At 37.9% G+C, this 60,938-nt stretch overlaps 2 protein-coding genes across 4 annotated transcripts; both read right to left on the minus strand.

The window, feature by feature from the left end:
* Positions 1-879: 879 nt before the first annotated feature.
* On the minus strand, positions 880-9,760 carry LOC133218657 (T-cell activation inhibitor, mitochondrial-like). Of its 3 annotated transcripts, none has more exons than XM_061365305.1 (6): positions 9,680-9,760; positions 7,571-7,641; positions 4,403-4,535; positions 3,718-3,871; positions 2,269-2,515; positions 880-1,014 (listed from the first exon to the last, which is right to left on the minus strand). In XM_061365305.1, the coding sequence occupies exons 2-6, from the start codon at positions 7,600-7,602 to the stop codon at positions 888-890; spliced, it is 693 nt and encodes a 230-aa protein (XP_061221289.1). In that variant the 5' UTR covers positions 7,603-7,641; positions 9,680-9,760; the 3' UTR covers positions 880-887. The 3 variants fall into 3 exon arrangements, with proteins under 3 accessions (XP_061221289.1, XP_061221290.1, XP_061221291.1); XM_061365306.1 differs by having other exon boundaries at positions 7,571-7,645; positions 9,680-9,751; XM_061365307.1 differs by lacking the exon at positions 9,680-9,760 and adding an exon at positions 6,940-6,977 and having other exon boundaries at positions 7,571-7,645.
* A 4,891-nt stretch (positions 9,761-14,651) lies between these two features.
* TOPAZ1 (testis and ovary specific TOPAZ 1) lies at positions 14,652-50,757 on the minus strand. Its single transcript, XM_061365304.1, has 21 exons — positions 49,944-50,757; positions 45,321-47,766; positions 44,298-44,324; positions 41,150-41,217; positions 38,106-38,245; positions 36,006-36,067; positions 33,621-33,736; positions 31,337-31,422; positions 30,504-30,641; positions 26,515-26,578; positions 25,261-25,412; positions 24,913-25,005; positions 24,542-24,657; positions 23,088-23,157; positions 21,852-22,026; positions 20,359-20,459; positions 19,782-19,947; positions 18,766-18,930; positions 17,501-17,704; positions 16,245-16,431; positions 14,652-14,958 (listed from the first exon to the last, which is right to left on the minus strand). The coding sequence occupies exons 1-21, from the start codon at positions 50,755-50,757 to the stop codon at positions 14,745-14,747; spliced, it is 5,604 nt and encodes a 1,867-aa protein (XP_061221288.1). The 3' UTR covers positions 14,652-14,744.
* Between the last annotated feature and the right edge of the window lie 10,181 nt (positions 50,758-60,938).

The raw sequence follows: 60,938 nt of genomic DNA on the forward strand, positions 1-60,938 counted from the left end.
GCCTCCTTAGTCATCATCGCGCTTGTAGTAAGCGTGGGTAAAGCCCTTCCCAAATCTTCATTCGCGAAGTCAAGCCATGATGATTTCATAAACTTGAAAACCCCGATGATAACACAGTTACAGAGGATTAGAAATTATGATTAAAAAAAACCCAAAACTGGCTTCAACTTAAAGGAAGCCACAGTCTTTTACTGGGTAAAAGAACAAAAGCATGATTTCAGAAGCACCAACTCTCTCTTTCCTGGTTAGAAGAACAGACTAGCACTTGAAATAATCCCCCAAGTTTATTTTCCCATTGTTAAATACCCTCATTGCCATTTTCCCATCCTGAATACCTCACTTCAGAACATCCTTATTTGAAGGCACAAAATTTAAAAAAGGCATCAAACTGTTTTCTGAAAAATATTCTAAAGAATTAAGATGACTACTACAACTTTCAGCCCTTTCAAGCAATTAAATATCCTCCTCCTCTAAAGCATGGGAAACAAGACACTAGAAAGAACATTTGTAATAAGCCTTCATAGGATGTCAGGATGTACCATCCAATCTCATTACTATTGCTAATCTAGCTACCTTTGTAGATACTGAAATCAGGAAAAGCAACTGTATCCAACAAAACACCCAAACTAACACATATGCACAGGTCCTGTTTCAAGTGCTTCTGCGTTTGCTGCAACTAGAGCCTATGTTATTAGTTACAAATAATAGGTCTTTTTGAGCAGACTGTAATGGGAAGCTTTTGTCCCAACAGAATTCTTCTAGAAGAATACTATTCAGTACAATAACACTTTTCCATATATGAAATATAGTTGTTTTGCTGAAATAAGCCTTTAAAGCTCATGGTGTATTATTACACAACACTTCCTTGCTCTGACTGTATTAATTTATTACCTGATATCTGAGAGCTGGAGTTGATGAGAGAGTTCAAATTTTAAACGCTCTAGTTCTTTTCTAAGTGGCAAACTCTTTTTCAGCTTATTTACTGCACTTGCTTTGTTATCTTCTAGCCAGGATCTGAAAGAAGAGGAGGAAAAAAACCCAGAGGTATGCTGTATTAGATTTCTTGCAAACAATACAACTAACTGAATTCTTACTGTTAATGTTTTATTTCAAATCGTTAGGTAAGAGGACTGTTCAAAAGTAGAGAACAGAAGCTGAAACTGCTAAATGCTTCATTCTTAAGATATCTACAAACAAAAACATAGTGCATACTGTCTTTGGGAGGGGGATTGGAGAACCAAACTGAGCCAAGAGACACTTGACAGTGTTACAACTATCTGTAAGACTTAAAGGTGTGAAGGATGCAGAGCAGCAGATCAGTGATTTAAAGGGGCAGCTTCAGTTTACTGCCTTAGTAACAGAAGTTCCCACACATCTGTCTTTTTAAAAGAAAAAAAAATTAAGTGATTAAATAGACTATCAAATAAGGGAGATGGTACTAAAGGACTAAATTAGGTAACTCTCACAGAGCTGGGATGAACAGAGATGAAGCAGGTCAAAATTTTACAGTTTTTTTTGTCAATAATCACAACCAGGCAAACATGACTCATGGAGTACATCTAACACTTTCAGTAAATAAATCATCCTATTTCTAGGAAAAAAGCTACTATGTTAAGAGATTTGTGCCTTTCTTCACAGCCTAAGCTTATTTCCATACCCTTATTTTTACAAATACTTCCATTCTCATACTATATTCTAAGCAAAAAGAAAAATCAGATCAAGCTCAGAAGCGAACAGAGAAAGCCCAGTGCCAAATGGTTAGGTATTAATCAGACTGTAAATATGTAACTGCTCACGGAGTTTCTTGTAAATGTGTAAAAGTAAGTAAAAATATTCTCTAGTACATTAAAACTCATAATCTGATAATGCAATACTAGCAACAAAGTTAACAGCTGCATAGTTTTGTGTTACAAGGTGTCCTGTAAGAGGTAAGGAACTATCAGGAGCAAGTGGAACCTTTGCCTCCGTCTGAACAGCCACCAATATTCCACAAAACTGGAAAACTAGATTAACCAAAACTAGATTAACCAAACATGAATGTTGGGCAATGAGACAAGAATGCCTCAGCTTTGCTGGCACTGCAGTTATCACAGCAGCTCATTTGAACTCTCTTTAATTCAAATTAAATTGTAAAAAGCATGACACAATTATTATGTTAGACAAGGTTCTGTATTGTTCAGAATGTTTAGTGACTGCCTCTAAAAAACTCAGCATTAGAGTAAGACCAATTTGGCTATAAATTATCAGTTAAATAAAAGATTTACGTACATTAAAGTTGTTTCCACTTTCTGGGCTTGTTCAAGTTCCTCCTCAGGATCCTTGAATCCAGTAAATGAATAGTAAGTCTTATGCCATTTGATAGGTCTGTTCACTATGCTTTCTGCTTCCTTGAGGGGCCGAGAGTTCACATTCAAACTCTGCACATGCTCTGTAGATAAACTGCAGGAGTTGAGAATATCTAATACAGTGCTCAGGAGATCCCTAGTATGTAAAGTGAAACTCACTGCTCGAAACCCTATAAAACACAAGTCCCACAAAATTAGTATTATTTAATTAAAATTATTTAAAATGCATTCACATTTCTCTCATCATACAATAACCCAAATAAGGTGTGCACAGTTGGATATTATTATAGTTATTTCAATACTCAGTGCAAAATTCATATGCCGTTTCATCTTTAAAACTGTTACATGTCCAAAAACATAGAGCTGTTGTAACTATCTGAATCATTGGACAAACTGGAAACCTAGCTACAGATGCAGCATAACCCAAAAAATGATTCTTTTGCTTTAGCAGTGGCAATTTTGCCCAACAGCTCTACATAATTCATGTTATTATTGATAAACACTTTTGATATAATTTATTGTAGAAATGCAGCATTACAGCAGCTCTTCCCAGGCTATGAACAGGAGCTTCAGAACAAAACAGTACACTTGCACAGTGGCTTAAAACTAACTCACATCACTTAACTATTAGGCCTAACTGCCCCATTAGAATGCAAGCAAGTATTAAGACTCAAAAGCAGAACACAGCTGCCAGTCTGTTACTTTAAGTAGACTGGATATAACACTACTATTTTCTTGAAAAACAGTATGATTTTGTTTTCCAGCACTAAGGTCCTTCACAATTTGCTGAAGTGTTTTGACTAACAGGGTATTAAGGATATAGCTCATCTGTTAGATAAGGCATATTGGTACAACAGACACAAATACACAGAATAAAATTAATCAAAACCAGTATTCCAAACTTTGCAATATTTTCTGTAGTCTCAAAGCTAAGAGACTACGGTAAATTGAAGCTTTAGATATTTATACAACCTCTGCTTACAGAATAAGCTCCTACTGATGCTACAAGCACCCTGACATTATTATACTATTATATTATATACTATTATAATATTATAATTAAAACAAGGACCCAACTGTTAAACATGACAATGGCATTAAAAAGCAGAAAAATTATCATTTATATCAATCTATGTTTTTACATTCTCATACCATAACAAGAGATCAACTTTGTAATTTCTCATTCTGTCAATGCCTCTTAAAGCTTAAGATGTTTAAGTACTTGGGATAGTCCTGCCTGTAAGACATTTTCATGGTTTGACAGGATTTTATTCACTTGAAAAGTGAAAAGACTGCACAAGGCTTAGCAATGGTCTGAAAGAATGAAAGAATTCAAATACAGGAAAATATATTCTACACAATGTAAAAGCACCTGAAGCACTGAAGGATTCTTGAACATTAGAAGAGTTTGGCTCTCTTTCTCTTACATAAAAAGTAAGTGGAGTTGGCTTAAAGGAGCGAAATCCTGGTTTCTGTAGGTTCTCCAAGTAACCATTTAATCTCTTCAGAGAGTTTTCATTTACTTCCTGTTAAAAAAAAAAAAAAAAAAGCCAAGGAAAAACAAATTACAGATTAAGAATTTGGCCATTTTTCATCTAAACCTTTTTAATCTTACATGCAGAATTTTTACAAACTGACAGCTGCTCTTAACAAGTAGTGGTATTGTTCATTTTCGCAGCACGAGTAATTATCTTGCATGAATAAATTGTATGATGTATATATTCGCACTCTTGTACATTCCAAAACACCACTTCTAAGGCTTTCAAGATTAAAGAAATACACTGATTCAAGTATAATGCACAGCATTTTGAAGTAATATGTATTAGAGATTCGTCAGGGAAGATTCGGTACTTTATAACAATTAAGCAGAAAATATGACAAAAAATGGATATTTAAGGGAGCTATTCTTGTTAAAAATCCAGTGCATCTTTTTGTTCTCTGGTAACAACCATAATCTATTATAATACTACTTTTGTTTCTCTGACAGCAGAAAAACTATAAAATCTCCATCCTTGACACGACACATTTACAAAGAAGGCATACTGAGAGATTTTTACCCTCTCTTTGGGATGCTGGCCAAAGAAATCTGGATGTACAGCAAAATAGAAAGGTCTGAGAGCATTGATGGCATCAGCTCCTGATAAACTTCTTGACCGAACGCCCTGTAGCAATATCTTCTCCAGACATAACCTAATAAAGTAATAAAATGTTTATGTATGATGCAACCAATCAAGAGACAAACTGACATAAATTAGGTCAGAATGTGACAGAATGGAGCAAACATTCACAGTTGCAAGTATAATAATTTAAAACAGGTATCAGAAGTCTGAGTTCTGGATTTTTCCCCTTGGGACTCATAAAACTGTATTTATATAGAGCAAACCCAACAGGTTTGAGGGATGGGGGATGCTAATGGCTGATTAAAGTCAAGTAAATAAGTACAATAACTTTTCCCTCTACTTTCTCAAAGCAGGCTCAAGATAAAATTCCTCAGTCAAGTAGTTCAAATGATGAAGACTGGCTTTACTGATATTTTTTTGTAGCTACTGCTTAAGCTGCTCTTAAAAGCCAACCCTTGCTTTTGAACCTTCAAATTAAAAAGCAAAACCCAGTATTTTTCAAGCAGTGCCACAAGAATAAGTTTTACCCAGGAATAATAATCACAATTCAATCAAAATGAGTTCTGCATTAGACTGAGGTCTACAAACTTGTGACCATTTGAAAAAAGTCTGCTTTCCCAAACATACTCTTTTATAGAAGACATCAAATAAAAAAAAAGACAGTACTCTTTTTGTCCTTTGTTCTTTGCCGAAATAGAAAAACCCCAAGAAATTTCAGGTGAAACAATATTCTTTTCCTACCACTAAGAGCAGAAGAAAAAGTTAAGCTGAAGAAGTTACAGAACTTCACAAAGTAAAAAAGACTGAATACTTCCAATGATGCATAAATTAAACAAGAGTTCTGCAGTGAACATGCTTCTGTAACGGAAGATTGGAATGGAGGGAAAACCAAGTTCTGAATCAAAGCAATACAATGCTGTTTCACTCCTTGCAGTATCAGTCAAACTGCAAGCCCCAAACAATATATGGCAGATTGGAGGTAAAGCCGCTTCCAATTCACATAAAAACTAGTAACTTCATTAATAATAGTAAACAAGATTGTTCAACAAACAGTTATTTGTTCAGCATTCTAGACCTAATAATCATTGTGGACACACAAACATGTGAGACCACTTCTTGAGTGCTTTCACTAATTAAAAAAAACAGAAAGTCTAATTCAACTAATCCACAAAGTCCCCAAATTTGTGTCGAGACAATAAGCAGTATTTTTCATGTTGGCAAATGTAGAGTAAATGACAACAGTTTAGCTGTCAAGCAGATGCAGTGAACCTTACTTTACCTTTTTCCTGTCAACATTTCCAGCTCTTCAATTAAAAAACATGAAAGCAGTTAAAGCTAATGTTTTCTGCCTAAGAGGTGGGCAAATATTGAATCAGTAGGTCTTAAAAGTCAGCTTGCTGAGAACAGATGCTTTCATAGAAAAGTGGGATGGAAAACCTGTACTGTGAGACTGATGGAATTTCAAACCATTAGGACTAAAACTGATTTTCATGCGTGTGAATTAAACAGAAGATTAAAAAAAAGATAGACTGTACTACTGGCAAGCATTTCTACCTTCTTGCTGGTTGCATCTCTAAGACTAATCATCACTGTAGCCCTTGGTCCTACTTCAAATAGCAGGAGATGATTAAGTACCACAGTAATACCAGGTTTTTATGGAGAGCAAAAGCTCTTGGAAGCAAGAACATGCCAGAATTGCTCAGTGACACAGGAAAAGACCTGCTAATCTGACCTGCAAGAACGGAAGCACAGCATGCTTTGGTCATATGCTTTACCATTTTGCATCTGGAAACACCAAAATAAATTGTTTTGCTGAGAAAGAAACAGATTTGTGTGTGTGTGTGTGTGTGTGTGTGTGTGTGTGAACACAAAGTGGTAAAAAGAAAAAAAATTTAATCTTTCCAACAAAGGGGAAAAAAGTAAACCAACCTGCTATTCCTCTGATAGCAGTTTTGACTAAGTTGCCATGCCCATGCAAAAAAACCCCATTTACCTAGACTCAGCTGCTAGGAAGGAGAGTGGAGCTCAGTTCTCCCTTCACCTTATTTGTACACTATTTCCCACACCCACTCCCAAGCTACGTTACGTGCCATTGCCAGCAATCAGCAAAAATGTTCCAGCATACCTGGAAACTATTAATCATACTTTCAAATTTATTAATCATGAACTTCTGTCTGGTATTCTACAAGGAAAACGGCCAAGTATGGTTAACCTTAGCTGCCATGTTTTGTATCTAAACAACACTGTCATGCTAGTAGGAAGGCTCAGGATTCCAGCCAGAAGTCTATTTTGAACTTGCTTAAAAGAGAAATGCCCAAAGGCCAAAATTAGTCTGTGTGACAGAAGGAAGAATCCATTCACTGAAGATGAAAGACAGAACTTGTTGGCATCCTTCAAGTGAAGTGACAAAATAAGTGAATTAAAGGAAATTTAGAGAAAGAAAATGTAAAAAAGATGCTTATGGCTTCACTCACAAGGAACAAGGATTTTTTTCCAAGAGCTTCATTTAGATCTGACAAGCAGAGAAAGTATTTGTATTAAAATAAAGGTCATAACCACTTTGAGGATAGCTGTCCCCACTTCATGAAAGATAAGAAACACAACCTCCACTAGAACATATTATGCAATCATACTCTAGGACTGATTTAATTTATTGATTAAATAATTCCCTTCAGATGTCTTTCTACTTTTTTTTCCTCACGTCTCTGAAGTTTAACTTTTTGGCTTATAGCCTTGGCGCTGAAAAGCTTTGTTAGATTAAACTCATTATTACAGATACATTCATTCATTTTTAAACACTGAGCTTTAATAACTCAATAATGCAGTAATATATTGGGTATCATAGTCAGACTACCACTTTGTTGTAATTAAGCTATTTTAAACCCTTGTTTTTTTTTGAGAGCCTTTCTAATGTCTCACTTGAGGACAGGCATATGGCTTTTGGGGATTTTCAACTTTGTTGAAAGCTTCAAGCTGTAAAGATGAGAAAGCCAAAGAAATAAGCCAAATTGAACAAAAGTACCAAACCAGTTTTACATACATGCAAGTCATAAGCAAACACTTAAATATACGGTAAAGGTAAATTAAGTCAGCAACATCCCATACCTTCTCCTCACGGCTCTCAAGCAGCAAAACATTGCAGCAACTCAAGGGTCAAGATAACTTTCAGCCATCCACTAACTCACTTGGGGAAAAAAAAAAAAAAAAAAAAGGAAAAAAACCCATCTGTTTAGTAATGGACACGAGTATTCCCCCTGTTACTTATCAGTGCATTCATCTTGAAGTATAGAAGCAAAAAAATAAAAAATAATAGAAGGTTTCTTTAATCACTAACACATACCAGCCTGTGGAATTCAATGTACCTTTTTACTGTGCTAAGTTCAAAATTTTCAAACAAATTATAATACTTTAGAATTTATATACCATATTTATATGATTTTATGGGGGCACAATAGAAAACCAATGGGAAATGCACTGTCATGCAACAATGCCTGGAAATCTTTATTAGAAGTTTGCTGGCTTTCATAAATATGAATTAGCATTTTTTACCAGGAACTTCTGTAAATTCAACTGTAACTGAGAGCTTTCCAATAGGAGATAAACCACTTTGTGTATCAAAGTGTTAACACATACCTAGTTATTAGGGATTATGACAGCAGCTCCCTATTGACAATGTTTCCTCATATATCTTTGTGCACTTTTAATGTGTTCCCACTAACTGTGCCATCTTAAAGGACCTGGAATGAGTAGTTATCAGAGAAATACCCTCCCTCTTCCAATTCTACATGGTAGTTCCTATGACTATTTTGCAAAGCACTTGAAGCTTTGGAATTGCATCTTACTAACACAAATACACTTAACTAATAGCACAAATTGTTTACCAAATATTTTACTAGAGGTGAGTAGGGTGAGAAAAAGATATGCTGAGCTAAAACATCCCCAAAACACTTTGTAATTGTCTTCTGATTTTGAGCTAGGTGGGAGGGTGGTAATAATTACATATTTAGTGCCCTTAACAACAATCCTAATCATAAACTAACTTTAATACATTAAGAAGCTCTCTGGTAATAAAACAGATCTCTCTATAACTTTAGCTTCAGGGATTTGCACAGAAGATGGAAAAAATCCAACAATCTCACTAACCTGTGATGACACTTTGTATAACCACACAAAAGAGTCGTTTCTTGTTTTAAATGCTCTATTAAGCGCTCATAAATTGTTACATCCCTTAGTTAACAAACAGACCCTCCTAGTTTTGAGCCGGCTTCACCTGCACCCCACCTCATACGAAGCAAGACATTGATTATGCTGCACTCATTTTGCAAAAGCCTACGAAAAGACGACATTGCACCCTACTACCTCATTATTCCAACCGAGATTACCTAGTTCAGGTGTTTGCCTACGCCTGACCCTTAAAGGCAGCATGAAGAAAACAGTATGAAACTAATACCAAAAGATAACAGCATTCAGAAAACAAGCTCGGGTGAAACGGATTAACCCGCTACTTGAAGGAAAGCAAGCTGAAAAGACCCAGACTCCCCAGTTTTAACCATTTAAATAGCACTGGCTTTAAAACTCGCTGAAGGGGGTTTGCTACAGCCGCTTAACGGCATACCAGTCAGCGACTTCTGCCGCGGCAACCCCCACCCTTCGCTATATTAAAAGGCTCGAAAGAAGCAGCCCCACCCGCTCTCCGCCGCTCTCGGGCTGGGCCCAACGCTAAGCACCGCGGGCCGTACGCGGCGCCCCAGCAGGTGCCTCGGGACCCGGCTACCTGACAACGACGCGCGGCCGCAGCGAGCCCCCGACACCGGAGCAGCCGCGCCAGGGCCTGGCCGACCACCTGCAGGGCTCGTGCAGACAGCTGCCGACCGTGCGTGCCGCCGCGCACGTACCGCTACGCGCGCTCCGCAGCGGGCAGGCTCCGCCAGGGCGGCAGCGGGCGCAGCCCCTCGCCAGGCCCCCCGCAGCCACCCCGCCGGAGGGGCTAGAGGGAAGTGACAGAGCCCGGCCTGGTTTTAGCGCAGCCTCTGCGCCCCTCTCCACCCATCCCGGCTCGGCTTCACATCGTCCTCCGGCCACCGAAGTTGGCGACGGACGAGACAGCACCCCGAGAAAAAGAGCAGTAGGTCGCGTTGCCTTCCCTCCCCTCACAGAAGCCCAAGGACACCCACCGCCTCTTACCGCCTCTTACCGCCTCTTACCGCCTCTTACCGCCACGGCCGAACGGCACCCGCCAGCGCTCGACCCCCATCGCCTGACGCAGCGACCCCCACAAACGTTAGGCAGCGGGAGCAGTAATTCCCGCCAGAGGGCTGCTCCTCCGCCGCTGTCCACCCCGCCCCCGGCGCTCACGTGGCCTCCGTGCGCCTCTCTCACCCCGCACCGCGCAGGCGCAGCCTGAAGGTGGCTGTGCCGTGCTTGTCGCCGCGGGGGTGTCTTCAGCTCTGGCGGGGATAATGGTGTTGTGGGCCGCGGTGGGGCTAGCCGCTCGTGCGAGTGGTGCTAGGTGTCGGGGGCTGCTTCTGGTAGTAGAGTGTGTCCACGGGCCTATGGAGACACAATAAATCGCCGCTCTTTTTTTGTGCGAGTTCTCCGAATAGTTAAGTGTGCTTTGCATTCTATTTGTTCTGCAGGAGGAAAACACCAGAGGCGCTAAGAACCTACCGTGAGCAGCCCCGAGGGGGAAAAGCAAGAGCGATTGCTCTGTGATCAGTAATGCGCTATGCACAAATGTGTTTTGTTTTTGTTTTTTTTTTTTTTCCCCCAGGGTTGCTGGTATCAAGAAGCAGCTAATGGAGACTTGCAGCCTCAGAGTAAAAACGTTTACTGATCTGGCGAGTTTCAGAACAAAGGGGGTTTAACTCCAACGGATTGGAGTTACCTGCATACAATCCATTGCACTTCCATGCAGAAAAGGTTAAAAAAGCAAACTGTCAAGGCTGAATCTGTAGTTCAGTGAAACTTTAAATCAAGTTGATGTTTTCACAAGCTGTGGGGTATTTGTGTAATTTCCATGATGTGAAGCATGGGTTTTGCTTTGATAGAAGCCATCAGTTAATGCAAGTACACTGGCTGTATAATTACAAAGACAGAAAAATAAATTTAATTGATTCAGCAGAAGGTATGATGTTCATTTCACCTGGATTTAACTCTCTGAGGAATAGAGTAAATCGTGAGAGCTCAGCAGTAGACGCCACCACCAAAAGGAGCCAGAGCACCATTCCTGGCCCCCAGTTCAGTGTGTTTTGAACACCTCGTGTCCCCTAACAGAATAATTTTAAGCATCACAAGTTGCTGCAAGCGGGCAACAGCCATTTCCTCTTTGATCTTTTGTTTCTGTTCTGCACTGTGGTCTGCAGATGGGCAGTTTCTCCAGTCCCATCATGCGCAATAGCACAGAGAATCTGAAGCCAACAATGTCAGCACTAATTTTTGGTATTACTCATCATACTAGTAATTTTAGAAAACAGTTTTGCCGAAGGGGTTAAGACTGAAAAATGTAGACCTGGGATTTGCAAAAATAAAAACCCTGTGAAGATGCATCTGAAAACTGAGAAAGGACAAAAATGCAAACTACTAGTTGTTCTTAATGTGCCTGCACTTCACCTAGCTGAGAAGTATGGCATTAAGATTTTGGTAATTAAAAGTTTGATTACTACACCAGGGACATAAAAGTTTACTATTCTCCTCCTGCGAGACTCATTGACATCCATTAGAATTCTCCCATGAATGGAGCCCAGCCCACAGGCCTCACTGTCACCTCAGTTTGGGTCTGTTGTTCAAACTGGAAGCTGGCCATGTCCACAGCTGAGAATTTCTGCCCAATTCATTCATGAGCATTTGTCAAATTATGTGCTATGGCATGGTGAAAAACTGCATAGTCTGATTGATCTCACATGTTCTTAACCTCCTCACACAGCATATCATAGTCTAGATTCCTGCAGGAGTTACAAGATGTTAAATTCTCAATGTCTGCTTTGCCATTTGCCTGTCCTCCTGCATACCCAAACATATTAATTACAGGGATCTGAACGGAATTAAATAATTGAGTGACAATACTCATAGATACTGTGGATACTTCATAGAAATAATAAAAGATATTTATTAACATCTTAATGACTGAAAAATGACCCCCACAATTGCTCTTTATAAAACACTGTGAAACTATCAAGCTGCTATTTCCAGCTTCTTACCTCTGTCCCTGATGAGGCTTAAGAAACGCTCAAAACTATCAATGCTTTGAAATAAAACTGTGGTAAGTCTTCCAAGCAAAATTATTCTGGTTTAGTTACAAGAATCTGTCCATTCCTAACAGAAGTTAATCTTTCCCAGAGCATACCTTGTAATCAGTGAAAACTGAAGGAAGATATTCACAAAGGGAACTTTCATGCATCTAACAACATACTGAAGGAGCACAGTGTTGTCTAGACCTAGGTACTGAGAGCAGTACAGGAAAGTTTTCTGCACATTTTTCTCTCTCTCTATAGACAGGTAAACATTTTATCTCCTACATGAAAAACTAAACGTATCTTCTGAATGGCAGGGTCTGCAAAACTGCATTGTCTCTGTTGTACTTTATTTTTCAGAATAGATTCTTTCATCTTTACAGGCTTATTTCCATTCCACATTGGAGTTTTGTCCTTTTTATCACACAATTTCTGTCACCAAAACGGTACTGAGAAGGTTGCTTTGTGGCATTTTGATACACATCGACACGATGAGATTTGTATGGTATTTCAAATGGACTCAGCACAAAAATGCAAAATATGGGACTTAACAGTACAGTTGTTTAAATTTCCTGCTGTTTTATCATGGTGATAGGGAGAACCACTATGTTGACAGAAACACCAGATGCACCAGTTGTAACAAAACATCTCAGCAACCTGGTGGGGAGCTTGGTTTCCTTGTTAGTGTAACACAGGGCTGAGACTGCATTCTATCAGCTGAAGATGATATTTGGGAGATGGAGCCAAAACGTTGCACAAATTTTGGCAAGTCCAAGTTAAGCTAGAAGGTCAATGATTAACCTCTGAAAAATAAGGCAATACTTGTTTTTTTATCTTTTTTTTTTTTTCCCTGGGGATGATATAAATGAAAATTCAAGGTGGCTTATAATGGAGAAAATAAAGCTGTTTCTAGAACATCTCAAACTTTGAAGCCATACAGATGACTAAGAGAATTTTGCTTTTCTGAATTTCTCACAGTGTTAGCTACATCTGGTACTGCTTACAGAAGTGTGGGATTTAGCTGAAGTTTAGAAAGGCTCTGTCTAATTCAAAGGGAGATTAAGCTACAAAGGATTTTACAGAAAGTAATTAGCAAAAATGACTTATTTTCTCACTGCCAGTTTTAGTTTGTCAAAATCTCCCAAAATTGCACTTGCTGCTAATACTGGAGTGGCTGGAGGAACACTGGCTTCGATCTCTCCTCTGAAACCTCATCACTTTTTATCCAGTATTTCAGCTACTGGGAAACAAAAGCAGCAAAATGCTGCTGAATTTTACCAGGTGGATAGCCTTGCAAATGGCAGAGCCATCCTGGCGAATACCATGTAGTGGAACCAACTGTGTGCTTGAACTAGTGCCAACTGTTCTGCAAGAGAAATGTTGAGGTAAGAGGCTTTTAGTAGATAAATGCTACCCAACTGTCAGTACTGAATCTTCCATTTTTTTTAGAAGGAAATCAGGTGAGATCCCTACAGAAGAATGACAGCCTGTGAAAACACAAGAGCATTTTTCTGTACAGGTAGCACAGCAGGAAGACAGTGATCATGGCAGTCATCATATTCAATCCTCTCTCTTCCAGCAGAGACTTCCAGACAGGATGAGTAGTGGTGTCAAAAAGTGTCTGGATCTGACCATGAAGCTAACTGCTGATAATCAGATTAATGGCATGAACCTCAAGACTAGAGTGGCAAGCCCCCCCCAGCCAAAAAAACCCCAAAACACTAACAACCCCATCCATGAAAAACCTCCACAAACATCCCAGTGCTAAGATCATAATGGCTTTCATGATTCAAAAGCGCAAAGGACAGTTGCAATAAATAATGTTGCTGGAACTGGGAAGAGACTCAGGCTGCCCCAAAAAAGCAAAAGATTTTTCACAGACTGTGAGCTTACGCCACCATCTTGATCTCTCTTATGATGGAACAGTCGTAAAAACCCCAAGAACTTCTATACCCAAGAGAGCAGAAATTTTTAGCACAAAAAGCTCCAAAGATGGAGAGCAGGATCAAGAGCTGTGTTATTGGCATGCTTGTGAAGGTTGGTACAGGAGATCTAAACTAACACTACAGAAGTGGGGAGCTCAGACAAGTATGAACTGATTTGCCACGAAAGTTTTCTGATACGAAACATTTGCTGCTTTTTACACAGGCTGTAGATCAGTAGCTGAAGTGTGACTTAAGCAATTAATGCTCCAAATCTCATTCAGGATTTGCAGGTGGAGAAAAAAAAAAAGAAAAAAGAATCCCTTAAAAACAACCTCGATTAAAGCCTCCATCTCATCCTGCAGTCGTCAGAAACTAAACAAGTGGGCAAAAGCACAGTAAAAGCACTTCCCTCTAAGAGAACAATCAAAAGACAAAGCAAGTTTTCCTTTTCAGTGGAAGAATGCATATACACAAGTGGGAAGCCATATACAAGTTATTATCAAGACACAACTAAACCTTCAGGTGTGAGCAACTTATGTGGACTCTCAGTTCTGTGAAGGAAGTATACTAAGTCAGGCATGTCTCAAGTGATTTTGAAGTTACCTCATTCTCAAGTGCTTTTTACTGGGTTTTTGGAGTAAGGAAAATAACCTCTAAAGGACACAGAGATGGGACAGTATACTTTGAAGAAGGCAAAAAAGAAACTCATACTGCTTTTACAGAACATGAAGCAATGTGAAAAACGTCTTAATCAAGAACAGTAGATACACTCAATCAATGCACTTACATACACTATCACCTGATGGGAGAAGTGGATTCTCTGTAAAAGCATAGAGTGTAGGTTTTGAAGCTGCAGTTTCCTCATTACCTAATGATGTCATTACAAAACATCTGTGTAAGTCAGTGTGACAATCTGTATAGTCAGGGGAAAAAAAATACTGTTTATGTGCTACTATCTGCATTATCATCAATGTAAGTATTTAAAAACATGACTTGGTTTCAAGCCTTGCTGTGAATCAGTAAGGCACAGTCTGAACACAGGGGAAACTGCCTTTATTAATTTGTGTTATTTTCAACAATGATTGATTTAACCATTAAACCCCCAAAGTCTTGACTATTTAATAACTACTGAAACAGCCAGACCTTCCCAGCCCATTTCATATTCTCCTGAAGCCACTTTAGAGCAGATGTTAGCTCCAAGCTGTAAACTTCTTCCATATTAACATTCATTGTCATATGCTTAAGAAAAAGCTTTGGATCAGATACACGAGCGGCCTGGATCAGTCTCTCCACTGCTGCCTGGTAGTCACTGCTATCCTGAACTGTCTGATGTGCGCATCTGTAAGTGAATTTTCACAAACACAAAGTTAGGTACCATACAGGCCTTGTGTCACTTGCCTGATGCTTTATACTGGCAACAAGATTACAAAAACATTAAAATAATGTCTAAGATTCACTTCACTTAGAGCACACTATGTCCATTTCTAGACAAACTTTAGCTTATTATTCTAAATAATTAAAAAGTTAGGAAAAGTGTATTTTAAAAATATTCTACAATAATGAAAAGTAATGGGATTGAATGCTAGTGCAAAGTAGGTCTACAATAGTCAGCACGTTTTATGAAGAAATATTTGACTTGGCTGGAAAATTCAGTGAAGGAATGTGAACCATTTTATAAACTGGATATAGCAAGAATTCATGCACATACTTGAACCCAAAAGGATTACTTACTTTTGGTGTGTAATCATGTTTGGAATAAGGATGTGCCCAAGTCACATGCCTACATTTTTGCAAAAGCAGAACTTACCCTTTAAACAAATAAGGAGAGGTGCAATAGCATACACATGAAATTGAGGTAAAATATTTATTGTTTATCAAAAGAACAAAATAAAAAGAGATGTATTCTCTGGGAAGGAAGACAGGGTTCTCAAGTTTGAGATGCCCCTGCTCATATTTCTTAACAAATATAGCTTTTCTATACAGTATCACATTTTGATGATGAGCCAGTCAATCTCAGAGAAAAAGGGCTCTTGAGAAAAACAAAGTCTGGGTATAGTTTAGTGGCATTGGTTGGTGGTTTATGGACAAACGGAAAAAGCAACAAAACATATTTTTATCTGAAGGTATGAAGTCTCACAGAAATAGGAAAAACTAAAAAAAAATCAAGATATCCACTATAAAGAGAATCAAGTAAATCGGCTTCACCTGCTTTCCAAGAAACAGCCAAGAAATTTCAAGATTAGCTATTTGAAATGAGTAATATTTTGACAGTGCCCTTCTGCTGCACTGCTTAACCACAACACAGGGTTCTATATACCAAGATATCAAGCTATCCTGGTTTTGAAAATACAGTACACTCTTAGTGGGACAGACATACTCAGGGAACGCAGGCCAGTATCACTCTGGAACAATTACTTTTCTGCTATACATATGTAAAAACTAATGACAATAATAACAACACCTCCCCATCCCCTTTACTGTTCTATAACCAGTTTAGAAACAAGGATTAAAACCAAGTTTAAACCCGAACATTGCCTTTGCCAGACAATGGAAAATAAGCTCTCTCATTAATTACATGATCATATGAATAAATACCATCAAAATGACATACATCTGACAACAAACCTTTTCAGTATTATTTGAAGAGTCTGACTAGTAGCCATTGGACTTTGAATATCACTGGCATTTGAAACAAGAAATATTTCAATGGCCAACAGCATCTCCACCTCTGATAGGTAAGATGGAACCGTCAGAAGTTTGTGATACAAATGTCCCTGCAGTGGTGGTGGGTAGCAACCCAATGATAAAGCACCTGAGAGTAAATGCAAAAATGCATGGAGTTAGGATTACCAATACTGAACACAGCTCTGTTTTCTTCAGTATGTGGCTAAGAATGTGGATGCCCCCACCCCCAACCTTGTAATGGATTTTACTGTTTCACCTGTGAAACGGCCTGATTGAGAAGACAGCAAGTAGTATTCACTTGTAATATTCACTGTGAGAAAATGTTACTTTTATCAATTAATATTATCAGTGATGATTAAAAACCTCTGCCAGAAATCTGGAGACTCCCAAGTGCTAATAACACAAGTACAATTTAGGACAGGTCAGACAGCAGCTTTATTAACTATGATCACAGTGAGAAAACGTTTGCACAGCATCTCCCCCTTTACTCCCGTCTTCTGCCAAGTGACTCCAGAGACCTAACCTATATAACACTTCAGGAAAAAACCGAACCCCAACCAACTGCCATCCCCAAACCCCCAAAGAAAAGGAAAACCAGTAATTTCAATGTTAACAAAGCTAAGTATCCCAGGAGGGCTGGACTCCATGAGCAGCCTGCTAACCACCACAATTCCAAGGCAGAATGAAGCAGTAAATAATGTGACAATACGGAGAGATGGCTCTTAGTGGACCCTATCAGAGTGGCACACCCAGTATAATCTTAGCACAGAAATGGGGAGTTGAAAACAGACTTTTAGTGGAAAGGGATTTTCTTTTAGTTAGGATAAATTTCTTTGCCAGACCTCTCAGATCATAAATAATTTTACCACCACAGCTCTAAAGAGAAGTATAAAGCAATCTGATTTGCCTAGATGACAAAGTGAAGATGATGCACTTTCTAACCATTTCAAGGTTCACTTTTTTCTTTTTTAAATTCTGGAATGAAATGTAAAAATTTAATTTTATCAGAATTACATTTATTTCATGCCAGGTAGTATACACTGATTTGTATTTTCAACAGTTATTTCCCAATAAGCATTTTAGTTACAAATAAATACCTGATCGTAACACAGAAAGTACCTTTTGCTTATAAGTATACTCTTCCCCATTTCCCCCCAACATACTGAGCAAAGGATACTGTTTAAGAAGCAACTTACTTTTGTAATAGGTCCTAGCTTTAGACCACAAAGAACTTCTTCCCAAAGCTGTAATTAATTGTCTAAGTAAAAAAAAATCAATAGCTATGTTTTTTGAAAGCATGAAGTCTACTGCAGAAGATGAGACCCCAAGGTTCTTGCTCTCAAAACAGGCACTTACAAGCTTGTTAAAAAGGCAGCTGTACTGAGAAACATCTACAGTATCTGAAATGAAATGGAGATTATGAATTATGTCAAATGCAAATCTAATTGAAGAAACATTTCTCATCAGTACCTACATGAAGACTCTTGCTTCTATCTGTAAAATGGAACAAGGTTTAGGTAACCTATGATAATGCTTTACTCATCAAAAGTCTTTTCATTAAGTCCATTTACATTGTGGAAGATAAGTGCTAAGGTCCAAGTAATAATTTGCTGCCAAAACCAACAGGATCAGATATATTCACTTGCCAAGCCTATAAATACAATCTTCACCTGATCTTCTCAGACTTAAAATCTGCACCAACAGAAACAGCTTTGGTGCTTCAAGTTCTGCTTCTCTTACTCTGAATTGTTCACTTCCCCTCATCTGTCCCCTTCTTGGCAGGACTGAGGAGCCTTGCATCCACCTCATGCCTCAAACACCTAGATCCTTTTAGGATTCTCTGAGCAGATGGCCTTCCAACTAAACTCTCCTAATATACCTAAGAGCACACACTGGCAATAGCACTGAGACCTGCTCACAGGAATCATCCCAGGTTTCCTTAGTGGAGCCTTAACTACACATCTCACCCTGAAGTGGACATCAAAAACTTGTTAGATAAATTGAGCCCAGAATAGTACCCAGTCCTTAACATGGTATGTAAAAGAAGCTTAGGCTAGCTTAGGCTAGCTAGCTAAGTTATAGAAAAAACAATGCATTCCTCGCCTCGATGATACCCCTGTTTTATCTTACTGTATAGACTGTGTATGATCCTTAAAAATTTAGTGGGTCTTTCCTTTTACCTTGTGTAACTAAGCCAGTCGGAGAGTGTTCAGGTGTATAAACTGTGTGTGTGTATGTACATGCATGTGTGCATGTGCAGAAAGAGGTGCAAAATACTATACATATTTTAACTGACACTACACGCTTTGGGAGGAGTGGGAAAGGGGGGGGTCTGCATCTAAAACTATCTAAAACTGTCTTACTTCTCCAATAATTTTAGCCTGAAAAATCAATCATCATCAATCAATCAATCATCTGTTGAATTTTTAGCTATTAACACAGTACCTTTTTCTTTACTTACCAGAATGAGTTTGAAAACCTGGTAAGTTCTGCAGAACTTCCAGTGCCTGCCTGTATAAACTCCTCCTCAAGTATTTGTGCGCTAGTGTACATAACAGATTATGTCGACTGAGGATGTCCATTTTATCACAGGGCCACAATGGTGTATTTGTGATCCACTCTGACTCTGTGGCAAACAACGGTGCAGTGTTAATTCTATGAACTGAAACTGTTGGATGGTGAGACTTTTGGCCATTAAGAGTATACTGTAAACTGCAGCAGAAAACAAGTTGCAGAATTTCACAGAAAATGCAGTTCTAGTTATGAATAATGTGTTCCTTATCAGTAGTACTTCTCAGATGGATTCTCCGAACCTTTACATTATATATAACCCCTTTTATTAAATATCACAAAATTAAAATGGACTGCCAGTGGCATATATGTGTATATAAGTATCTGTATGAAACAGCAAATTTAGATCATCAATATTACTTTACAGAACACCTTTTACTAGTTTGTATTTCCTATTCTCGTTTATATTTCATGTTTCATCCCTTTTCAGCAAATCAGAATTCCAAGAAGCCTGTAATTATGCATCATTTAATTGCAGAAATATTGCACTATTGTAAAGCTATTTTACTAAATGGGATACTGCCAGGTGTAAAGGAACAGTGCACTGACTCAATCCTAAACATTTTTTGACACTGCATGTCACCTGGCTCAAAGGCAATCTACTTGGGGCAGGGTCACTTTCCAAGCTGCAGCCCTCCCTTACTACAGTAGGCTTTTGAGTAGAATGGTGTTGATGGCAGACTACTGTGACAACTTCTCTGAAAAAGATTTAGTGTTAGTTATAATATTTTTTATACATATTAAGAAAACTGAGCAGTTAAGATGGATCACATTTTATTTTTGTTGTCCCAGTATTATTAACTTTATTTAAAAAAAAACCCACAGAGCATCTTATAATTTTCATCTGTAATCTGTTCTAGGAGAGTGTTCAAATTTAAGTCAAAATTCAGTTTAAGACAAACTTACCTCTCAATACCCATGTTGCTCCATCCAAACTTCCTGTTTTAAGATAAATTTCTGCAGCTTTATTAACAATTTGGCATCTTGATGCTAACTTCTCTGCACCTATGAGTCCTTTCAAGACTGTAAAATGTATCTGTAGCTCATGCAACTTATCCAAAACCTTCCTTCCCTAGCATGAGAGGGAGAAGGGAAAGGGGGAAGGTCAGAGGAAGCAATGATATCAGTGGATGCAGAGTATATTTACATGAAATATAGCAGATTTAATTTGGTGATACAGATTTACAGGCATCAGTTTAGTTATCCAAACGGAAGTCAAAACCTGAACCCAAGCAATCAAGCTTCTAGGTTGCAAGACAAAGTTCTGATGGGCTCCATAGAAGGTTAATGCTCAGAAAGACACAATGAAATGCTTTGGGCCAGCTGGATAATTAAGAAGTATTAAGATGGTGGGGAGGCAGGTAACACATCCAACCATTCAACTAAAGAAATACAGTTTAACATATAGAAAGACTCATGACTATCTAGATGAAAATCTAGAAATGACTCTTTCTTCCAGTCAGGTTCCTATAGTCCAGTATACCTTTATCCACTGGAGTACTTTGTGATAAGAATACATTACACTTATCCCAATCCTTCCAGTGCAAATTCTGTCTGCTTCATTATGTTGTGAACTTTTTGCTACTAAAAAGAAAAACAACACATTAAAAAAATGGTACATGCAAATGCAATTTTAAAGAGATTCCACACTTGAGAAACACTGTAATTGTGAAAATATTAAACATATTTGCCATTAAAAGTAGTAACTTCCTAAGTCTCAACACGGAAAGTCGGATAAATAATTACAGTTTATTCAGACACTTTCACAGTAATTCATCCATGAGATGCTTGGACATGTAATGGCATAATTTAGTAACATCATTATTTGTACAGTAAGCTTTGCGTTTTCTGGGACCATGAAGAAATGCTGGCAATTACAGAACTGACTAATTACAAATTTTTCCAACCATATTACACAACCACTTTGGAAGCACTGTTGGCATTCTAGAGCAGTGGTCTCCAAAGTAGGGCATGAGCACAACAATCCATCTGGGTATGAGAAGAAGATATATTTTTGTACCATTAAAAAACAAAAATATTTTTAAAAGTACTGCTTATTTCATATTATCTCTTATTTTTAATTTCTATTTTTGTGTATATTTTATAATGTATTTAATACACTGTGTCACAACTGAAAGCTCTGATAGCCATTCTATAATATCGAAGTCTGTGGTTGGAAAGGTCATGTTACATATCTGGAATAAATATTCATCTTGTTTTAGTAGTTAATACAGATTTAGAAATATCTGAGACATTAATTATAAAATGCTTTAATATCCCAATGACACTTTGCTGAGCCTCAGTTTTCTGGAAACTCCTTAGGAAGAAGGATACAGTTATGTAAATGAAGGGGCATAGGGTGGAAAGGGGTGAGAAAACCTGCAAGAACTCTTAAGGAAACTAGAAGGTGGTGTGTTCCCAGCCCTCACATAAATGCTTGGTTCTTTAGAGAATGAAGTAATTCTGAAAATCCATATTAGAAAAAAATTAAAAAAGAAAAAAGTACAAATAATATACCTGATGTAACCCTGTTCAGTGTGTTTTAAAATACACTAATACAGCCTTATTTACAGCTGTAAAGTTTATTTATGCTATTAAGAGTTTGACACTTCACATGACAATACTTAAATACATTTGCCTTTGCCCTCAGAAAATGACATGATTGAAAGACCACCAATTTTGCTCCTATTAAAAGACCACTAATACTGGTTTCTCTTCTTGATTTCACAAAGCTCAAATGCTCTTCATTCAGAACTTCCTTTAAGTGTAAGCACTGTGGATTTTACTTCTACTAGAAAATGGCTTCTATTGAGCATTCTGGCTGGTTGTATTTGCTCCTCAAGAAATTCTTAATATTGTAACATATAAAATTAACTAATAATCAGAAAACAGTTTATGAATTTGGTTCTTTATCACTTTAAAAACTCTACAAAGTATAGGGATGAACAAAACGCATTTCTTGCATTTTAATTTTACCTGCATCAGCAAAGTCACAAAAAGGAACTTCTAGTCGGTCTGTCTCAGAGTCTTTGGTTAGTATTTCAGCAATACATAAAGACAATTTCTGAAGATCATCAGAATGTTCACAGCCAGTTCTTGCATTAACAAACAAAGCTCCCAGCTTGACCCAATCTTTCTTTTCCTTGCAATGCTGCAAAGGTGGCAACGGGTAAATATAAGTCAACCTGCTTCCAGAACACTGAACAGAGACCGTACTGAAATATGAGAGATGCACCTGGGATGGACTTAAAGCAGAGAAAAGATGCTGATGAAATGCTACTGCCAAGAACGTCCATGTTCAATATGGCACAGTTACATGTTTCCTATCTAGCATGGACTGCTAATCATGTATGTCCCTCCAAAAATTCTAATTTTTTCCATTTATGTCACAACGCCAACTGGGGAAGCTCGTAACTTATTCATCCATTTACAAACTGTCATTTATCCAGTATTTTACTAGGTTTTGTTTTTTTTCCACAATGCATGCCAAGTTGACGGTTATTTTCTGTATGAATTAGTCTTTTGCTTGTCGGATCACGTCATGACTGTGGTGTTAAAGGAGTAAAAAAAATAAATCAGTCCTTGTTTTTTCCTTCTTAAATTTTCATCTCAGGATCTGTGTAGTAAGTGTGGTAATGTGTAAACTTGTAATATGCAAAATATTATAATTGTGCAGTATAAGTCATCTGCTCTTGAAAATGAAAGATGTAAGCCTCCAAGAATTTTTAATGACACTGTCTTATTCTCTAAAATACCTCCTTAGTATTTCCAATTACAGCCTTTTACAATTGTGCCTTTTAAAACTACGTATGAATTCTGTCTAGTAAATAATATATTCAGTATTTGTTTGGTGAGGAATGATGTACTACTTCCAATTACAAACACAACAAATGTTAAGACATAGGAAACAATTATTAAGACATAGGAAACAATTGTTTAAAGTTACAAAATCTTTGAATTAGATATAAAACCAAGATAAAAACTGCAAGTATGTAAACTAGAATACCAGCATCACAAAAAAGCCACAGTTTTTCCCCTGCATGTTAATCTTTCCCAAACATGGCTTTGCATAAAAATATTTTATTCAAATCTCAAGATACTTAATAATAAAGCCTACTCATTTAAAATTACGTAGAAATTGCTATTTTTGTAGATTTTAAAGAAGACATGGTTTAAGCATTCCAACAAGCTTGAAGAATGCATGCACTGTACCTGAATTTCAGCCACTGCCAAGTTGAAGTCAAAAATCCAGTTCTTTTCAAAATGTCTTTCCTGAAATCTTCTGTAAGAAAAAAATATTAATACTTAATTTTAACACATCCTATTGAACAAAATGCACTAGCAGGAGGCTATCAGCAAATTATCATATATGAACTAAAAACTGATGTGAATTTTGATCCTATTTACCACACACTATGCAAACTGGATACTGAAAACAGACATCTGCAATCATGCAAAGGAAGCCAGTCTCAGTAGAAAGGTTAACTGAGAAGGTATGAATAATACTTTCACTCCGCTAAGTAAATGCAGAACTGGATTGTGCATATTTCTGACATACAGGTAAAAAAAATTAATTACATGAAAGAAAATGCTACTCATCTTCAAATACCTGGGAGCATGATATTTCTGCTGTCACCACTGAATGAATACATCTACCTCATGCAACGCTATCATGTAGAGATACGTAACCTACATATGAATGAGTTAACACATGTAGCTGAAGCAGCACAGCTGCTCAGTCTTCATAGATACAGACTGTTTCTCAGTTTGTGCTGAAAACATGCACATACTGAGGCAATCTGGAAGGGGGTCATTCCTCTGTGAATGAGATTCTTGATCCAAAAAGTGATAAAAATTACCTCCAATGTGTGTGGTAAGTTGGATGGTGAGACCTGTGTCTGAAACTATGGCAAAAGTATGAAAAGCACCGAATAATTTCTACAATGCTTTCAAATGAAAAAGTGATGGCTTGTTTTCACACAGTAGATGCTGCATATTTGGTTTTCTCTAAGAATCAGAGGTTGCTTTATGAATCTCAATTTAGTTTCTCAGCTTGTGTGTGAATGTAAGATGCAGATAATGAGAAAGACAAATCTTGTGCAGGTGATGGGGAGACATCAACATAAACAGTTTTGGAAGAGATCTAGGCTGTGATTTCACATTTTGCCCAGCGTCATCCAGCAGTACTTAAAAAATGACCCTCCTCCTTAGGAATGCTGGCACAAGTGTTTATGTAATTCCAGAGAAAATGAAACTAGAAAACTACTTCGGGTTATAACTAATCCTCTTATTGCCTAAAAGGGTTGTTTATTGTAGAAGTAGTGCTTGCTTATGTAGGCCTAAATGATATATTAAACCATGATGTCTCTAATTTGACTGCAGTTATATAAACCTACAGCACAGCTGGGAACAGATTATACAATAATTATCAGTATGGAAAAAACTAATCATAAGTGTGGTCAGAATCTAAGTTTTGACTTAATAATCCTTGATCTTTGAAGCACAGAAAACTGACAGCACTTTAAAATACAATTACACATGATATGATAGTATTTTCATCCGGAACACTCGTTTTCTAATTGCCTTTTAAAGGTATACATGAGTTTATAAAAATAGAACCTAAAGAAGGAACTAAACAGATATAAAGTAGCTCCTTAAAGACATACCTGGATTTTATGTTCAAAACAGTATTTAGTTCCTGACTGGAAACTTTCAGTTGGTGAAGGAACTTAATAATACAGTCAAAATGTGCAGACTCAACGAACATACCAGCACCCATGAGCTGTAATAGCAAACAGGGGGAAGAAAAGTAGGCATACAAAGAACTGTGACACATATTTTAAGATGCAAGTGGCAAATAACAGTGGAAAAAACACGTGATTGAATCTCAGTCAAAAAATAAGGGAGAAATAGGAGCACGCACCACAAATTCAGCTAGTCATAATGTAACTAAAAAAAAAAGTACTGAAATAATATTGAAGTGATATGGTTGAATTTTAAAACAGGTAAAGTTATTTCAGAAATTCCAAACTCATACCTTACAAAAGGTACTGATTAACGTAGGCACAGCGTCTCTTATATTCAAAGAAGCCACATGCTCAAAAACTTTCAGAAGAACATCTACAGCCGGCTAATTTAGACAGAAGAGCACAATCAGTTTTACAACTCTGTTCAATTAGAAAGCTTAGGGTTTTTATAATATTTTTAATTGCTCTTTTTACCCTCCCCAAGATTCGAGTATCAGAGTAAAATCAAACTTACAAGTGGCACAGTACTCAAAAAACTCAGAAACGATGGATCAGGGGTTTAAAAAAATGGAATTTTTATATTACACATATATATACACAGTATAAATATTTTTACGTATTTGTGTAAGGTCACCTACCGGTGTACTGATTTGTACAGTTACATTCAATATCTGAAATACTTCATGCAACAAACATTTCTTGAGTAGAGAAACCAGAAGATCATTCAGCACTTCAGAAGCAAAATACACACCAGGAGTAACTTCTCTGTAATATTTCACAAATATTTGGACTGAAAAAGCAATTAAATTAATTTCATTTTGGGGTAAACTGATGGTAACTATTCAAACAAGTTATTTCCTTAGATTTTAAATTCAGTGTAACAACCCTTTATTATACAGGATATTATGGGACAGGGATAGGGAGAAAAATGGATGAAAGAATCCAGTTTGAATACAGTGTTAGCCTTGTTAGACCCAGACTGACTATTCTGAAACATCTCATGTCACTGAGTTGAACAACACCACAAGCCCTTTAACTTTCAAGAAAGCTCAGCTAATTTGGTGCAGCACCAGAAAAATGCACAAGACCAGGTTAGATTTAGTAAGTGCATTAAGGTAGTAAGCCCTTTCTAGACATGAAGTTTTAGAAAGTGAAGTGCAGTGTTATCACATTGGATGGTCTTAGAATCTGTTCCAGTCCTAGCCTTGGTAGAGACGTACTGTGTAGCCTGCTGATACCCAATGTTATTTGCATTTACAATGTTCTGTATTTCAGCATGGGAACATACTACACAGGGTGCAACTGGATCCCATGTTCACATTGTGCTATGCTCTAATAAGCTTTCATAAACTTAAGACTGCTTAGGACAGGTACAAAACAAATGACAGACCAGACTGAAATTCAGTCCTTTGTGACTCATCTCAAAAGCTCAGATGGATCTGGATCAACTACAGTCTCTAGAATGTGTTAACCATAGTTGTTTGCATGTAAAGTAATGTGAAAGGACAAAACTAAAGCTGTTTGGGTGCGCTTCATTTCAAGAGCTTAATTCCAAAGTTTCTGGATTTGTAATATTTTGCCAGGGTGTTCAAAGGCATCTTAACAAAACTTTGTTCTGTTAAACCTCCTCCCTTCTGCAGTTGCTCATTTCTGCTCTCAAGTCTAGTTCCATTCAGGCTAAATTAATTTTCTGTGGATGTAAGATTCACAATGACCTGACAAGATAACTGTGTATCTAAATACCTAGCTTCAATGAGCAACTGGAACAAGAGAACATGTGGATTGCATATATTCCTTCAAAATCAGCATTTCTTACTCTCTGTTGAGAGCCTATTTAATTTGCCTTAAATAAGCTAAGTATTAAAGATACATCAAAAGCTACTACATCATACCTGCACGTCTTAGAAGGCCTGATTCTTTGATAGTAATGTATGCTCTAAGTATTGTCATGCAAACCTAGAAAAAGGGGGAAAAAACCCATAGTAAAATGTTACTTCAGTTTATGCCAAACAAGGAACTACTCACAATCATGAGCTCTATAAGGAAACAAACTTTACATTGCTTCTGTTTAACCCACACATGCTGACAAACAGTGTAAGAAAGTATTTGAGTCTGTAGGCAAAGGCACTGTTTAAAGGACATAAGGTAGACGAAATGTTTGAAAAAGGAGCTGCTGAGACAAATGCACATGCGTGTGTGTTTGTATATACTCACAGCAAACAAAAAATGAATTAGAAAATAGTTACTTTGGAATTAGCATAGATGTGGCATACTGTAAACAGTGAGAGAAAGGGAAACAAAGGTGAAAATGGGATAAACAAAAATTACATTAATGTACCAACTGAGAAGTCAAAGAATCACCTAGAAGTGAAGCTGGTAACACTGGTAGTCACAAAGAATTACTCATAAGGACATAAAAGAAAAAACTCGGAACTATGTTTCTTACATAGCAAATGAATTATCATCAAAGCAGAAGATACTGGCTTGTGGCCAAGACATCTTTCCTTTTGAAAAATCATTAACCTATTCAGATCTTCAAGACAAAGAACACAAAGACCGTATACGTAAGTATGTTAAACACAAATAAAGCTTACTGTTTTCATTTTGAAACATCATGTTGAACTATCATCCAAGATATACCTTTCAGAAAATCATCGTTAATATATATGAAGTGTCACTTGGCAGTGAGTTAACTCATTTAATCCAAACCTACAATCCCAGGTGGCTGAGGGCATTTCCAAAATAAGCTTTAGCACATGCTTACAGTATGTAAATTAGTTTGCTTTCTTTTGCAATGTGTTTTCCTCCTTCTTTGGATTGACTCCCCAAGAAAGCTAAGATTGCATCTGGAGCTCTGACTGTTCCAAGTATTAGTGAAATTGCTTGGAAAATCCAGTTGTAGTAATATTTAATCATGGGACATGTTAAATTACATTTATAAAAGAAAGTAAATGTGTTATTCATTTACAGCTTCTCTAGAAGACTTCGGCTGATTTAGTTGTTTCAATTTTAAAAGATGTAACGAACCTACAGATCATGTAAAAATGTGAGAATCTCTAATAGATTTCAAATTAAAGTACATAAAAGACAATTCCTATTTTCAAAAGGTGGTATAGATGACACTATTCTGCCACCTATCAGTTGATTCCACAACTCATTTACATGACAATAAAAAGCATAATAAAGGCCTGTTTATCTTTTACAAGCAGCTGACTATGCAGTAAAACACAGTTCTACTGAAGTAACACAAAGGTGCTTAAATCAGAAAAAACAAGCACCAGAATTTATGAAGTCCTTCAGCATCCCCCAGTTTGTACTCTTAATGTTTAATATGGGGTAAAAACCCCATGCTGCAGCCTTTTGCTTACTGAGATCAAAACCAGGATCCTTTGTACAAGAGATTCTGTTTAAGAACCCTGTGGCATCTTTGAGACATACACTCCATGTTAAATGTGGCTGAAACTAACCAACAGGTTAAAAAACTATTTAAAGGTGGTTAGAGACAGTAGTAACAGGATAGTGCAACTTTTAGGTCTCATTTCTTTAGGAAGCCAGATTAAAAAATCAAAACAAAACCAAATCACACACACAAAAAAATCCCCCAAAGCAAAGCCTCCCACAAGACCCAAAACCCAAAGAAAACCCCAAACCACAATAGGAGCATACACCCAAGGCCCTGAAGTTGCAAGATAACATTAATGAAGACATAAATCTTCTTATTTTATATCCTGTTTCCAGTTAGAAGTTCAAGAAATCACAAAAAGTAAACATTTCTTTTGTGGCTATGAGTCCAAAAAGGTTAATGAGCAAGGTACACAAAGCTAAAATAAAATCCAAGAAATACAGTTTGCGTGAAGATGTGTTTTCAAACTGCTTATGCAACTGCACAATTATCTATGCTACAGTCTGAAGTGTCATTCAAGCCAAATTGCATTTCCTATCTTTCCAGTTTATGCCCACTGCCTCTTATGCTTTGACTGGGCCTCACTGACAAGAGTCTGGTTCCATCTTATTTACCTCCCTTGCCCCTATCTGATACTGATACACATTGTTAAGATCCTCCCCTTTAAATAATTTGTGGAGAGTACTTAAAACACAGTCTTACTAGTTTGGTTTACTTTGCCTAATGCAAAAGAGATTTCACTGTTTGAAACTAAAGACATGTTAAAAAAAAAAAACCAAAACCTGGTAACCTGTAGAACTTGCTGAGCTCAAGAGTGTGATGACTTTCAAAACGTATGTTTTTATGAATGAAATCACTGCTGTGTTGTGTGATCAGTGAAATTCTAGTAAGTTATGCCTTAAAACATCGAACAGTTGATTAATGAAAAGGAAGGAGTATCCATTATGGGGAAAGGTACTTCTCTCTGAAAATTCCTGTAACAATCATCACTGAAAACGCTGTACTAAGGAAGTGGTTTTCATAACAGCTCCTAAAGAGATTTATTTCCCATGCAGTTGGTGATGTTGCTGCTTTACCTGTCTTCCATTTATGTACTTTGGTGCCACCATGAGGTGCTTGGCCTACTATAGTTTTTAAACGGACAATTCTAAAAACAAACAAACCCACCCTGAAGTAGACTTCGAGACAACCAGGAAAGTCAGGCTGAGTTTGGTGGGCAGAAAAGTAAGTGTGCTGGAGTGCTGCACCACAGGTAAAATAAAATGAAAGAGATTTTTAATAGTTTTAGGCATATAATTACTTAATGTGCCCATATATAATGAATCATCATAATTCATACAAACTAGCTGAAAATTAATTATATTCTCTATAGCCTTCACAGCTGAGTAAAAGGGAAAATGTCCCATACAGAATTACTGTTAAATGAGCTCAGTATTTTTAACACGTCATACAAATTTCCAAAGAGGTTACAAAGCACTAGAAAAATATCTTTTTGAGATTTAAGAAGGAAAAAAGAAAACACTCAGAAAAATAAAACCAAATTACAATGATGTATTTTAAAATTTGACACAGTATATTTATCAAGGATATGGGTAAGCTCCTTTTTAAAAGTATTTATGTCTAACAGGTTCATGACAACTTATTTTTTTTACGTTTTGATTGTGTCATTTTTACTTACTGACACCAATGATAAAACTGTACTTGTATCAGTAAGATGGCAGATGAGAAATAAATCTTGAAAGACCTGATCATGACAAGTTTAGGCATTTGGTTTTGGTTAGTTGTTTTATTACTCCTGAGTGATTTACAGAACCACCTAAGTCTTGGCTTAATACAGCCAAAATCTTACATGACAGTACAATTAGCTTGTCTTACACAGTTTCTAAGTATTAGAGAGTCATAATTTCTTTGTTAGATGGTTTGAAAACACGCCTACTTTGACCACCTCTGGAAAAATATTTTGCTTGTAAATATAATGAGAATTATTGCTACATTTAAGGAGATTACAGAATCTTTGAACAAACATGCTGCTGTTTATTTACTTGCAAAATGTAACATACCATAGATGGTTTTTGATTTTAAGAATACATACAAAGTCTGGGTTTGCTTACAGGTGTCCAGTGCTTGGGACAGAAATGCAGAAATGTCTCAGAATCTCCCCATTCTACTATTCTGTATGTGTACAGCCTAATACTTACTCTTTCACCATTTTCTTAAAAAGACTAAAAGTTCAAAATTCTACCTTAAAAAAACAAACCCAACCCCCCCCCCCCCCAAAAAAAAAACAACCAAACAAAAACCCCACAAGACCAAAAACCAAAACTTCACAAGACTTGAGAGGAAGAATTTCTGAATTTTTGATACATCAGGCTCTGAAATTTGTTCCCTTTCTGCATATAAATGAACAAAAGAGATGTTGTTTTGCATTTAAAAAGTGTCCATGCTTACAATCTGTCTTTTTTCTATGAAGCTCTTTACCTTTTCATCTCCTTGTTCAGGAACATGCCAAAACCAACATTTTGCTCTTTCACAGCCCCGCAAAGTCATGAAATAAAATCTGCAATATTTACGGGGCAATTCAATCATCTTGAGAATCTGCTGGACTGAATGAGAAGCCTAAAATAAAACAAGCAGAATAAAAGCCACAAACAATATTTTTTTTTAAATCAAACACACAGATTTTCTTGAGAATTTCAAAATTACAAACAAAAGCAAAAAATGTGTGATCTACAACTAAACCTTTGAAACACCCTCATCTCTATACTGTACTTGCAGCATTTCAAAGCAGACCAAGATCAGTCCTTTGTCACATGTTAGTGTCTAATACACCAAAAATATGTCTTGAAGACCACAGACAGAGAGAATGCAAGAACTGCCAAACGAGACAGAGTAAAGAGGATGAAGAAACATGACAAACTCCTGCATGGCTCTGCATAAGAGTCTGAGGATTCTGGGGCATGAACTTCCTTCACCATTTTTCAGTGCCCAGCATAATGGATAATGCAGTCTGTCTGAAACATGATATACCTTGTCTGCTTTCCAGTTCGACAAAAACAAGCCAAAAAAGCATTATCTGATTTTGCTTAAGCTGGAAGTATAAATCTACAAAGCTCAATTGTAAATAGCTGTCCCCTCATCACTGATTTTGTTCTCAGAAATTGTACTTACTCAGTGTTAATGTCTTTAGAGGAGTAGAAACATAAACTTACATAGATTCGTAATTTCTTACTAGACACATGGAGAGTTGTCTGAATATCCGTAACAAAATTAGTGCCAGAGGATCAGAGATCATTAAGGATTTAACAACTCACAACTGCACTTTTTTCCACTTTCCATGTCTCAAAATCTCCAGAATTTTGCGATGGCAGTAAAATACTTTTTCCTGAAAATCTGTAATCTAAAAATTATGATGAGGGCAATAAATGGATCATGTAATAAAATATATCATACTGAAACCACTCTCATTTATCTTTATTTCCCTTACATTTATAGTTCGTTCAAATCACAGCAATGATTAAAGAAAATTTGATTAATACAATCTAAGGCCAGTCATTTGTTACAGTTTTCTTAATTATCCTAAAATCGAGACTTAACACAAACTTTAAGAGTAAACACATTTAAATAAAAACTCTGCATCTTTATTCAGGGTTTTAATCTAATTTACAGAGAGAAGGAAATAAACCAAATTGAAATATCCAGAAGTTTTAATTTGAAAAGGAGATAAAAACACAACTAAACCCACTTTATCAGTCATCTTTGCATTCCCACATCAATAACCCTAAAGTTAAACTACTTTTCCAAAACTGAAACAAAATCTTTCATACTCTATGTTTTAAGCAGCACAGTATCAAGCTTAAGACCAATGTAAGTTACTGGTTTCTTAACTGTAAAACTTGTTTTTAGAACTATTATTGATAAAAGATCTCTTTCTCTGAAAAATAAATAGTGTTAATGGAAGATAAAAGTTCATATTTTCGACTCCACATCTAAAGAGAAACAAGAGCTTCTGAATGCCTTGTTTTCTAGGGTTTCCATCTGGTCCCTTCAAAGAAGAGGCTATTCAAAAGGCAGAGTGTGCTTAGCCCTTTCTTACAAACTATAGTTTCTAAAGACCATCCAATGATGGTGCATGCTGTACTACAGACTTGCACTAGGTACATGGTTCTTAATCTGCATGTCTTTCTAAAGAGGGAGGCTATCACAGTATAGGAAGGAGAAATATAATGTAAAACAATTAAATACCTGAATGTCATGTACTGTCACAGCTGTGTAACTTTGTGCAGTGATGGTGGGCAACTTGGTAAATTCAGGATTGGATGACTTTAGTGACAGGCAAAAGACCCAGGACAGAGTCAGTCACTAGCTGCAGAACAAAGCCACTGGGAAATTGATCTTAGAGGTCTTTCCTTCAGATTCTTGCCATCTCCATGGCACAGAGTTTATGACCAGGTCTTTGCAAGTTTGTACTCTCCTTGCCAACTGTATGTCAGATTTGTAGGGAAGCAGGCACTGAAGAGAACTAGGTCAGTCCTGCCTGCATAGTTCTAAGGGGAAAAAGGTTGTTTTACCCTCTCCTAGCACAGAAACTCTTGCTTTGGCAACAGTTTAAAATGATTTTAAGAAGGAATATTTAGAAGAACTCTTCATAAGGTGTATACACTTTCGAGGCCAAAGACATGAGCAACTTCAAACTCCTACAGTCTAGAGACATATTTCACAGTTGCTTTTTATCGCATCTGTGTTTCTTGCACTTCCTGACAATATAGTTAGAAATAGTGATGAAGTCGTTCTACAAGCTCAGACTGGCAGTATAATTTGAAACTAAGCAAGAGCCTCTGCCAGTGAGCTAAATTCTGGAAATCCATGTTTACAAACATTCATGTTAACCAGTAACTCTAAAAACATTAATTCCCAAAACAGCTGTTGCAAAGAAACAGAATATAGTATATATCCATAAGCAATCAATTCCTGTTTATCTTGTACACCAGATAAAACTATGCTTTTATGTAAGGCTTAATGTTAAGAGTTATTCTGTGCAGAGAAAAAGAGAAGGAAACTTTGACTACAGTTCCATTAAATTATTATTTCTCTGGTGGCAGGCACACTTTTAAGAAGTATCTGTCCCAGGTGTGAAATATTCCAGGTCAAAATTAAGTACTGCTTATTAAATCTAGGATCATTTCCTTGATCCAGACTCGTGAATATCTTGCAAACATTTGAACTGGCATAAGCAGCAAAGTTCTGACCTTTGGCAAGCTGGGAAAATCCCTTAACCAAGTTTTGCCTACAGATAACAACCAATCAAGAAAATCTGCAGGCACGTTCCCTGTACCATTCAAGTATCAGAGAACCATGAACACCAACAGAGAATGGCTGCTATTTGACCCTACCAAATAGGATCCTGCAAAAAATCCCAATCCAACCCAAAAAACCTGATTAACCTCTCATCTGAGAGCTTGCATTTCTGCTTCTATGTATGGAAACTAAAATAAACTCCAGCCAGTGCCTTCAGGAATTGAAGAAGTTCCTTAAGATTTTATAGGTAAATAGAACACACATAAATTCTGGAAGGTTCACCAAAGCAGCATATGATACCATTTGTCTTGGCTTCCATCTCTGTAGTTTCACCGAGGACATTTATTTTTGGGGCAGGCAGTGGCAATCCTGATAGCAATCCACAGTTCACAAGGTCTTTGTATTTACAGTCACTGCTGAGTATTGAAAAACAAAAATCTGTTTAGCCAAATTAAACAAGTGCTTCTCCCATATACTAAAAAACTAAAAAAAGGAGGAATAAGCACATAAAAATTGAGAATTGCTTCAACAATTGACACAACACTTCAAAACTTGATGTAAATTTAAACAGTAGCAGTACCAACAACTTTTATTACTCTCATTGCCTGGTCCAATTCGATTATGATCTTGCCTGAGATTATTATGTCTTTTAAGTGGATCTATATGAAATTCAATACATAATAAGGAGAAAAGATACCCATGAACAACTTCTAATTTTTTTTCACTCTGCTGACAGCAAGACTAAGATGATTTCTGTCACCTCTCAAGAAGCATCTACTTTTCTGCGGCCTGTTATGTAATACCTGTCAAAGTAATCCACAAAGCTTTTGAAATTACATTTGAAGAACCAACTGTTTTCTTTCCTAATAACTGGCTCTACTTGGCAGAATACTTAGGTGATTTCAAAGGCAACTCTGTTCTGTTGTCAACTATTCCCACATATGTACACTTCAGATAATTAAACAACTAAAATGTGATGTTTCCTGAAACAAGCTGAAAATACTGTTAGCTAAATGCTTAGTGATCTCTTTCTTATTTGTAAATAAAGCTACAGAAAAAAAATAACCCCGTTTCATGAGATCCTCCTCCACTTTCTCCTTTAATTAAGAATCTAGGTTCAGTACAAAGGACATTTCAGCCTGCTTACTGTTTGGAGACAGAAACAGCCCCATTAGGCCAAGATAAGCAAAATCTTTCCTAAATTGCACACTGGTTTTAATAGTTTCAAATACACATGCTACAGCAGAGAAGAATAAATTCTACCTAATAAACCAAAATTCTTTATTTTTAGTTCAGTTATAGTAGTAGTCTCCAGAGGAAGAAAAACAGAAAACCAGATCCGCAGATCTAGTTAATCAGAATTTTCAAGTCACCATGACATTTTTTTCTGCTTTCTTGTGATGCCAGCCTGAGATCTGACAAAACAGGATTTTCATAGCAGCTTACCTTCAGGACAACAATCTCAGCTCTGTTTTTAATCTAGACAAGAAACTACACACAATTTTGTGAGGAACTGTAAACTATACAGCTTTACAATCAACTTCCCTTTTTTAAGTAACAGGGTCATTAGAAGTGGAGTTTGCTAAATAAGAACAGTAACTATATTTCTTCTAGATGAAACTTTGCAATGGTAACATTTTTTGAATCAAACTAGAGATAACAGTTTGACTCCAAATGAAAGAATAAATAAATGCCTCTTCTCTAGCTGCACACATTTCAACTAAGGAAGTAATGCAGTATCACTTGCACATATTTTACCCAGCACAGTCTACTTTCCTACAGTATAAAGAACTATTTATGCTGCTATGGTAAATTTAAATGGGTATTTTACCAGAAGGAGGAGCCTGGAGCTCTCTAGTGGATTAATGAAAAGATGTAATATTCTGTATTTAACCAAATTCTGGTACGCTTCAAGTCTGTCACTGAAATGTAACTGGTGCTGGAAAAAAACAATACCCTCTTCTACGCTAGCTCAGGTTTCTCGATTATTGTGAAAATGACTGACATACCTGTTATTTCTCTTCTCATTACTTAAGAATTACATCACTTAAGTATACTTTTTCTACAAAGTCTTATTCTGCTTTATTTTTAGGCTGATGTTGAATGAAGTTTCTTAGCATGACACTTCAAGTTGTATGTACAACACTGTAAGCACAGTTTGAAGCTAGCAGAACAGCAGAGCACATGCTTGACTCCACATGCCATGTTTTTAAGTGCCTTTTTCTACTGCTGTTCAAATATCTGTCAGCCTGAATTTGAATGAGATCTTTCAATTCTTTCACCAGTTTAGGGAGAGTCCCAAGGGGCAGAAAAAAAGCTGAATGCTTCAACTGATTTTTTTTTTTTTTTTTTTTTTAAGTTCTGATAAGTGCTACTGTGGCTGGAGATGCATCTACACTCACATTGAGATATCAAAGCGAGACACTGGCATACAGTGGATGTATTTCATCACTAGCCAGAGGACAAAATAACCTCTATTGTCCTGTCAGGCTACAGCTATACTTGTCTTGTACTTTGCACAGTGAAACTGTATTGTTTCACATACGTATTTTCTTCATCACACAGTCACAATAATACAGAAAACCTGAATTAAAATGCTGATGGTGTTTCAGGAAAAACATCACTTTTCATTTGTACAATAACTAGGGAGTATCACAGGTTACATGAAGAACACAGTATATATACCTTTTTTCAGCTTCACCCTTTTTTTCTTCTTTAACATCAGGCACTCCATCTGCAAACCTGAACTATGAAGATATTTAAAATGTACTTTCAGATACAGCAAAGCATTATGAAGCCTCTTATACTTTACACTACAGATTTCAAAATGTTAGTGATCATTGGAAAGTATAATAAGAATCTTGACTGTAAGGATGGCACTTACTCTTACACCATCTTTTTAAACGGTGTGTTTAAAAAGAGTGGCAGTTTAAAACTGCCCTTATACCTTGTAATCTTTAAAACAGTGATTTTTAATTGGAAAAAAGGTGATATGATTGTCTTCTCTTTGTTCCCACCAGTAGTCACAGCAATTTTAGGGCCACTGCCCAATTTTAACTGCACCTGACAGATGTGTAGAAACTCACAAAAGACATTCCATCAAGTTTAGTGAAAACGTAAAGCTGTATTGAGGACAAATCTAAGGCTTTTTCTCAGCTGTGTACCATAGCATATAAGAAAAAAACCTCAAGTGTGTGGAGAAAAAAGACAGAACCTAACACATTTGGGTGTGAGAATCTGAAAGGACTGATACAGAACAAAGTCATGGAACCCTGGCTTTGTTTTTTGTTATTGATGAAGTAACTTGAACTTCACAAAATTTATGATAACCAAGTAATTACAGATGGACATGCTCTCAACGGATTTCCGAAATTCAGTTTACCAGTTCCCTCATATTTTTAGGGTTTTCTCTACGGTTAAGTGGTTAAGCTTTTGTCCTTCTCAAAGTATCGTGAACTGGAAAAAAAACATCACCTGCCCCATGAATGACCCCAAACAGCAGAATAGTTGCAACAAGTGTTCTGCCACTGCACTCCCTCTTCACATCCGCAAACCTAGTTTTCTGTCCACATACAGGAATAGATTTAGGCCTGTATTAATATTTTGTGGCTTAAATTGGGTAAAGTTTGGGGTTTGGGTAATATTAGTTTTACTTATTTACCTTTGCCCAACACAGCACAGAAAAGAAAGCATTACGACACTGATTTTACAAAGCCACAACTCTATGGTAGCCCCAGTGACTGACCTGGCAGTCCTGCAATAAGTACTATACTTACTCCAGTAACTGGAGTTAGTTACTCCACTTAGTTACTCCAGTAACCTATTCGAGAGACCCTTTTACCCTCCCTAAGAGGTCGGGGAACAAAATTCACTTTGTGAACGAGATGTCAGCAGCCCCAGTTCCATTTGCTGAAGGAAATGTTTCTACTCTGCTTTTCAATAACGATTTTGCCAGGGATACAGATTCCCTACTGTTTGATTACCTTATCCATTACTTACCAGGTTTTAGCCATGTGGCTTTTACAGTTTAACTTATTCAGTTAAAACCATTATCCACTCTTGAAGTAGTGGAAAGCAGTAAATGCTATCAGCAACTATGTCTGAGTAGCAGCAAGCTGTAAATTTCAATCCATTATAATAATAAATAGCATAAAACTTCAAGTCTTAAAAGACCTAGACTTACCATCTACAGAAAGGAAGACAAGAGAGAGTAGAAAGGTCAGATAAAGTCATTGAGCATGAAAATGGTTTAATGTTCCCTCTGAACTACCAGGTAGTCAATATGATAATGTAATGGCCTTTCTGCCCAAGTAATGAACCACAGAACAATCCTCCTCGGATGTATGACGGCTGTGGAGCTCCCCAGCTTTCCAATAACATGCCATCCTTCTGAGACAGTGTGGTGAGAAACATTTAACACCAACTTTTAAAACTAGTTATGTTACGTAAAAAAAGTCACATATGCACAGTAGTACTCTTAGGTATTCTCTGGAACAGTAATTTTCATATAACTGGTAATACAGAGTTGCTGCAATAATTGATATAACTATCTTGTTGTGTTTCAAATTTGAAAATGGGTTATTAGTAACAATATAAAAACACCCAAATTCTGTCAAGCAAAACTTACATTGTCAATAGCACAGTAACCTGTGAAACACCATATTCTTTTTTTACAGGAAATCAAAAAAATTGTTGATAAACCAACATCAGTAATTAAAATTATCCAACCACATGGACCATCATTTCCTAAACTACTTAGCAACAGAAAACATGATTTCTCAGTACCTTTTCGTCCATGTCAAAACTCTTCAGAAGTTCATCTAATTCTCTTGATTGCCCGTCTTCAAGACAGCTTTCAGTAACTCCTGTAACACTCCCAAGAGGACTGCTTCCTCTGGATGAGTTGTGGATTTTAGTGTCTTTAGCTGAAAATGTATAAACGCATTTTGTCTTTCCCAAGCTACAAGACAACAAAGCTTCTACTTCCTAAATATGAAAAAGCCTTAATACTAATGAGATTTAAGAAATCCTAGGACTTCCTGAATGTGAGATTTATTTGTAAAATTATTTCACCCTTAAAGCACAAATGCTTTCAAATATATATGAAATGGAACCTGTAATTAAAATTCTATCCAAGCTGTAGAACAGGTTTATTTATATAATATTTATTTCAGTATTTTAGAAACAAATTCGGTTAAGCTTTGTTATTAAAACACAGCCAAAGATACATATGGTAATTCTCAAAGCAAATAAAGAGCCTTTGCTGCAGAAGGGTGTAAGTTTATTGCAATGACATGATGAAGCCCTGTGTCCAGCAGGTCAAGGGAAGGGATTCTCCCCCTCTGCTCTCATGAAACCCCAGCTGGAGTACCTTGTGTAGTTCTGGGGCACCCAACGCAAGAGGGACATAGAGCTGTCGGAGCAGACCCAGAGGAGGCCAGAAAGATGGGCTGGAGTCCATCTGGGCTTCCCTATCTGGGGAGCACCCAGAGGTGCTCCAGCCCTCTGCTATGGAGACAGGCTGGAGCACCTCTGCTATGGAGACAGGCTGAGAGAGATGGGCTTGTTCAGCCTAGAGATGAGAAGGCTCATATATCTCATATGAGACTTTTTATCAGTCTTCCAATACCTAAAGGGGGCCTACAAGAAATCTGGAGAGGGACTTTTTGGAGGGACATGTAGTGGCAGGACAAGGGGGAATGGCTTTAAACTGAAAGAGGAGAGATTTACATTAGGTATTAGAAAGAAATTCTTTACTGTGATGGTGGTGAGGCACTGGCATAGGTTGCCCAGAGAGGCTGTGGATGCCCCATCCCTAGCAGTGTTCAAGGCTAGGTTGGACAGGGCTTGGAGCAATCTGGCCTAGTGGGAGGTGCCCCTGCCTCTGTCAGGGAGTTGGAACTGGATGATCCTGAAGGTCCCTCCCAACCCAACCCATTCTGTGATCCTATGAACTAAATTCAGAAACTCAAAATTCCTGTAATATAGTAAACACAATGAGAATTCAGCGTCATGAAATTTCAGCACCTTTTGCAGACACCACAGGAAACGAACAGAAAGTAACTGCAGCTTTCTGAAGCAACTGTGTATGTGCAATGGAAGAGCTCTGCATAGAGAAAAAATTCACTATTTCATTGTATCACATGAATAAATTTCAACTGCACCACACTGTCCACATACAGGAAGAATCAGATTATTACTGGAAGGGCTTTTATCTTAATAGTCACTGTTCTCTGTATAACCAGCAATGCAAGGCACATCTGCTTGAAGACAACGTTAACAGATGAAGAGTATTGATGTCATCCAGAATACATTAACTGTGGTAACTGTTGCTCTTCTCAGACTGTGAATCCCGTGAGACAAGAAGCCATGGCCTGACTACGTAATACAAGACATGAAAGCAGTAATGTCTATACATTCCTATGTATTTACATATTTCTAAATAAATACATAAATTGTGGGTAACTACCAAAACCAAGCACCTTTATTTTGTTCTGTGCAGTCTTTTAAAAAAGTCATGTATCAAACATAAGCTACTGCGTGCACTGTTAATCTAAGAGTATGATGTTAGTTTCTCAGATCTGCGAAGAAGGACATACTTAAATCTTTTTCTTTAAGCACCACAAAAAGACCCAAAGGCTTTTAGCCTTGAACTTCATTAGAACATGAAGCAAAACAACCGTCTGAGAAAATGCAGAAGTTATTAAATAGTACAGGACTTGTTGCCAGGTCTGTTTTCAATCTCCTCAGTACTGCAGATGCCATGGCACAGGTCCCTCTGGCTCCTTACATGGCCAGAGGCGTAACTGTGTACTTCCTCCCTACTCATCCTCAGGGAACTTGAGTCTGTTTCTTGGTGTCTGAACAATTACATTCTCATTACCTTTTATTTTGCCTTCTTATCACTGAAGCCTGAAACTTTCCCCAAATAGTTACTATTCACTCCTTTTTCTCCAGGAGGCTATGTCTCCCCAAACCATTCACTCTTTCTACATGAAAAGTATTTCTTTCTACATGAACACATTAATATAAAAACTAGCACAAGACATACTGTTGCAGAGACTTTTCAAGCCTGCAACAAAAACAATACATAATGGCTGAGTGTTAAACTAACAGCAAGCTGACAAACTGACACCAGAAAGGGGAACACCAAGAACCTTCAAAACCAGCATCAGCACACTGTGCCTTCTCCAGTGTGTTAGTTTTATTCTCCTGTTCCTTCAACCTATCTAAGGGAAACTTCCACATCAGACATACTTTGCATAGTAGGCCTGTATGCAAGCTGTAGAAAACAAAACAAATCACACTCAGATGCTGCCTACTTGGACTGTTCTGCTTAAAATAGGAAGAAAAAAAAATAAACAACTCAAGTATCCTTCTCTAAAAAAAGCATCCTTCAAAAACTGGACTCTGTCAGAAGAATGGGCATAGCATCTGCAAAAAACAAAATTACAACCTGGAAAAAAAACCCTATTTTAAAATTCTGTCTGCTAATTAAGAGAAGAACAAAGTGAGATTGTGAGTCAGCCTTCAAAGAACCATCATAGTACTCACTCTTACTATCAAAAAAACAACCAAAACCCAGTACTATCAACACACAAGTACTAAAGAGAAGCACACGTTCCCTGTAAGACTCAAGTTTGCACCATTTCAAGAAATCCGCTTTATATGCATTAAGAAACAAAACACTGTCACAATAAAAAGGTATTACTGAAATGACAAATTCTCATTTTATGTGGAAAGCAGAAAGCCCTGGTTTTGTTACTGAACACCTTTGTGGTTACTATCTTCTCTTGACTATGCATTCAGAAATCTCCAAAAACTCTTACCTTTTAGCACCCAATCACAGGAAATTTCAGTATCATCTGACATTCCAGATTCCTGTATGGTAATGTGTCTGTTTTGGAAAAAAAGGGTACTTGAGATTTCTATCTTGCACAAAGGCAATATTAATCTAACAAGTTACGTAAAATTAAAGTAGTCAGTAATACTTTTAGCTATGGACAGAATCCTTACATTCAGCACACTGTCATAAGACAGTTCTTCACACTCTCTTTCGGCTTTCTTACAGCCATCCCTACAAATACACACCTAAACGAGTTAACTAACACCAAGACATTTCAAATCTCAAAAACTGTCAGTAAAAGCTCATTACTGCATTTCGCCTTTGTCTAAAATACCAAGAAGGGAAATCTCTGTAGAGCAAATTACAGAAATACTGTGCTAATGAGCCAATTCATCATTTCTACAAAATGTGATTTATGTTAATATTATATTCAAGACAGTTTGCATAACAATGAACCTCAAATAGAATAACAAACACATTTGTTCATAGAAATAGACTTCACCTATTTTAAAGATAAGTTGGAAAAAAGGTAAGTTATTTCTCCTCAGAAAAGCTCTAGAGATAAAAATACATAGAAAAATATTACATGTAGAATATATAAAACATCATCATCACTACAGATCTTGGAAGCTTACCCCTGCTAAATGACAACAAGTGTAATGACAGCAAGCTGCCTGGTAAAATGGAACAATGAAAATTTGCAACAACCTAGTGGAAATGAAGAAGTTCCCCAGTATGTGTAACTTGGAACTATGCAAACATTCAGGCACAAATATTATGAGATACATTATGAAGCAAAGTTGAGTAAGTTGCAGCAAGTTTGCAGAGACAAGAAGGTTATTTATTACAGGCAAGGCTCTCTGTAGGCTTACTTCCCCTCTCCCCCACACTGTATGTGAAATGCAAAGTTTGAGTGATTTTGCCTGTAATGTTACTTTCTTTTTGTAAAGCTGCAGTGCAGACAGTTCCAGAAAGCTGTCATCTTCATAAACACTGCTTAAAACTGAAAATATTAAACAGCATCAAGAAACTGAAATCTTCATACTCAGGTCAAAAGCTACTTCCAAATCTTTACCAGATTCTCCTAATTGTGTAGTGTGAAACAGAAGTTATTTAAATTTTGGAGCTCAATCACTGTTGTGACCAGTATGTTCTCCTTTTGATGGACACATGCTCTCATCTGAAATTTGGAAGCCAAAAATTATTATCCTTAAATTTTTGTAACTAAAAATACTCCTCTATCTTTTAAGGTCACAGTCAAAGCTAAACATGTCTTGGTGTTTAAATTCAAAACTCAAACAAAGTGGATCCACACTAATAGTTATGCATCTCCAGTGGCTAGTAATTGCCACCAAACACTTGTCAGTGGCTGAATCAAGCAGGTACAACCTTCACACAGTTTCAGTGCTTTGGTTTCTCAATGCAACTTGAACAAAAAATATTACTTCATTATAGGAACTGTCATTTTGGCAAGCTGCTAGATCTCAGATTTTTGTAGTGGGAAGAACACTACAAATTAAGGCACCAGCCATTTCCCTTGCAGTTACAACTTAAATGCTATTAAACTCATCATTAACACTTGACACATCCTAAAAACCTTTTTAGAACCCAGCTATACTGTCAGAATAACTTGCAAGCAGAACTACAGTTCCTACTGCTCTGTACCAATGCCAGATCAAAGTATTAGTATAGAAGATGTACTGAAATCCATCCTCATGCATTTATGCACTAAAACAGTTTTAACAAAGATCCAGGTTCTTTCTATCACCATCTGCCTGTTCTCATTAATCTGAAGGGAAACCATAACAAAAGCTATGCATTGATAGAGCTAAAGAAAACATTCAGCAACAGCCACCATGTGCAACCAGTAAGTGTTTGTATTGCTCTTCTACCTAAGATCACCAAATTACATTCATCTAGAGTGTAATGGCTAACATTAACCAAATGTTAAACAAAACATGAATATAAACTAATATTTATACAAGTTAGACATGGTTTATGATAGTGCAGTTCTGACTCACTGTTCTACATGGGCAGGTTGAAGTATCGTTACAACCTATTATTAAGCTAATGTTGTAACAAAGTGTTTTGCATACAATAAGAAGCCAAACAAGAAAACACACACAATAGCCTAGAATAACTCTAAAGAAAAAAAAAATAATTAGAAAGGATATTAACAGAAAGAGTATTTTATTTTAAAACATGTAGTATGATGTCAGTGTGACTCTGCCAGCATAATCACTTTGGCAAAAACTGCTGAAGTCCCAGTTGTGTCTGGCGAACACTAACAAAAAAAACATAGCAGTATGAACTGGTCATTATCTGTTATTATTAAGGCATATAAGCTACCTGATAAAACAGTAGTAAGGTTTATTGTCTTATTTTAATATTGTCATAATCAGTTCATTAGTATGTTCCTGACTGTTAACAACTTTGATCAGTCACTATCTAACGTTCTTTGCATTAAATTATGGAATTTGAAAAAAACAGACAATTTTGCCTACTTCTTTAGCAAATTAAGGGGAAATTCTAAGAAATAAGAGGTCTGCATTTTTACTTTCCTTGGCTGGTGGCAAGCAAATTCAGCAGATCCAGGAAGAAAGCTGAAATTTGACTTCAAACAAGTTCAGTTTTCATCTCTCTAAAGGTTGTGATAATGTTACTCGCAGTGTCATTACTACTTGAAGGAAATATTTATCCTCCCTACAAAGTACTTACAAGATCCAATAAAATTTTCAGTTAGCATCTATACAAATATCAAACTTTACTACCATAACCAAGATAAGAGTGGAAAGGGCTTGAAAGTTCTGATCTTCCATTCTGTGCAATGTCTAGACAGCCAGTTGGAAGCCATCCCAGAACAGCCGTTATTACCCTGGGGTAATATACAGCAAACACTCATTCTGTTACGTAGTGTATATAGGACACAATATATACACTGTACACAAAATTAATAGTAATCCTAGTAAATTTATTATGCTAGAGCCTAGCTGCTTCTTGAGAAGTTTAATGCTCCTACTGAAGATTTGCCGTTCTTCAGAGGCTTGTTTTTGCATAAGCTTGATTCTGCAAAAATATTTTATTAACAACTGAAAGTTTTATATTCTCATGTTTAAAAAACTGTCCAGTACCTCAGAGAAGATTTTCTTCTTTTTCTTCTTTTTGCACATGGGTTTAATGGAGGGGAAAGGATAAGGAGAGCAAAGAGGAAAATAAATTAATGCAGTGGCATAATGTTGAAAATTATTAAAACATCATTTAAAATAAGGATAAAGCCAACCAGAAAGTGCACAGGAAGAAAATTAGAACATCCCTCCCAATTAAAAAAAAAAAAAATCTTCAGAGGAAAATCTTGCATTATTTGTATCTAAGCTCTGTTTTCCTTTGTATGATGAAAAATGTGATCTTAAAACTCATTTATCAAACACAAGCATCACAGTTTAGAGTACTAGTATAGACAGTTGATGAGTTCTTCTGTCCCATGAACGACTACTATCTCTTCTACGAAAGTTTTTCTACTTTAAACTTCTCTTCCCCCTTCAGTGACTTTTATTATCATCTCAACCCTCCAAAAACCTTATTACCTAGTCATTAATGTCAGGATCATAAACATCTATAACATGTAAGCTACATTACAGATTTGAAAAATACTCACATATCTGGGGGTAGAAGAAACGCAGAGGAGAATGGCAGAATGGAATACTACTGTAGAGACAACCATTTACTTGTACAGATCCAGCAAAAGAATAAGGGACACCTAGAAAGCATGCTAATAATTCTACCACCTTACAACTAAAAAAATTCTCTCAAAGAGATATCTGCTATCTCAAATCAAGTCAGATATTTAAAAACATTATTAGTCAAGAATATTACTCTTCCTAAGTTTTGTTTATACTTCCATGTTTCACTTCACTTGGTCTAAACCAGTTCTTTAGGACTGTATTTTCCTTCAATGCAGATATAATCCTAGTTCTTATGAAAAACAAATTATTTGCATTCAGAATACTGTCATACCTCAATCAAATTTTGACATTTAAATTCAACTAACAAATTGAAAAAATTCTGTAAGGAAGCCTGACCACTACAACCAAAGTAGACTGATATGAGAACAAAGTATTTAGGATTATTGTAGTAAAGAAAAATGATATGCATACCTAAAATGATCATCTACTGAATCTTTCTTTTCTGAGGTAACAGGCCACTCAGGCTTAAGATCCTGCTTTTCATCCTTAATGGAGATGCTATCATAGGACTCCTTCACAGAACAATTTTTACAGTCTGCAAGTTCAAGCTTCTCTGCATTATTGTATCCAAAAAGGTCAGGGTCATCCTGAATCACATCAATGACAAGAATATCTTCCTTGTAAGCATCAAGAATATCTGGAATATTTTGACTTTGGTGTTCTGAAAGACTTCTACTTGATTTGCTACCACCATTTATTTCTAATGCAACAGGGTGGTCAACTGCATTCCACGAATGATCAGGAAAACTGGATTTTAGTACACATTCAGTACCATGGAAATCAGGCACAGGTGACTCTGGCTGTCCATCAGGAAAAGGATGTGGATATAAAGAAGAATGTTCAGAGAGAGTAGACAAGGTTGAAAGGTTTTTAGGGCCATCATGCTGGAAGCCCTTACTGCTGATCTCATCTGCTTTTTCTTTTGTCGAAGCTATAGATGTAGCATCACTTGCAATAGCAAGAGGCTGCTGCTCAGAATCTACCAAGAAAGTCTCTTCACCCATCTTCTGCCTTCTTGAAACGCTAATGTCAAAAAGCTCTAGTGGACTAAAGGTTTTTCTTTCAAATGAACGGAGAGATTCCAATTTCCTGGATTCAGGTTTGTTTCTGCATAAAGGAATTTTGAATTTTGTCAGGTTTTCTGTGTTTAATACCTTCATTAGCTTTAAATCAGAAAACGTCTCTTTCACTACTGATGTCTTATTGCTCAAGTTCTTTCTGTGTGTGTCACGTGTAGATGTACCTTTCCGGACTGTCACAGGCAGGTTTCTTTTTGTTACAGTTCCTTTTTTTTTATTTGTTTGCTTTGTTGTAAAATTCAAGGTTGCTTTAAATTCTTGCACATCTTCATGGCTGAAAGTCACAGCACTTCTATGTGTATGAACGGGGGATTCCACATTTTCACTGCTCATTCTCAAAGTCTCATCAATATTCATGGGAGACCATCCTGATGTTTCAAGTGAAGTCAGACATTCAGTATTTGCATCTATTATTTTGCATGTAGATTCTTCGTTATTTTTTTCCAATGACTTAGGTAAATCCAACTGTCTCAAATTCCTAGTCACAGCATTGCTTCCTACAGTTTCAACACTGCTTTGATCAGAGGATTCCTTGAAGGCAGCCCTTACAAGTCTTTTTCCTTCTGAGCTAGACCCAGGATTTTTATGAACCCATTCAGAAGTCCTGGCACAAGATTCAAAAGGCCAAACATTTTTACCAGTCATAGGTACTGTTCTTTGACAGGTAATCTGATGCAGTTTCTTAACTTTGTTCAATTTTTTAACTGTCTTGCTTTTGTGACTGTTAGAAACACCACGGACCTCATCAGCTAGCACTTTCAGGCTACGTGAGGCAGCAGAATGATGTGCCACACTGTTTGAATTTTCTTCTTTTGCTGTTACTGAGAACTCAGATCTCTTCTTAAAGCCATCTTCAAACGCAAGTGATTTGGTACTGTTCTTTCTCCAGACTGATGTATTTTTTGCTTCATGAGTATTTCTTCCTACATGAAGATTTGATGTATGATCACATGAAGGTGACAGAGTAATTTCTTCATGATTTAGTCCCAAGACTTCAAAGGAACCTGACCTGACAAGTGCTGCTTCTGCTTGTAACTCATACTCACTGCCATTAGCCGTGTCTCTGAATATATTCTGCATTGCTGATTTCTCAGCAATTTTCTTCTTTTTCCTAGGCTTTCTACCAGTATTCAACTTTTTTCCCCTTAAAGACTTACTGGTTTTGCTCTGACAGCATGAAAAACACTCTTCTCTGTTTTGAGATTTTTCTTTATTCAACAATAAACCACCTTTTATGGGTGATCCTTTGTTTTGCATTCTACTAGTGCTCTGTTCTACAGTACCATCAGGAAAAACACGCTTTCCTTTATCCTGGGCTATATGGATGAATCCATTCAATTTGTAACTGCTGGTAGTTCCACTAGCTGAAGACTTCACAAATGTATTGATGTAACTACAGTCCTCTAATCTCACAAATGGATTCTTTTCTGTTGCACAGAACAAGCCATTGCAATGGTTTAGGGCTTTTCTGCAATGTTCAGCATCACATTTTGCAGATATGCTTCTCACTTCTTCACCTGCAGTCACGCTAGAACTTTGCAAGCATTTGACTTGATCAGTTCTGGGTTTCCTTTTTTTATACTGCACACCAGACTGTTTTGTTACAGAATGGCATAGAAAGTTCTTGCTTTGGATCCCACCTAAAGCAGCAACTGCAGAAGATTCACAGCAGTGAGGTTCCTTTTCCTTAGAATCTTCTGATGGGTTTTGATTTGTCTTAAGCTTCTTCACAGCCTGTGTACCAGAATCTTGCTCAGGTGCTTTCCATTCTTCCTTCACTGATTAAAAAACAAAGAAATGCCATTAAAGAGTATGCTAAGGGAAAAAAATACCCTATTGCAATACCTTTTTTATACAGAACAGAACAAGGCTGCTAATGAACATGCCATATAAAGCTAAAACACTTCTGTAAAGTTTTACTAATTTACTTTAAATTAGCACTAATAGCAGACTTACAGTAACAAATTATATTTTGTCTTCAGATACAAATGTAAGAAGGACCTTAAGGTGTCATAAAAGACATTGGAAGTAGTATATTTAAGACATAGGTAGAAACCAAATTAGAGCAAGTCTGGCAAGAAAATGCAGATTCTGTTGGCACACTTGGCTGTACAATCTTTTGTTTACACAGTAGATTCTCTGTATTAGGAAAACTTGTTCCTAAGAATATAGTAATTTATTTTAGATATATAGTCCAACCAAATGCATCAGTCTGTTCAAGAAGATTCAGGAAAACTGTGGGACTTGCATTTTTATGAAGTACTCCTTTTATTTAAAAATAAAGATGGTGTAAAAAACTGTACATCCAAAAGTTTCACCTGGAGAATGGACTCAAGAATGTACCAGTAGAATGTTGAGGGTTTTAGATCTTACTTTTCGAAGTAAGAAAGATACAGTTGTAATATGTCTCTCTCTTGGTTTTTTTTAGAATATGGTTTATAGATAAAATATTAATAATAATCTATAGCAAATACTTGTCTTTTGAATGCACCCGCTTTGAAAGTAAAAAGAATGTCTCTCAGACAACTATCCTGAAAAAAATGTGACTTTTAAAAATTCTTTAAAAATTGTTCCATATTGATACAACACTCTCTAACACCAAAACACAATCTTTTTTTTCTACATCTTTCAGGGTTTTGCAGAGAATAGCTACTAAAAACGAAGTTCTGAAAACAAAACCTATAAAGGCAAGCAGCAAAACAAGACAGCATGCTGCATATTCAAAACCAATCAGATAATACACAGATGAATGAAGAATTAACTATTTTCTTTTTAGGCTTTGCTGAAACTACTGGCTGCTTTCCTGCTTGTGCCTGACCTTCTATGTGTACATGAAGTGACCACTTCTGAGGGGAAAAAAGAATAAAAATTTCTTACTTGGGACTTGTCGGTGCCAATGCCACTTTCACCCCCTGCACCCAGAAAGAATACCTGGCCTCCTCTCCTTTGTGCTAAAGAACCACCTTTCTCCTTCAATAAAAATCTTTCCTCTTCCTAAAATTCTGTTTTCTCCTAAGACTGGTATTCACAGTACTGTAAAGCAGACACTAGCTCGTAAATCTGCATTCTTGTGCTAAGTTAGTAGCCATCCACTAAGAGTTGTTTTTAACTAAGAGTACAGGCCACTCTTTCTTGTGCTCATGTCTTTGTCCCACGCAGATACATCAGCAAAAGAAATATTATCTCCTGTTTTTTCACTTTTTTAATAGGGTCTTACTGCAGCTCCAGTCCCTTGTCCCAGGAACCCAAATTCTGCACCTGTACTTCTGCAACAGGGCAAAAGTGCTTATCACTTTCAACTAGACTGTCTGCTCCTTCCTGAGGGTTTGAGCTCTGCTGCTCTTCTTTCATGCAATGCTTGTGCATCTTTCCGCTGGTTATTAGTTGTTCTTGGCCACCTGAACCCTGTAGCCACTGTGACACCAATGCATTTCTGTCCATCTCCCCCAGATTCACTGTTCCTCTCTTGCACTCTGGACGCTGCATATGCAGTTCCAGCAAGGCACATCTACCCTTCTGGGCCCTTGTAGTTTTAGTTTCATTAAGGCCCTGCTTTTCTTGCTCAAGCATCTCTTTCCTTTCTCCTGCGCCCCTGACTTTCTTGATCCAATTAAAGAATTTGTGGCCTACAAGGATGCTGGGGAGGGACTCTTCATTAGGGACTCTAATGACAGGACAAGAGGTAATGTGTTCACACTTAAACAGGGGAAGTTTTGGTCAGATATAATGAGGAAGTTCTTTACTGTGAGGGTGGTGAGGTGCTGGTACAGGTTGCCCAAGGAAGTTGTGCATGCTCCATTCCTGGATGGCAGTGTTCAAGGCTAGGTTGGATGGAGTCTTGGGTAATATGGTTTAGTGTGAGGTGTCCCTGCCCATGGCAGAAGGGCTGGAAAATGATGATCTTAAGGTCCTTTCCAACCACAACTATTCTATGATTCTATTATACCCATCTTACTTTTTGGGCCTGCCTCTTCCTGAACTGCTGGTTCAGGCAAGGATTCCTGAGCCTTCTCAAGAGATGGGATTTGCATCTTCAGTATCATTACAGAGTTAGTGCTTTTCACTTCAGTACTGTATGTACTGTTTCTGGGTTTCAGCATCTCTGGTTCTGGCAAACAGGAAATTCCATGTCTCTCTATGCTCTTGATTTCCTCCTCTGAGGATGCGATTTGTAACTTTATTTCCATAAAAGAATACTTGCCTTCTTCTCCCAAAATCCTTGAACTCTCCTGGAATGCTGAGTGGTTTAGTTCTTCTGAGCTCTGTTCTTTCGTTTCAATCACTGCCAAGAATTTATTTTGCAAAGTAGTTTCTGAGAAAAATCGCTGCTGACCTTGTTCTGTCCTTCTCCTTTCAGTCTTTTCCCAGCATGTGACTGCAGCCACAGTTGCTGCCTGCCAATCTTCACATATAGCAGTGTCTGAAATTGGCAGCTCTAGACCCTTGCTGATTCTGGAAATCCTCCTGCATTGTATCTGCTTGTTTTTTTTACCTGGGAGTCTCTGGCTACTCTCACCTTGCTCCTGCATGGCTGCAGGAGGAGCAAACTGCTCGCACAGAATGCTGGAGAGCATGGCAGGTTGCAGACAACAAGGTAAGGGCTGCTCAGGTTTTCTCTCAGGTGCCAGGTGATGACTCTGCTTAACTGCCAACATGTTCCCTGCCTCACATTCTACCCCAGCACCCAGAGAGCTTGGGCTGGTGACCATCTCATCAGCCAACTTGACATCCCTACCAGTTACCACCTTCCCCGACCTTAACTGTGGCATCCTACGTGCCTAAAGTCAGTAACAAAATCCACTCACCAGTGCACCTTTACCAGCAGCACTCCAGCTACCCCAGCACCTAAGGCAGGCAGAGGCCCAACCATGAGAGTAGTACAACCTCGCTAAGGCTTCAGAGGTCACAGCCTGACAGCAAACAAGCTCAGGCCTCCTGACGAAAGCAAGCCCACTACCACCAACGACCGATCGCCCACTGCCCCCCCCCCCCAGCCCGGAGCAGCCCCTCACCGCGCAGAGGGAACTAGGAAGCAGCCCCACACCTTCCCTGCCCCAAGGGCCGCGCCGCGGCCACCCGTGCCATGCAGCCCGCCGCCTCCCGCCGCAGAAGCCGCCTGAATCACCCCCAAGCCACCCCGCCGCTCCCCTCGCCCCGGCCCTCGTTCACGGATCCGTCCCTCGACGCGTCGTCTCAGCGCCGGGCGCCTGCCCACACGCGCCACTCGAACGGAGAGGCGGGTGCCCGCTGCAGGGGCTAATGGCGGTGCAGCCGGAGGGGCGCGGAGCGAGAAGTGGGCGAGGACGTCGGCGTGAAGGAGGCCTCGAGAGGGAGGTGCCAAGGTGAGGAGGATGGCTGACCCGGCGGGTGGGGGGCGGGGAAGGAGAATTAGGCGCGGTCCAGTGTGCTAACACAGTCAGGAGGAGAGCAGAAGCTGTGGTCGCCTAGTTGTGCGGGTCTTCTGGCGGGGTCAAGGACGCCGCCTTTATGGGGAAACCTCCTCTCCAGAGTCGGCCGCGTATGGGGTTGGCAGACGCTGCTCCTCTGGGCCACAGAGCTAGGCTGGGTGGTGGTTTCCGACCTGCAGCTGGGAAGCCGTCATGCTGCTCCTTTGATGCCCGAAGCCCCGTGCTGCAGTGGCCGCAGGGCGAGAGGCTACCAGGCCTGGCCACAGCCCCGAGCCCAGGGGATGGTCTGAGGTGCCAGGGTCCCCCCCGGTGACTGCCTGGCTGTCCAGTTTCTTCACGTGTTTCATCCACCAGGTAAGCAGTATCACCTCGTTTGCCCTGAGCACTAAAGGGGCTCTCTGATATTGAGGAGTGATATACTTGTCTCCATAGCTGTGGCCTATGTAAACTTCGTATTTCAAATAAGGCAGTTTCTGAGGACTGCAGTTAGGAAAAAGGTAGCTCAACTAATTAGACTGTATAGTCAGAAAACAACCAGAGTTGGTGTTTGGGCTTCAAATGTGGTGATAGTTTCAACACAAAGGTAGGGCACCAAAGTTTCAGGACCATCCCCTGAGTGATAATGTGAACACATAAAAGTAAGCTTACAAAACCAGTGTTGTACAAAGATTGAATCTAAATGGTGAGTGCTATGAAAATCACAGATAATTAAACTTAATAAAGTGATACTTTAATGCCAGCAATGCAGTCAGCAGAATTGCAGGTGATTGGCAAATGACTGTGTCCCTTTCTGTTCACAGGTGGTCCTTAAGGGAATGAAGTACCTTACTCAGATTCATGGCACCCTGACTTACTGCTTGGAGGTGTTAACATTTCATGCACCCTAGTTTGAGACCCATGCACAGAAATAAAGCTTTTTTGTCACTACTTTCTAGAAGTGCAGTATTGGTGATGTAAAAGAGTAGCTGAAGAGTAAAGGCATATTCTACCAAATGACATTGGCTTATTATGTGACTTCAGCTCATGTTACTCACTTCACCTCTATTTCTCCACCTATAGGTAGAGCTAATACATCGCTGTCCAAATAAACACAGAAAACAGTGGATTTTTGGCAAAAGCTGTCCATAGATGAGGAACAACAGGCAGGCTGGGAAGACAGTAACTTCCTTTTGCTTACCATCTTCTTAGGTTGAACATACATGCTTAAGTACAACAAAAAAGTCACCGAGTGGCTAACTAAACCTAAGCAAAGCAGAAAATACAGATTTCTTTGGTAGTTTCTACCCCAGCTCAGTAATGTGCTTTAGGTCCTTCAGACAGAAAGTGCCAAATAAAAGGGAGTTAACTGCACAGCATGTATCGTTGTCAGTGTTCTGCAAAGCTGTGTTTAACAGAAAACATTCAGCTCTGGCAAAATTTAACCACCTCCAGTTCAAATATAATGTTCTCCAGTGTGTAACATGGTCTTTTGTTACCAAGACAGGAAATGAATGCTAATTAAAGACATATAAAAGTGCTCAGAAAGGATATTTTGAAGCACCTGTGGATTATGTCAAAAACGTTGCAATACTGCTAAAAAGAGGTAGTATAAACATTGTCTTTTAAAGTGGATCAATTTAACCGTCTTTTAAAAATACTTGAAAGAAGAGACATTTTTAAAAGAAACTCTGTGTCAAGTGTTTATTAGAACTGTAGGCTATTAAGGTGGAAAGAACTTTAAAAAATCATATAAACAGCTTAAGGGAGAAAAAGTTATTTTCACATTCCAACATTTCAATTAGTAATACAACATGGAAATTTTTAAATTTTATTTTGAAATTGTTTGGAAATACAGATAAATGCTTGTTTCTCTTGAGTTTTGTAAGCCCTGTATTTCAATGCCATATCTAAACTTTATATTGCTGATCTGTTGCTTTGTTTCACTGGTTTCTTGTTCATCCTAGACATGTAACACAGTAATAGAAAGATGAGATATGAAGTATTTGAAATTAAAAAGGGATCCTGGTGCCTAAACCCTTTTTTTTTTTCCCCCAAATAACCAGTACACTCAGAGATGGCTGGCATTTTCCAAGAGGGTAAAAGAAACTCATAGGAATACATTTATGTAAAGTCCATGAGTTTATTTCTTTCTTCTCTCAAAGGAGTATGTACAGTTAGTCCCCAACTAATGTAGTTTACGATACTAGTGTTGAGAAGTTGTGGCTGCAGATCTAACAACGATACATTTGGGTAACCTTCCAAAAGTTTTTGAAGGATTGAAATTCAGAAACATATAAACCAGCTACATAGGTGAGCAAAGCGTACAAATTTTTTTCGGGGGTGTATTTTAGATTTTGCTAGTACACTCACATAGGAATTAAGTGTTCTTTTTTTAGCTAGGAAACTGACAAGAATTAACTTGCATTGGGTTTTTTTTTGTGAGGCAATGTGAAAAATGTCCCCCTACACCACTTGTTTTGCTCTGCTTACATCTTCATGCTTGGCTGAGGGATAGATCTGTTATCTAACAAATCTTAGTGGAAAGAGTTTGGCTGTGCTGTAATAACTGAGACTGAGCTCTGAAGAATACACATAGTCTGTTATATTCTTAAAGTACATCAAATGAATCCCTTTAATAAAAATGAAATAAAACGGGGAGAGTTTTAGTCCAGTATGTCTAAGAAATTATCTTTTTATAAACCCAAGGGTTTATTTATTAACTGTTGTGAACTCTTGGTTTTGCAAAGGTAGCACCTAAAGATAGTACACATAATGGATTTTGAGTAATTTCTTTACCCCCTGCTTTCCATTCAAATATACAGGTGTTTTGGAAATAGGTGTATTGCTAATCTGTTGAACTAAGGAGTTTTGTCTCAAGCCATTCGTATATATCTCTCTAAAACTTCTTTTGCTTTCCATTCCCAGGCACTTAATGAGGGAGCCACCTTTGAAATGGCATCTGATGGGAATCACGCTGTCTGCCCTTGTTAGGATTGATGTACAATGTATACATGCAACTCATGCCCTTGGTAGCTGAACTGTATGGGTGTTGATCCAGTTTATGTGAACCGGCTATTTTATCTGCTTGTCTACCTTGACACGATGAACTCTGTTAGCAAGAGCCAATATGGTGTTGAGAGCAGAGGTACCTGAGTCGAAATGTGTGATCTGTTTTGTGAAATAGCTGAGTGATTAGATGACTTTCATCAGGATGGTAGAGTAGCTGAATCCATTGAGTAGCTCGATATTTCAGTCTTTATTTTGGTGTCTGTTTTTATTATAGAGCTGTACAGGGTATATTAAAGTAACTTCATTTTTCACCAGTTTAAAATGAGGTGTTTGAGGAAAAAGGACAGCTGGTGTATTTCATAATGAACCATCTGGCATTTCTTGGTAGATCCTCTGATTCCTAATTTACTGCTGAATTGTGACATCATAAAAATCAAAATTATTGATTGCATGGAATCAGTGTCTCCCTCTGGCACATTTTGTGTTCCCCTTTTTTTTTGATTTTCTGTCAAAGAATAGGAGGGGTAAGGACATCTCACATTGATCTTGAAAGCTTGAAATTCATCTATACCATTTGCCTGTTTTTTGGTAATCAGTCTGCTTGACAGTTATCCTGGAAGACTGGCTTGCCAGAAGATCATGTCTGGTCTGAACATTACAGAAAGTGGCACTAATCATTTTTAAGGTTCCACAAGGGAAATATTGTGTTCAGTTCTTTTTCTGTTTTAATTCCTTTCATTTATGGCTCTTTTTTAAGCTTCCACTGCTAGGAGTTTAAGAAATTAACTAGCTGGAACGTGAAATTCAAAAAAATACAGATGCAGTAGAGGATTAACAAATCAATTTGGAGACTACACATTCAGTCTCAATTTGTTTTAAAATTCTCTAAATAAAGCATATCATAGCTTTAACTAGATAGTACTTAACCATGTATCTACCACTAAATCTGTCTTTAGAATCAACTTCTTTTAGTGGCTGGATGAAAAGGATGTTGGACTTGGGAGGAAAGCATCTGCACACCAGCAAGTACATGACACTTCCATCTTGCTGCCAAAAAGGATTATGAAATGTGATTTCTAAATGAGAAACTTAGAAAAGAAAGGGAAAGAGGAAATGGAGGTTGAGTAAGTCAGAGCTAGAAAAGGCATAGGTTTAGAAACAGTTGTGGTGGGTTAAGGTACAGACAGAATGCAATAAAACAGGGAAAACAGTGCTAGAGAAAAATTTGAAAGAAAAAAAAAAAGTCAGATTGTTTCATAAAATTGCCCTTAAGGGAAGGAGAAGTGAAGACAAAATGCAGTAATGGGAAACTTCTCTGTGGTTCAGACTGACTGAGGAAAACAGTGGAAGATTGTCTTCAGCAGTGCTCGTAGGAAAAGAGACCCTAAGACTTTGAATGGTGGCAGTGATCAGTCACAAACTGGCGTCCCAGTCTGAATCCTTATGAATTGGTCATTGAACAGTGACTGCTCCTAGGTTTGGTTTCTTGAGCTATGGTCATCAATTAAGGCATTACATTTCTGTCTGCTTAGTAGTGTCAAGGTGGCTGACATACGAAGTGTGGAGCCTCAGAATAACTTGTGGCTCTTCTTTTGGGTGATTCACCCTTAAGCATCAGATCACTCCACATCCCCCAATATATTGTATAGTTTACACATATAGTTTTAAACGTAAGGAGTGTATTTGCAGTTACTTTGCTTCATATCTGGGAAATGGCTGCTGCTTACAGAGTTGCATCCAGGATAAATGCTTCAGTTAATATAAACTTCACTTGCGTATCTTCATACTTTGATTGGCTGAGTGGCTGGGTCATAACCTCAGTGTTGTCTCAGCTATTTGTATTCTGTGCATGAGAAAATAGGTTCATTTAAAATCTACATACCCCCTGCCTGTACGCTCTGCTTCTTAACCAGCATTTGAGGATGGATAATGTCTCTTTTTGTTTCTTCACCTAGATAAATATTTATCTAACCAGCAAGAGGGTTGTTGATATATTTGTAATGGCCCAGGTTCCATGCTGTTTTAACTGCAAGTGTCCACTATTCTGCTTGGCTGTCATCCAGTGGGTCAGACTGAGCACCTAAGTAATTATGGAAAGTGTTATTTCTGGAGTCATTGTCCCACAAATAGCAACTTTGTGACTGCAGAAAGCTGATCAGAATGTCCTGTACCTGTCAGGTGTAGGCAAATATGTAATTACTGAAGAAACTGGATGTTTCACTGTTAAAGGAATTATTTGCTGGACTGCCCTTCAGCCTTGCTGCTTTCTAGAGCAATTCCTTTGAGTAAATAAATTCCTTTAATAATGTAATAGTTACAACAGCTCTGAACCCCTATTATGAGTCATAATTGCAGTGTAGGTTTTCTGCATAATATTACTATTACTGCTACTATTACTATTACTTCTATATTGGTAGAATCCTAAAGTGAGTAATCGTACTCCTGGGGCCCAGGCCATTCAACTGAGGGCAGTTGAATGAGTCGTATCAAGTGCTAGTTTCATGAAGGTTTTCTGAGCAGAGACTGTACATGGATGGTTTAAAGACTTTTATTACTTATGATAATTAAAACAGTAGTTTCACTGCGTATTTGGCATGTTGCTCTACATGCAAATTGGAGTGCTTTGCATTAGTCACATTGTGATCAAATGAGAAGAGAGGTTAGACATTTGCACAGCGTGGGGTGCAGAAATCAGAAAGTGTAGGTCTTCTCTGATGTTATTGTATCTATGCAGAAGTACCTTCCTTGCCTCTCTTTCACAGGTTTACTCACCTGTAATAAGGCTGGCAGTAAGTAATACTTGTCAATTAACAGCACTGTTGTTGTCACTGTTCAACAGACAAGTCAGCACAGCAAGGCAGTCTATTTCCTTCTTGGCTACAGTGATGGTGTTGCACTCACAGTGTGCCTGCTTATGTCAGTCATTCCTTCCTGGCCTCTGAGTTAAGTATCAAATATTGGGCTATTTTGTCTAAGTTTGACAGTGATGGGATAGCAGTCACAGAGCTGTTAAGTTCCTGCATTTTTCATGAAGATGAACATCCATGTAGATCAGAAGTCTTCCATGAAAAGAAAGGCTAACCCTTTATTAAACATCAGAGAAGCCACAGGAAAGGGAAATATCAGAGATGTCAGATACCAAGTCTTGTCCTACTGCTTACAGAGCTGCTAATTATAAGCTCTTCAACAGGGTTTCAGGCAGGACTTGATGTCAAGGGACATGTTGTTTCTGAGAAGACTTGTTGAAAGGGAGAGAGCTTCCATGGGAATTACATTTGCTGGCAGAGGTTCCTATTCTGTTTTGAACCTTGAGAAGAGTCAGGTAATAACTTGTATTCATTTTGCATGCTCAACAGTCTGAAAAGAGACAAGCGAAATCAGTCGGTTGCCTCGTGGGCTAAGAATGATGCCTTCAGTGATTCATGTGATCGGGGCTATGCAAATGCTGAACTGGAACCTCTACCTGTGGTGCAGGATACACTTGGTACCTTGTCTTTTCTCCACCATCCCATAACATTTACATTTCATTTTCAGGTAGTGGTTTGTCGCATAAGTCTACACTGTGGCCTTCCTGGGGGGTGTTATTTTGTTGTTCCTGGCCACTGAGGACATTAATAGATGTAACCAAAGACAAATAAGTATTTCTAATCAGGAATTGGCTTGGATGTTTTTAACTAACATCTTTCCTTTGATGTAGTTACAGACTTCTGTGATTACAGTATATTACCTTACTTTATAGGCTGCAGTTATTAAAGCAGAAAGATGAGTTAACAAATTGCTGCCTCATTAAAAAAGTCAGGCACTGCATACAGCATTTATTTTTGATGCTGCTTTTTCAGAGACCTGTTTTCTGGTGCCCTCATCCTCCTCTTCTCTTTGCCTAAGTGATTGTTTTCTGTGAAGTGAGATGGAAAGGAGGTTATTGTAAATAGTTCAGGGTCTCTGCCAAGTCCTTGTGTTCACTTTGGAATTTTTGGTGCAGCAGTATGTACCATACTGCTGAGAGGCTGCAAATGGGATGACGTAGAGCTCTGTGATGGGTTTTTAGGTATTGCTTCACTCCAGAGAAATGGCAATGAATAGCCTGATCTCTTAGTATAAAACCCATGCCCTTTTGCCCCCAGCAGTCCTGAGCAGTGGATGCTAAGCAGAGAGTGTAATTCCGCTTGGATTCAACTAGACATTATTAGGACAAAAGCCAACACAAGTGTAGCTAAAATGTAAAAATGAGGTAGGACCCTCCAGCACCAGCTTCTGGCAGCTTCTGGCTGCTAGCCTGGGGGCTCCTGTGGAATACTAGCCTGGGGCTTTGATGCCTTAGCTGATGGTTTAGCTGTCCCTTCATTTTGAATGATTACCTGTGTTCCTGACATTTGAGCACATTTTCTCTCAGTAGAGTGATGTAAGGATTTAAAGATGGCCTGAAAGCTGTTTGAAATCAATGGCTAGCCAACAGTTCCCTTGACACCTATGTCTTCCTCTTTTATGTGCAAGTAGATGCTAAGGTCATACCTCAGTGTGAATGAAAACTTGTATTCATACAACAAATCCTTCCATGTCAGAACTGTTACGTTTGAACCCCCACCTGGGTTTTGTGTCTGTTGATCTGAATTCGACCAGCACATTCTGTCCATATGAACTGGAGTTTGTGCTCTGCCAATATGGCCAGGCTTCATGAATGTAGAAACCTTTGTTTTTTTGGGAGAAGAAGTAGGAGAACCAGGAGACTTTGAAGAGAGAAATACTGGCATGCTCTGTGAAGAGACTGCCATTTCTTTTTCCTCCCCTGCTTGCTGCTCCACCAGGCATGAAGGCTTGAAGCTATATAATACAAATTAGTACATAGCCTATGTGAAATAAAAGCAAAGTAAAACAGCATGCCTCATTAGTCAGGTTGAGATTCAGAGATACTATACTGGAAAGGAATTACATGCACTGGAGTAGCATTCACTAGAGTGCACAATCTGTACATTTTTATTATCACCTCTCATACAACCCCTCATTGATGTCATGCTTTTGGGGAGACTTGGCATTTAAACTGCAGGCTTTTGGGTGAGGGGCAATTATTCTGGGTGTTTGCCTTGTAGAGTGAGGCACCAGCTTGTGGAGCATGCAAGTTGCTGCTGTGCCCTGTACATGTGAGATAACAGCAGTAACGTTTGCAGGGGCAGTTGAAGAAAGAATTTTATCATATATGGCCTTTAAATATTGACTAATTGATTTAGCACTTGAAAAATATTTGGGGCTTGTGCATTTATCTAGTAAAACTGCAAATAGCTACTGCTAGGAGTCTCCAGCTGGATTTGGAGAACACTGTTGGTTACAGTGACCTTCCCTCCTGTTCATTTTATGTTATTAAAAGTAGCTGGAAAAGAGAATTAATCAGGAATGTCACTCAGATTATTCAAACTATAGCAATCTTTATGTTAAAATGTACCTTCTGTGAAATGAAACCATTTTTATTAGGAGGAAACTAAACTGTGTTGAATTAAACTGCCAGAGGTTGTTACAGTGAGGTATTTATAGAGATTTATACACTCAGTTTTCCCTGTTTTTTATAAAATTTTCATGATAAAAATTGCTTTCCAGAATCATAAAATGCTTTAGGAGAAATATAAGTGGTAGTTTGGTTTGTTCAGGAATGAATGGCTGCTGTCCTTGCAAACATCATCATGGGGCAAATGACAGCGGTGCAGTGAATTTGCAAAGCTGTAGACAGATAGTGGTGAAAACCTAGTAATATTTTTATGCATTAATAACTGTAAACAGGAAGCATTTATTTGAGAGAAAAACATAATGGATGGCCCTTTCTTCATTGTAATTTATGATGCTATTCTCAGTGAATAAGGACTTAGTTCTTGCTGAAAGTCTGAACATGGAAGTGGATTTACCTGTGCTTGTCCACCAAGATTACCAAAAGGAGTTTCTTTAACAAACTAGAAGAATTTGCTCTCCTGAGTGCATCTGATCTCTAAATTTCTGATATATTTTTTCACAGTGAACTACTTTATGACACGCACAACTGGTTAACTGATACGAAATAGTGTGTAAAACTCTCTGAGGGGTTCCTAAGCGTCTTCTCCATATCTTTTACTCAATGTGAAGTTTATACCTTAGGATACTATCATTTAGTTCAACTCACTCTCACCTACATCTTAATATGGGATCTCTAGCTCTTGGAGGTTTTGTTTTGCTTTTAAAGGAGATACAAGGATTAAGGTTTTGCCAAAAAAGCACACCGCCAAACCTCCAGAATAGCACTGATTGATAGAGTAGTTCCTTCTGCAGGCAAAAAGTTTGGACATTTCTCAGAAATACCTCTGTGCCTGGCAAAATCTTGGAGCAGATTCTCCTGGAAGGCATGCTAAGGCACATGAAAAACAACAAGGTGCTTGGTGACAGCCAGCATGGCTTCACTAAGGGGAAATCTTGCCTGTCCAATTTGCTGGCCTTCTATGATGTGGCTATGGAACAGATGGACAGGGGTAGAGCATTTGATGTCATCTACCTGGACTTGTGCAAAGTATTCGACACTGTCTTGCATGACATCCTTT

Source organism: Neopsephotus bourkii, unplaced genomic scaffold (genome assembly GCF_033783945.1).
Source record: "Neopsephotus bourkii isolate Nb327-2 ecotype Australia unplaced genomic scaffold, CSIRO-AGI_Nbou_v1 NB_1280, whole genome shotgun sequence".
Taxonomy (NCBI): domain Eukaryota; kingdom Metazoa; phylum Chordata; class Aves; order Psittaciformes; family Psittacidae; genus Neopsephotus; species Neopsephotus bourkii.

Excerpts from the sequence above, each read along its gene's own strand:
- LOC133218657 (XM_061365305.1), bottom strand. The coding sequence starts at position 7,602 with ATGTTTTGCTGCTTGAGAGCCGTGAGGAGAAG. Across the intron at positions 3,872-4,402 it reads GCCAGCATCCCAAAGAGAGG|GAAGTAAATGAAAACTCTCT; the intron begins GTAAAAATCTCT and ends TTTTTTTAACAG. Across the intron at positions 1,015-2,268 it reads AAAGTGGAAACAACTTTAAT|ATCCTGGCTAGAAGATAACA; the intron begins GTACGTAAATCT and ends CTCTTCTTTCAG.
- TOPAZ1 (XM_061365304.1), bottom strand. The coding sequence starts at position 50,757 with ATGCCACAGTTAAGGTCGGGGAAGGTGGTAACTGGTAGGGATGTCAAG. Across the intron at positions 47,767-49,943 it reads GGAAGAGGCAGGCCCAAAAA|TGAAGGAAGAATGGAAAGCA; the intron begins GTAAGATGGGTA and ends TTTTTTAATCAG. Across the intron at positions 41,218-44,297 it reads AGAAGAAAATCTTCTCTGAG|ACACATTACCATACAGGAAT; the intron begins GTACTGGACAGT and ends TTTCCAAAACAG.